Source organism: Scardinius erythrophthalmus (genome assembly GCF_964197995.2).
Source record: "Scardinius erythrophthalmus genome assembly, chromosome: 6".
NCBI classification, from domain to species: domain Eukaryota; kingdom Metazoa; phylum Chordata; class Actinopteri; order Cypriniformes; family Leuciscidae; genus Scardinius; species Scardinius erythrophthalmus.
The window spans coordinates 40711835-40783923 of NC_138226.1; the positions used below are offsets into that span (position 1 = coordinate 40711835).

The 72089-nt window shown below is 39.3% G+C and overlaps 3 protein-coding genes across 10 annotated transcripts in view; 1 reads left to right on the forward strand and 2 right to left on the reverse strand.

Moving 5' to 3' along the window:
• The window catches only part of osbpl6 (oxysterol binding protein-like 6), a 63193-nt gene extending 57109 nt beyond the window's left edge, over positions 1–6084 (forward strand). For all 5 annotated transcript variants that reach the window (XM_081368176.1, XM_081368172.1, XM_081368174.1 and 2 more), the window contains 4 exons: positions 1334–1478; positions 2455–2581; positions 3171–3293; positions 4973–6084. In XM_081368176.1, coding sequence (XP_081224302.1) covers positions 1334–1478; positions 2455–2581; positions 3171–3293; positions 4973–5081 — 504 coding nt within the window. In that variant the 3' untranslated portion in view covers positions 5082–6084. The remainder of the gene's footprint in view (positions 1–1333; positions 1479–2454; positions 2582–3170; positions 3294–4972) is intronic.
• Positions 6085–10976: 4892 nt separating this feature from the next.
• prkra (protein kinase, interferon-inducible double stranded RNA dependent activator) lies at positions 10977–21109 on the reverse strand. 2 transcript variants are annotated; one of them, XM_081368186.1, is made up of 8 exons: positions 21057–21109; positions 20590–20780; positions 20400–20481; positions 20242–20308; positions 19231–19348; positions 19050–19144; positions 15416–15578; positions 10977–13120 (listed from the first exon to the last, which is right to left on the reverse strand). In XM_081368186.1, the coding sequence occupies exons 1-8, from the start codon at positions 21068–21070 to the stop codon at positions 12963–12965; spliced, it is 888 nt and encodes a 295-aa protein (XP_081224312.1). In that variant the 5' UTR covers positions 21071–21109; the 3' UTR covers positions 10977–12962. The 2 variants fall into 2 exon arrangements, with proteins under 2 accessions (XP_081224312.1, XP_081224313.1); XM_081368187.1 differs by lacking the exon at positions 10977–13120 and adding an exon at positions 13204–14695.
• Positions 21110–21724: 615 nt separating this feature from the next.
• LOC308692305 (caspase-8-like) lies at positions 21725–45508 on the reverse strand. 3 transcript variants are annotated; one of them, XM_081368177.1, is made up of 11 exons: positions 45395–45508; positions 34581–34876; positions 32783–32888; positions 32567–32702; positions 32216–32280; positions 31658–31676; positions 31439–31501; positions 31297–31352; positions 28123–28234; positions 25780–26278; positions 21725–23302 (listed from the first exon to the last, which is right to left on the reverse strand). In XM_081368177.1, the coding sequence occupies exons 1-11, from the start codon at positions 45446–45448 to the stop codon at positions 23146–23148; spliced, it is 1563 nt and encodes a 520-aa protein (XP_081224303.1). In that variant the 5' UTR covers positions 45449–45508; the 3' UTR covers positions 21725–23145. The 3 variants fall into 3 exon arrangements, with proteins under 3 accessions (XP_081224303.1, XP_081224305.1, XP_081224304.1); XM_081368179.1 differs by lacking the exon at positions 45395–45508 and adding an exon at positions 41227–41583 and having other exon boundaries at positions 34581–34917; XM_081368178.1 differs by lacking the exon at positions 45395–45508 and adding an exon at positions 41227–41580.
• Between the last annotated feature and the right edge of the window lie 26581 nt (positions 45509–72089).

The following is a 72089-nucleotide window of genomic DNA, read 5'->3' on the forward strand; positions in this document are numbered from 1 at the left end:
TGATTGGTCAGATGACCCAGTCCCTGTCTGTTGTGATTGGTCTACTCTGCTCTGATTGGTCAGATGACCCAGTCTGTTGTGATTGGTCAATGAAACCAAAAGGCCATTATCATATCTGAATCTCAAGCTCTTGATACTGTGATACGAACAGTAATGATGGTGAGAGTTTTACCGTATCAATCTCATCACAGTGGATTTGCTTTGGCAGCAGAAAACAGCGTCTTCTCGACATGAACGACACAAACCAAACTCTTCCAGTCTCAGATAAACTGCAGTGTTTGAGGGTCAAAGTAGATGTTGTTCACCAGCAGCCAATGAAGATCATAGACTGGCATTATGCTAATGTGTTACAAACATATGTAGATTCAGCTGGAAGTGAGACTGGAATTACTGACGACTCGTTTCAGGCGGTTCAGAATCACTTCTTTCTTTTATGAGACAATAACTTTATTTATTATCTTTATTATCTTTGAAACTTTGCCGACCTTTTACATTCAATATTAGTGTTACACACTTCATGAAAGGTAATATCACAAAAAGCATAATAGGAGCATTTTAAGTTTAGTTATATGAACTATCTTACTATAAAAACTCTAAAACTAAAGATGCAGAACATTAAACTGACATCATCTTTTTGGGATTTTTATCACAACGGAAATACAAAAGGAACATAACAGCTTAGAAAGCAGGGCCTTCAAATACAGACAAAGAGAGTCAGAACGGTTGGAAATGCTGAAATGAACAGAGCAATGTGTTGAAAGCTCTACAGACTGACAGTGTTGAACATCACCAGGGGAATAAACCTACCAATTACTAACTTCTGGTTGTCCCTGCATTTTCAATTGGTTTAAGTATAATATTATATAATATAATATTATATAATATTTAAGTATAAATATTTTTTTTAGAAATATATATATTTTAAAATGTAATTTAGTGTGATGAAATTAGAAATCATTTAAAAGGATTTAGACAAATTGAACAGCAGTTTCATTAACAGCTGTAAATAAAAGATTCCTGCAGTAAGATCAGCCAATAGGGGGATGGACACTGCGTTGTCATAGTAACAGTACAGGACACAGTTCCCTCCAGAATCCCCACTTCACGCCCCAGGAGTCTTTCCCTTTGGATCTAGTGTAAGGCATTGGGATAATCACTTCCAGTCAGTATTCACTCAATATTTGCAACAGAAAACGAATTGTTTCATAATCATATCATGACTCAGAATGTAAACGTCTACATATTCCCAACCCTAATCAGTGTTTGTGTGTGTGTGTGTGTGTGTGTGTGTGTGTGTGTGTGTGTGTGTGTGTGTGTGTGTGTGTGTGTCCAGGGAAACTACTGGAGCTCGAATGTGAATGAGGTGCAAGGATGTGTGATGGACCAGGAGGGGAAAGTCGTTCACAGACTGTTTGGGAAATGGCATGAGGGTCTGTACTGTGGAGTCCCACCTTCAGCTAAATGCATCTGGAGACCAGGTACACACACACACACACACAGGCAATGTTCCCTCAGATTGATTTTCTTGCTGAACAAAGCTTTTCTCTATTTGTTGGACATTTTGGCCACCTGAGCAAAAACATTCTTTACACCAGACCTGTACCGGTACAAACAGTAGTTACATTAAGCAGTTGTAATTTTAACTCTAATGTGCTGTTTCTATTTTATTTGACCCTTGATGTAACATAGCTAATATTAAATCATACCATTGTGGAACAGTAACCGCTGTCACGGTTTTCACAGACATATAAATCAGCACAACTGTTTTCAACACTGATAATATTCATAAATGATTCTTGATCATCAAATCATCATTAGAGTGATTTCTGAAGGATCATGTGACACTGAAGACTGGAGTAATGATGCTGAAAATTCAGCTTTGATCACAGGAATAAATTACACTTTACCATATATTCAGTGATTTAACATTGTAATTATATTTTTCATTATATTTCACAATATAACTCTTTTATTGTATTTTTGATCAAATAAATGTAGCCTTGGTGAGCAGAAGAGACTTCTTGAAAAATATGAATAAATCACACCGACCCCAAACTTTTGAACAATAGTGTATGTTTTTTGAGTTTTGAAAGGATTTTTTTTTTTGCCTAGGGTCAATAAATAACTACCCAGACACTGTGGCAAAAAGTTCATGGGTAAACACCACTCACCTCTCAAATCTGCTGTAATTTAATAAAGTACAGTGTAATGGCCAGAAGGAAATATTCACGAAGATTAAATGGTCTCATTTGCAGTTATGGCCCTTCACAACGCAACAGAGGACAGTAGTTATGATGTCTGAGAGTGAGATGTGTCTCGGCTAATGCTCCTCTTACAGTGCTGATTCTGCTGGGTGTAAATGAGTGTGGTGTGTGTGTGTGTGTGTGTGTGTGTGTGTGTGTGTGTGTGTGTGTGTGTGTGTGTGTGTGTGTGTGTGTGTGTGTGTGTTTTCAGGGTCCATGCCCACAGATTACGAGCTGTACTACGGCTTCAGCAGGTTTGCTGTCGAGCTCAATGAGCTCTTCCCTGAGCTGAAGGAGCTGCTGCCACCAACTGATGCTCGATTCAGACCCGACCAGAGGTACACACACACACACACACACACACACACACACACACACACACACACACACACAGTCTCATCTGATGTTGCACACAGCCTCAGAAGAAAAACTCACTCTAGAAATGAATTCAACCTTGTTTTGAAGGATTCCAGAAAGCTTTTCTTTGTGATTGTGTTGAAAACCTCAGCTTTTAAAGACTTTGAAAGGTTTGACGTTGCTGACATATTTACTATTGAAACGCACATCTAATAGAATGCATGTTTGAGCTGTTTTACCTTAAAGCAATATATCCTAAAATATGTCAGTGTCATGGTTTTGTCTCAAAATGCTCACCAGTAATGTTTTTTTTTCTAAGGCACGTTTATAAATGTTACTTAAATGTCCTAAATGAACTAAGACCTAATCCTGGCTTAATCTAAGCGCTCTCTGTGAAACCAGGCTCTAGTCTTTCATGTCACTTTGTAATTAAACTCTGTTTTTAAGTGTATTTTTCTGCTCCCTAAGAGAGTTTCTTGCTTAATTCAGCTCTTTCAACCCTCCTCGTAAACACTGGGACAAAGCTGAGTAATGATCTGTGGTCAAGCTGTGGGTTAATGTGTCTCACAGGTATCTGGAGGAGGGGAATGTGCAGATGGCGGCCGCTGAGAAACAGAGGATCGAAGAGCAGCAGAGAAACAAGAGGAAGTGGCTGGAGGAGAACAACATCAAATACCAGCCGCGCTTCTTCAAGTCAGTGCACTCTTTACACAGACCTTCTGTTCCTGCTCTCAGGTTTAATGAGGAGTCACCCGTTTCAGAGGCAAAACTCATCAATTCAAATTTATGAAAAATTCATAAAATCCCTTTCAATAAGTGGAATTAGCATGTGATTATTAGGTTAGATAGAATACAGTTAGACCTACATCTCAGTTTACATTTTAAATTAAAAGATCATGCCTCCATGCTGATTTTTAATAGCTAGTTATTATAGCTAATAAAGTTTTAAATGTGTATATTTTTCTTACACAAGCGCATGGCTTCACTTCAGAAGGCCTTTATTAACCCCCAGAGTCATATTGATTACTTTTATGATGATAGATGCACTTTTTTGGGGGCTTCAAAATCTCATCCTCCATTCACTGCCATCATAAAGCTTATATTTTTAAATATAACTCTGATTGTATTTGTCTGAAAGAAGCATGTCATATACACCAAGGATGAGTTTAGGGCGAGTAAATCGTGGGGTTATTTTCATTTTTAGGGGAACTGCCCCTTTAAATCGGATCACCCAAGATGGATAACACCAGGGGCCAATTGCATAACCATAAACATTATGTTAAGACTATGTCTTTAGAACTAGTACGAACAACTAGAGTTTAGTTAGGGGTGATCAGTCTTACTTTTCGTTATCAAATTAGACCAATCTACATGTTTATGTAACTAACTTAAAGGGGTGGTATAAATGGTGGTGGTGTAAAATAAGTCTCTGATGTCCCCAGAGTGTGTATGTGAAGTTTCAGCTCAAAATACCCCACAGATATTTTTATATAGCATGTTAAAGTTGTCACTTTTTGAGGGTGAGCAAAAACGCACCATTTTTGTGTCTGTCCCTTTAAATGCAAATGAGCTGCTGCTCCCGGCACAGGGGGCGGAGCTTCAACAGCTCCTGTGTTCTTTTACCTCACACAGACGCACTGGAAATTTTAAAAACTTTTAGCCTTTTATGTTCAAACCGGAGTCAGACAATAATGGAGAGACTCAAGAAGAAGTGACAACATGTGGAAGCAACAGGACATTTCTGAATGTTTAGTTGGTGAATTTATGTAGATGATGTGTAGTTATCTTCTAGTCCTTGATTAGCATATTCTGTCTTGATAATCTATAAATTGTGTTCCAGGGGCGGGGTTTATGTAAATTTTAGGGTTAGTGATGTCACAAACCCGTGAGGAATGTCGTGTAGTTCCTATCAGCCGTTTGTTGTAGTCCTTAAAAAGTGATTTCTTTAAAAGCAAGTATCTCCCTTTGCTTTGAACTTTGAGTATTGTAACTTTGCAGATGTTGTTTATGCTCAAACAGCAACATTACACACTAACTAAAGTTAGAAAAGTGAAATCATAATCAATCACCCCTTTAAAAAAGTTTAGTACATTCTTAAAGAAAAAAAATTGATGACGAACTTCTAAGACTAGTCTTAGCAATTTATGCAACCGGTGTCAGGTGTAAGTGCTCTCAGTCTGGTCTTTGTAACCTATGTCATATAAGTCATATAAGTCATATACACCTAGGAAAGCTTGAGGGCGAGTAAATCACGGGATAATTTTCTTTTTTGGGTGAACTATCCCTTTAAATCGGATCACGCAAGATGGAAAACACCAGGTGTAAATGGTCTCAGTCTGCTCTGTTTAACCTGTGCTTCCTCTGTGTAACAGAAAGGTTATGGACAGCAACCAGAGGGAGAGATGGGTGTCCAACAACACATACTGGGAGCTGCGCAAGGACCCTGGCTTCCTCAAACTGGAAAACCCTCAGCTGTGGTAGATCCCGATGCCTTCACTGCACACGCTCACTATGCAGGACAGGACTTCCCTCGAGATTTGGGATTTTATCTCCAGAAATGGACTGAAGGTCTGAGAAACAAAAGACTCTCCGCATCACTTCGCCAGGCTCCGCCTCCATGGCAACAGAGAGAGAGCTGTTGTCACGGCAACAGTGGGAGTCGGGGAGCTGTCCACACGAAGCCAGTTGTGCTTATGTTCTTGCCTTAAGAAGTCGCTTCTCAACAACAAAGTTTTACGCTTTTAGTGAAATTCCCTCAACTTCTTGGTTTAGATGGATTGAATTTGCTCTTGGTTACATTCTGCATGTGTAGACGCCGGCAGCTTTCTCCTGCAATATGTTACACAAACTCATCAGAGCTACATTTAGACCGTTTTAGTGGTATTTTTGTAAACGACCAAAAGAAGGGAATTGCGTTGGCAGTGAAAGCCGTGCCGTGATTGATGCGTTTCGTTGATGAAGTCAACCTGTCCCTCCTGATGTTCAAAGGCAGCCGTCAGAGGGGCGTTTCAGTGTTCGTTTTATAACCCACCTCTCAAATCCATCCAAAGAATCAAGGCTGAAAGAGTTTCTGTACGCAAAACCACAAGAGGAACCGGCCCTCGCGCTCTCCTGTATCTCTGTAGCTGTAGTTGTACATTAGCACTTAAAGATGAAGCGTGACATCTAGCCAAACTCAAGGAGTGAGTTCTTTCCAGACAGGTTATCCACAGGTCAGTGCCCTGCTGAACAGATTATTACAGGTTGTTTCGCCCCAAACTTGCACCGTTGGTTGAGCCAGAAGTCAGGCGAACGAAAATGAAATTTCTGTCATCCCGTTGAACCTGTACGCCTGTCATTCATGAAAACTGAGAGGTTTCGTCCCTCCATTGAAAGCTTTCTAAACTTAAAGGCACAATATGTAAGATTTTTGGATAAAAAAAAAAATACAAAAACCACTTGAACAATGTTGTATATTTTGTTGATTTGTTTCTTGCATTATCCCAAATGTTTCTAAGAATGTTTAAATCCAGAGATATAAGCAGTTTCAACCAGGACACTATCAGTGACACCAAAGACGCTTTAAAGGTGCAGTGTGTAGATTTTAGCGGCATCTAGTGGTTCGGTTGCGAATTGCAACCAAAGACTCAGCCCTTCCTTTCGAAGAAGCTACGGTGGCCAAAACAGGACAAACATGTCGTCTGAGACAGCAGAGAGTAGCCAGTCAAGCAACGAGGTTTCTTTACAAAGATAGAATAAGAAATTATATTTACTTAATTATTCAGTAAAACGATAGGTTATCGCGAATATTATTGTTACTTGTTAATCATTGTGTCAGTGTTTTATTCGTTGACTTTAGGGAGCTTTTTTGCATGCTAGTTAGTACAATGTAAGAGTAGTGAAGCAGCTAAGTTAGCTAATAGTAAATAACTACGCTGTTCAAACACCACAAAGAAGACGAAAAACAACAGAGTGACGAAACGCACTCTGTAGAGAAGTTTGTCCGTTGAGGGCCACTGTAGAAACATGGCGACGCAAAATGGCGACTTAACGTGTAAGATGACCCGCGGTGTGTGTAGATACAAATGGCTCGTTCTAAGGTAATAAAAACATAACGGTTCATACACCACTCAGAACATAGTTATGTATATTATAATGCATTTCTGACAATAGATCATCATAAATTATACACACTGCACCTTTAATATATTATGTGTTTTATTAGACAGGTGAGCAACTGTTTGGATACATTCATTGACGGAAAACTAATAATTGTTATATATAAGCTCAACACAGTTAGTCTTTTTGTTTATATCTTGTTTTCTTGATTGAGCTCATGTGTCGCGCTCGTCTCTCATTAGCAATCGCTCGAGCGGCTCGTTCCGCTACAACGGCTTTCGTAACGTTATTTAAATAGAAAATCGTAAATAAATATTTAATACATTACCGCTCATCCATGAATAGGATTTCTGCTGTATTCTCCTCCTGCTGTAGAGGTGAAGACAACAACTCCCATGATCCCGCCAAATCAAGGCGTCATCAAGCTACACCTTTGAATAGCGACCTCTAGTGGCGAGAAATTACATATTGTGCCTTTAAAAGATCCAAAAAGGTGTCATAAAATGAATCTATATGAATCGATCGCTTTATATGATGAACAGACTTGAGTCTTTTATTCCGAAGCTGATGCACTGGGACCAATGAGGTTTGTTCTAGTGGTAATCGAACATTAGGAGATCCAAAAAGGCTTCGATTGGTTAATCCAAGTCTTCTGATGGGATATGATCACTTTTTATGATGAACAGATTTAATTTAGGCATATGGATTATTTTGATGACGCCTTTATGACCTTTTTGGATCCCTGATTTTTGGTTACCTGAACTTTCAATGGAGGGACAGAAATGGACAGGTTTCATTAAAAATATCTTAATTTGTGTTTCGAACTCGAAAGTGAACCTAAGCCTTATGGGTTTGGAACAACATGAGGGTGAGTAAATGATGGCAGAATGTACATTTCTGGTTGCACTATCGTTATAGAGCGGTGCAGGTGTGACGTCACTTTGTAGGACAACCGGCAGTTCATCACACTGGTTCCCTCTAGAAAAACTCAATAGGATTTTCCCATAGGCTTTTGGATTATTGCTGAAAACAAGCTCTGTGATCAACAAAACTTTATATTTACACGTTTTGTCCATCAAGATAATTATCACAGATGAACACAACTTTAATGAATTCTGAAGTCTAAATGCAGTCGCTAGAAGTAAAAGCTAAAGGTAGGATTATAAAGAACTACACCACGGTCCCACAAATGCAACGTCACCATCACTAACTCTTTCAGTTTTTATCTAAAAACATTTTCCCACAATGCTTGAGTTAGAATAGTTTATAAGAGCACAATTATAAGCATAACGATGGTGTAAAAGCAGACTGAGTTTATCTGTTCGTAGTCCCTGTTCCTCTGTAGTCCCATTAAGACACTTGTTAGCAACTGCCTTTTTCAAGACACTCAACAGCTTCAAAAAATCATGAGTGGGGGAATACTGGTGTCTTTTATGTCGTAGAATAAAACATGAAAGTGTCTTGAACCTTGTTTCAGCCATTCAAAACCACATTCAGAAAACCCACTGACTTCGGGACGATGTGCTAAAATTTAACTCGCTTATGCGTTTTGACCTACAAAGTGATGTCATATCTGCACAACTCTATAACACTTGAATGACCCGCAGACATAAACACTGCATATCTAATCATGAACTGCACAACAGAGGCCTCTGCTGGCCCTCCAGTGCTCCTGCATACTACATACTGCATAATTCAGGCTACTACATACTGCATACTATAGTTCAGCGCTCCTGCATACTTCAGGCTACTGCATACTACATACTGCATACTATAGTTCAGCGCTCCTGCATACTACATACTTCAGCGCTACTGCATACTACATACTTCAGGCTACTGCATACTACATACTTCAGCGCTCCTGCATACTACATACTTCAGCGCTACTGCATACTACATACTTCAGGCTACTGCATACTACATACTTCAGCGCTCCTGCATACTACATACTTCAGCGCTCCTGCATACTACATACTTCAGGCTACTGCATACTACATACTTCAGCGCTCCTGCATACTACATACTTCAGCGCTACTGCATACTTCATACTTCAGCGCTCGCTCCTGCATACTACATACTTCACTGCTCCTGCATACTACATACTTCAGCGTTCCTGCATACTACATACTTCAGGCTACTGCATACTACATACTTAAGCGCTCCTGAATCTCAGACCGGAGCAGTGTGTGTCATACATACTGCACACTATTATATATTATTTCATGTAGTGTGCTACATTTGCACATGACCTCACCTCTGGTTTAGTTCAGTTAAGTCCAGTTTTCATCTTGGATATAAATGTTATATTTTGGATTAAAATTTTGACTTTTGTATGTCTGAGTAAATACTACGTCAAGACGGAGGTGTTCAAAATCTGGGTTGACGTTTGCAGTTAATCTGTCCCTGAAATTTAAAGTGAAGTCAGATGCAATGCATTGTGGGATTAGGGATATGTCCCATTCTGTGTGCTTGGGTTGCATACTGCATTACTGAATTCAGAACCGCATACTACCATACCACTCTTACCATTCCAAGCATATAAAGACATGGTAGACTTGGTAAAAGTAGTACAACACTAGTATGTAGTTCTGAACTCATACTGAAAACTAGCATGCTGTGCTAACTGCAGAAGTGCGCTGCTGTAGTGTGCCACTCTGAATAACACACTACCAAATACTGTTTCTGCTGTGTAATGGACTCATTAGTTCAGTAAACTTCTAAAAGTTCAGATAATCCTACACAGACTGCATTAAAAATAGAATTGTTATTGCCAAGATGAAAACTAGATACCACTTCCTGAATTAACCATACTAAGTTTAATCATGTGGGCAGAATATGTGTTTTCCACACTAGTTTTAAAATAGTATAGTATGCAGTATGTAGTACACTAGTATGAACGGCCATGTTTTTACATTTGATCTGGACTGGAAACACAAACATTCAAACAAATTCAATTTCAGCATTCAGTTTGACGCAGCAGATCTGAATGTTTTAATTTCTTAGATAATTGTAAAGAAAGATTGTTATCGAAATGTCAGTAGATTTTTTTTTTTTTTTTTAAGTCAAAAAACAGTGTAGTGGCAGTGACCGAGATGGTCTCACTGTTCGAGTTCTTCACTGTGCCTTAACGCATATGAAACCATATCAACAACACACACTCTCTCTCTCACACACAGCTCTATTGAAGATTGTTGGATACGAGCGTCTGAGTTCTGTGACGACTGACGAGTGTGCGTCTACAAGACTGTGTGTTGAGTTCATATATTGCAGATACTTCGTGATCCTTGTGTTTTCTGTTAAGATGCTTCTAGACTGTCGCCGAGAGCTCATCCGACTGAATGTTTCTGACCTGAAGCTCGCAGAGAAGATCATTTTAGACGTATCGAGGGGAAGTAACAGCAGGTCCTCTGAGGGAAAGACACTGTAGTTTCCCACCGTTGCATGAAAACATGTCACCGCCTGCCAATGATCTCTGATGCCTTATTAAAATGTGCGTTTCATTTGTATTTCCTCCTCATATCTCGGAGTCGTCCTGCACTGTGTGTGGGAGTCTCACTCACGGGTTCAGCTTTCCTCTGAAGAAGAACAACAGCTCGTGTCATTAGGACACGCTCCAGACCTGCTGTTTCACATTAAATACATGCTAAGAAATACATATTTATGTTCCAAACCGTGATGTGTGTCCCGTGTCCATTATTTATGATCAATCTCTTTTAAAAGCTCAAAGTAAAGAGGTAATGCGAGGAGGACGGGCCATTCGTCCCTCAGCGCTTTAATCAACAGCATTAATGCATTATTGACTGGACAAAGTCGATGCACTATTCTGCTATTTAGACTTTTTTTTTTGTGTGCTGGGCATCGATTAATCGCATCCAAAATAAATGTTTGTTTACATAATATGTGTGTGTACTATGTATAATTTTGTAAATATAAATATGCATGTATATACTTTACATATATTTATACATGACTTATATTACATATAAATATAATTGCTAAATATAAACAACACCTTTTTCTTATACATGCATGTGTGACAGTACACTCATATATCATGTAAACAAAAACTTATTTTGGATGCAATTAATCGTTGCCCAGCACTGATTATCATAAATATGTGTGTGTACTGTGTATAATTATTTTGTAAATATAAACACATATGCATGTATATTGAAATATTTGCATGTATTTATATATATTTATAAATATATACTTTATATATATTTATACATAATTTATATTACATATACATGTTAAATAAAAACAACACCTTTTCTTATACACATGCATGTGTGTGTATTATATACAAAACAATTATACACAGTACACACTCGTATATTATGTTAACAACAACTTATTTTGGATGCAATTAATCGTTGCCCAACACTAATTATTTTATCATAAATTGTGTTTAAAAAAGCATATGTTGTCAAATATTTCAACGAGACATTCAGGCATCTCCAGAAGGAATGCATGTCCACACTTAAAAAAAAAAGAGGGGGTTTTATTACTTACTACATAATTCCATAAAACGATTTGTGAAATATTAAAGCCATGTAGACAACCACATATTAAATTATAGGCCTACTTACATTTAGATCAATATTAGAGTCTGGTTACTTGTTTTTGCTACCATCTAAATCACACACAAATAACACACACACACACCAGCGGTGGATCTTCCTCAGTTGTCGTCAGTTTTGGTTTATCTTGCGCTGACCAATGTATGTTACACTTACTCACACTGACACCATGCAAACATAAAGGTTTACAGTAACGGATCTGATGCAGTTTTCGTAGTGACACAAGATAGGTTTATTCCGTGTTTCCTAGAATGGGCAGTTTGTGTGATCAACATACAGTGGCACGTGACACTCAAATCCAAACGTGCCACAAAATGACTACATGTTTGAACAATATTACCGATTTGTAAATAAGTTTGATTGATATTAAAAAATAAAATAAAAAACACTAAATTAGGCTAGTTATTTGAGATTTTGCATCACAATTACGTCAGTATAGCTGCTGTCAGTCACTGCTGGAGGTGTCACAACATTCAGTTAAAAAAATGTCAATGCCAATATAAACCCAGATCTACCGCTAATAAACAGAGCCAATGGCTTCCGTGCGGAAGATGCCACTTAACGCTAATATCGCGTATATAGCGGCTAATGAATCAGAAAATAGCTTACTCCTGCTTTACAAAGTAAGGTGGAGACATTATTATGATCACTAGATGGCCACACCGTACACCATACTGAAGAACTTGATTATCAACCCAACACTGCAAAGCTTCGTTTAGCCGTTATTGGCAGGTCTAGCGTTCCCCGCGGAAGACGCTGAGTGTATTTCAACAGTGCATTTCTTAAAGGGTTAGTTCACCCAAAAATGAAAATGCTGTCTTCATTTACTCACCTTCATGTCGTTACAAACCCGTGACACTTTCGTTCTTCTTCAGAACACAAATGAAGATCTTTTAATGAAATCTGATCGATTTCTCATCCTCCATTGACACTGATGCTTCAAAAAGTTTATAGAGATCGTAAAACTATCCATATGAATTGAGCGGTTTAGTCTGAAGAGAAATTTTCTGATGAGACTCGATCACTTTATATGATGAAAAGATTGAATTTAAGCTTTTGTACACATATAAACATTCATCAACTCACACATCAGTTGACGTTTGATGCGCAACAACCAATGAGGATCATTCTCGTTACTCGTTTGAGCTTCAGCAAAAGGGATCATGACTTCAGAAAATTTGGACTAAATTGCTTAATTCATATGGACTAGTTTTACAATCTCTTTATGAACTTTTTGAAGCATCAAAGTGGTAGTTGTGTAGTCATTGGATGGACAGATTTCATTTAAAATATCTTCATTTGTGTTTTGAAGATGAACGAAAGTCTTACAGGTTTGGAATGACACACTGTAAACCTTTTAATATGGTGTTTACAATTGATTTATTAAGCAAAAAAAAAAAAAAAAAAAAAAACCTTGGTCAGGTTTGATGCAGTGGCAAACACTTTCTATTCAGTATTCAGTTCATCTGACAAAATCCAGTTTGAGGTTTAGTGTAAATAAATTACCATTTGGATGTAAATGAAGCACTTTGCCTCATCTAAAAATAAACTCAGGGTTGTGACCCAGAAATGGATTTATTTTCTGCATAGAGCCGCGTCTCTGACAGCAGAACGGCCCGGGTCAGCCGCTCCACACTTCAGAGTTCGGCATCTCCAACTCGGTGCGCACGCAGTCCTGCTGTTAGTGTTTATTAGCGACCATCTTGATGTACTGCAGGGCGTTGTGTGCGGCGGCGTTGTGGGCGTTACTGCTGGTCATGCCGGAGCCGTGGCACACCGTCACCGGCCGGGTCGACAGCTCAACCAAACACTGGTACTGCCCGTTCACGGTCAGCTCGTCTGCAGAACACACACATACAACACTTCCAGCTCTTAAAGGAGAAGCTCACTTTAAAATGAAAATTAGCCCATGATTTACTCACTCTGAAGTCATCCTAGGTGTAGATGACTTTCTTCTTTCAGATGAATACAATCAGAGTTTTATTAAAAATGTCCTGGCTCTTCCAAGCTTTATAATGGCAGTGCATTGCAACCAACAGATTGAAGCTCATAAAAGAGCATCTATCCATGATAAAAGTGCATCTATCATGATAATAGTGCATCTATCCATGATAAAAGTGCATCTATCCATGATAAACGACCTCCACACGGCTCCTGTGGATTAATAAAGGTCTTCTAAAGCGAAGCGATGCATGTGTAAGAAAAATATTAATATTTAACATGTTACAGAGAAAAGTTTTATGATGGACAGATGCACTTTTATGATGGACAGATGCACTTTTATGATGGATAGATGCACTTTTATCATGAATATCTGCACTTTTATCATGAATAGATGCACTTTTATGATGGATAGATGCACTTTTATGATGGATAGATGCACTTTATGATGGATAGATGCACTTTATGATGGATAGATGCACTTTTATGATGATGGATAGATGCACTTTATGATGTATAGATGCACTTTATGATGGATAGATGCACTTTTATGATGGATAGATGCACTTTATGATGGATAGATGCACTTTATGATGTATAGATGCACTTTATGATGGATAGATGCACTTTTATGATGGATAGATGCACTTTTATCATGGAGAGATGCACTTTTATCATGGATAGATGCACTTTTATCATGGATAGATGCACTTTGATCATGGATAGATGCACTTTGATGATGGATAGATGCACTTTGATGATGGATAGATGCACTTTGATGATGGATAGATTCACTTTTATCATGGATAGATGCACTTTGATGATGGATAGATGCACTTTATGATGTATAGATGCACTTTATGATGGATAGATGCACTTTTATGATGGATAGATGCACTTTGATCATGGATAGATGCACTTTGATCATGGATAGATGCACTTTGATCATGGATAGATGCACTTTTATCATGGATAGATGCACTTTTATCATGGATAGATGCACTTTGATGATGGATAGATGCACTTTTATGATGGATAGATGCACTTTTATGATGGATAGATGCACTTTTATGATGAATATCTGAACTTTTATCATGGATAGATGCACTTTGATGATGGATAGATGCACTTTTATCATGGATAGATGCACTTTTATCATGGATAGATGCACTTTTATCATGGAGAGATGCACTTTTATCATGGAGAGATGCACTTTTATCATGGAGAGATGCACTTTGATGATGGATAGATGCACTTTTATGATGAATATCTGCACTTTTATCATGGATAGATGCACTGATGATGGATAGATGCACTTTTATGATGAATATCTGCACTTTTATCATGGATAGATGCACTTTGATGATGGATAGATGCACTTTTATGATGAATATCTGCACTTTTATCATGGATAGATGCACTTTTGTCATGAATAGATGCCAGGATATTTTTTATATAACTGATTGTATTCGTCTGAAAGAAGAAAGTCATATACACCTAAGATGACTACAGGGTGAGTAAATCATGGGCTAATTTTCATTTTATAGTAAACTATCCCTTTAAAGTCGGCATGAAACAGAAGTTGAGATTGTAATTTTTTCCTTGTTGTGACGTCTATCCGAGTGAAACGGCTTCTGAAATTAGAAAAAAATGTAGGGCGGGGCTTGATTTCGTCCTTCGGGAATTGATTGGATCGTTGGAGGTTTGGCGTTGCAAACAAAATCGAGGCAGATTTGAATGCCAGTTTACATTCAGTTGTGGAGGATTTCTCTCCACCGGACTCCCCACCGTTACCCTCCCATGAAGGATTTTTTATTTTATTTTTTTATTCCCGCGAACCAAGATGAGTCAAGTCAAGTTATCAGCCTTATTAGACATTCTCTGTTATCAGTCAAGTTCACCCTCGAGAGCATCTCGATAGCCGCACCCTCATCGGCTCTGGCCGCACCCTTTCGCCATGGCACGTGACCGAAAGAGAAGAGAGGTCGTTTCGAGGGGGGAGGGAAGGGTAATGTATTTGATTAAAGATTATAAGGGTACATGAATTTTAAAAAAAATAATGAAGTGCACAGATAAATCATTTATAATAAACACTACAATATTACATATAAGAAGAAGATTTGTCAAATTTGATTTCATGCCGACTTTAAGACACAACAACACACAGGAAGAAAGTGAGGAACAGGAACGCACCGATGTCTATGTATGCGACCTGAAAGCCCAGCTCCAGCGAGACCTCCAGCAGCATCTGGATGTAGTCTGTGTTCGGGATGCTGAGAGGAGTCATCTTCAGGAGCGAGATCTTCTCCCCCGTCGACTGCCGGAAGCTCTCCACATACACACGAGCAGGAGGGCTCTGGGGAACACATGACACATGTGATCTGATTTACCAAATCATCTAAAGCACCATCCTGAGCTTATTGGTGAGAGTGGGCTCGATGGTGACTCAGTCAGCCACGATTCAATGGCAAAACAATTCCTCATGCTGAAATATTGATGCAACGGCTTGCAAATGCAAATCTCTTATGAATCAAGGTGACGTGTCCAATTCTTCAGGCATTTTTATGATTCAGAGGCTGATTTTTCTTTGTTACATGAAGGTCACATTGAAACTGCATTGGAAACTTTTTACCATGTCTTTTTGTCATTTACATTTGCTACTTAAAAGCTACTTAAATGTGTAGATCTTATTGTTTTATTCTTATCCCAGAGCCAGGCTTTCAATCCTAAACTATGAAAATTGATCATGAAGACATGAATTATGCTTAATTATGGGGGGGTGAAATGCTATTTCATGCATACTGAGTTTTTTACACTGTTAAAGTGTTGGATTCCCATGCTAAACATGGACAAAGTTTCAAAAACTAAGTTGTACGTTTGAAGGAGTATTTTTGTACCAAAAATACTCCTTCCGGTTTGTCACAAGTTTCGGAAAGTTTTTTTCGAGTATGGCTCTGTCTTACGTAAGATAGAGCGGAATTTCCTTATATGGGTCCTAAGGGCACTTCTCCGGTAAGATCGTGGGCGCGCGCGCACTCGTAGACCAGAGCAAGAGAGTGAAAGCAGTTCGCCATCAAAGCGCCCTGCCCGGCTTTTGGAAGTCAATGTCACCAAAGAAGTGTGTTTTTGGTTGCCAGGGCAAGACAACCCTGCTTAGATTCCCAAAGAACCCGGCGTTAAGGAACCCGTGGATGGAGTTTGTTTTCCTGAGCATAAACGGAGTTGTGTAAGACTGTTGTTCCCTGCATTTCGACGATGATTGTTTTATAAACAAAGCCCAGATCGACGGATTTGCAGATCGTCTAATGCTTAAGGATCGAGCAGTCACAATGATAAAGGTTCGCGGTCGTGCGTTGGAACCGGGTGAGTAAAACTGTTGAACAAATGTCTCTGTGTGTTGTTAGCTCGGCGCGTTAGCACAGCTTTAGCTTCGCCCACACGGCCCGCCCCCAGCCGCTCGGTTTTTCCCGGAAAGACTCGGTACAGCCTATCTTTCTTATAAAAATATAATAAAACAAAAGACTTTTTGGAGATATGAAGGATGCAATACTACTCTATAGGTACTCAAGATTAACAGGAGATTGAGTGAAAATGAGCATTTCACCCCCCCCTTTAATGAAAAGCTGATTAATTACATGATAAAAATGTTCAATCAAAATAAAGTCATGTTTCAGAGTGAAGCGTGGCCCTGTTTTCTTCATTCATCGTTATTAATTAGTCACCATGATTTGCCAAGCAAGACACGTTCCTGGGTCAATATATTTAGTTGATCCTGGAGCATTTCTGTCTGAAAATGTAGTCCTAACCCTATCCCAAACCTAACCCTAAACCCACTAGAAGTTGTTGCTAAAATCAGAGGGAAATGAAAGGTGAATAACACTGATGCAGAAGCACCTAACCCTGGTTTGTAAGCATAACCTTGACAAAAACTGTAAACTTGTTCCTCAAATCTGATTGGTTGATTAGAATGTTGATCCAGGATCAACTCAGTGAAATCACGTTCACTGGAATGAATTACAGAAATCCATGCAATTACTGAATGTTTCTTTAGATGTGCACTCCTTAAAGGGATAGTTCACCCAAAATTGAAAATTAGCCCATGACTTACTTGCCCTCAAGCTATCCTAGGTGTGTATGACTTATTGTATATTTATGACGAATACAATCATTATATTAAAAATATCCTGGCTCTTCCAAGCTTTATAATGGCAGTGAATAATAATGGCCGGAAGCTAGTTATTTTAGTCGATAAAGTTTTAAATATGGATATTTTTCTTATACAAATGCATCGCTTCACTTCAGAAGGCCTTTGTTAACCCCCCAGAGCCATGTGGAGTTCGTTTATCATGGATGGATGCACTTCTATCATGGATAGATGAACTTTTATGGACTTCAAAACAGAAACGGCCATTCACTCTCATTATAGAGCTTGGAAGTAGAGGTCTTCACGGGTCCACTTGGATCCGAAAACCCGAGGTCTGACCCGAGACCCGAGCGGTTTCGGGTCCAAAACTCCGACGAGTGTCTCGGGCACGGGTCGGGTTCGGTATTAGTGGCCTCGGGTCTCGGGTAATTTAAAATAAATATGCCTTTTCCAAATGGACCTGAGAAGACCCGAATTCTTTTAAACTATGTTAGGCATTTAACAAAATTGCATTATTTAAAACAAATCTATGACACCGTTCTCTCACTTTTTCTAAATGAGGGAGCGAATCCGCACTTCTACGTGCAATGGGCTATAAGCACGGTTGCCTCCGCATTTATTTACTCAGTTATTAATTTGCTTAGTTATATAATTTATAATTTGAATAAGAGAACAACCCCAATAAACTTGGGGTAATCAGAAAAAATGTTTTATTCATTAGGCTAGCCTACATCATAGATCGGAATTTTCTTCAGGAAACGGGCAGACTTGAATAAATAGCAAACAATAAACGATAAAAATTGCAAAACAAATTTTAATAATTAATCCAAAGTTTGAACATTTATGAGTAGGCTAAAACATCTTATTTTGAACGTGCGTTGTGTGACTGCAGTAAGCAGACTTGTTGCTCACGTTGCTAAAGAAAAGTTGCGCAAATAAAGACATGCCTACATGGTAAATTCTGCTATGGCGGTTCTAATGCCCTGTTTTTAATCTGGTTTTATCTAAACAACTTTTTAACAACGGGATTGTAGGCTAAATAGCAGTCAATGACTGGGAGACTTTGGATTTTTTATTGAAAATCTGTTATAGGCTACATTTGAAAAATAGCCATCGGTAAATTTTACCCTGTGGTGGTTCTAATGTTAATCATCGTATGGTCCGGTAAATAACATTAGGCCAAATTTTATAGGACGTAATGGGTTACAGTGATGTGTAAGTGACATTGCAGCACTTCAGAGCGCAACTGTGCACAATGTAGGCAATCTGACATTGGATTCTGACATAAACCTGATTTTCATTTTCAGCGTTGGGTTTGGTTTTCTAAATGCGAATTTTGCCTAAATGCCGTTTACGTTCAGGTCCAGTCGGGTTCTAAAGGAAATGCCGTCAGGTCGGGTCGGACTCAGGTCTAATTTTATCGGGTCTGTCTTGGGTCCATTCGGGTCGGGTACAGTTTTTAGGACCGGAGAAGACCTCTACTTGGAAGAGTCAGGACATTTTTTAATATAACTCTGATTGTATTCGTCTGAAATGTCATACACACCTAGGATGGCTTGAGGCCGAGTAAATCATGGGCTAACTTTCATTTTTGGGTGAACTATCCCTTTAAACCTAAGGACCAATCAAGAATTTTCAGTGAAAGAATCCCAAAACATCTCTGAATGGATGAACGTCACTAACCCACGTGATCTCGGGAGAGCCGGACAGACTCTGCAGTTTTCCCAGCATGCGTTCAGCGGCTGCTCGTCTGGCCAGCTTCTTGGAGCTGCCGGTCCCTGATGAGCAAAAGCACATGACATGGCATCAGTCCTCCTGCGCTCAGCCCGAGCCTGAGGTCTCTGTGTGAGAGAGCTGACGGCACCTGACTCCTCCAGGCCCTCCAGACGACAGGTCACGGTGAACTCCTTCATGTGATCCGGACCCGTCTCCATACACACCATGTACTCCGGCAGACACCACACCCGCTGCATGGCCAGTTCCTCACAAAACACACAACAGTGTTTAAACTCACCATGGAAACAAAACTGACTTTTTTTGTTGAAAGAATATTGCAGTATTTATTATAAATGATGTATCTGAGCACATCATTATTATTTTTTAAATGCATGTAGGGCACATAATCTTTAAAGTCTGCATGAAACAGAAGTTGCGCTCATCTTTTCTTTCCTATTGTGATATATATCCGAGTGAAACCGCTCCTCAAACAAGAACAAATGTGGGCGGGGCTTGATTTTGTCTGTGTGGAATTGATCAAAATCGTGACTCATCCCTACTATTGGTGAGATTCCGAAGTGTGCATTCGATGGACACTTTACTATCCCATGAGGCCACGGGAGAGGATTTATGAATGACAGTGAAGTGACGCAACTGACACTGGTAGATCACATGATAATGACAACATGGTGGATGTAGTACGATGAGATTACAATCATACTATATAGAAAATTTTGAATACTATGCATTCAGACATACTACTCTTTGGCATACTCTTCACACACTACCCAGACAACAACATAGTGTCGGCCCAGATCCGGTCCACTTGTGTGCCCTGTTGAATCCACGTGTACCAGATGTGGGGCGGATCTGGGCCGACACTACCTTGGCTGGATCCCAGGTGGCACACTCGAGCCTTGTGGACCTCCTTCGAGTTCAGTGCCGAATGGGACACCCTACGGACTCGTACACTTGACGAGCACGCGCAATTTAAGGTCACGAGACCGCGAGTCCACATGAAGTGTGCCATTTGGGATCCAGCTATTGCTATCTGGGTGTATAGTTGGGAAACAGCGAACGTGGATGCAGCAATACTGTTTCCATAATAATAATAACAATAATAGTTGTGCTTCAAGATGTGAAGAGCTTGATCAGATACCTGCAGTATTCCCACAGGATTGGATCCGTCACCGCCTTCAGGAGAAAGACCATTGTCTCTCTGACCACTGTGAAAGATTCAGAACATTTGGATCAGTGTTAACTGAAGTAATGGATCTATAATGGTTTATATCCCTCTCTACGGTGTGTGTATTTTACTTTGGCTGGGGGTCTCGTTTCAATAATTTCAAGGCGGCTTCTGCAGCGTCATGTTTAGCCGACTTTTTAGTGGATCCTTGCCCTTTAAGAAAATAAGAAAAACGATTATTTATTAGAATACTAGTGTACACTTTATTATTACTTACTCATACTAGGTGCTATTATATTACTCGTGTGAATAAAAGATGACCTTTGCATGAGACATCTCCTATGGTGACACTGAAGATGAAGGAGGAAGGCTGGTGCGCGTCGCCGTCAGCGAGAGCGTGTATGAGCTCGTACTGGGGCGCGCTGCCGATTTTGATGCCGTATTCGTGCAGGATCTGGATTGGCGTTTTATCCTGACAGCAGACTCGTTGATGAGCCATCGCGACACTGGGACTAGAACAATATGTGTGTTACCTCGTCAGAATAATGAGCGAACAAAGCGCAAAGGACAAATACAGCCCACAAACATTTCAAATATATACGTTACAGTGTTGATGTTGAGCACTGCGTAAGAGACACAAAACAATAACACATCCCGCCCATGTAAAACAGTCTAGCGCCCAACTCAGTCCAAACCGCTGCAGATATTACATTAAACAGACATATGTGTTGAAATACAACAATTGTTATATGTAAAAGAAAGAAGAAAAGGTTGTATGGGTTCCTTACTGAGAATCAGCCATTATTGCTATCCGTATGCCGCTTCTACTTTGATTGGCACAAACACTGGCCAATAGAATTCCTCTATACTTACTATAAGCCCCGCCTCCCAAACGGTCCTCCGCCAGAGCCCCTCCTCTAGGGGAAACCCCCAAGCTTAGCTCAAATGCGTATCGTTGTGGAGACTAGAATGTGCCTTTCTTGAGTGAATATTGAGCGGAATATACTGCTTGATCAGCTTTGCCGTTAATCTTTAACATTATTTGCATAAATATATGGCAATAATTTGTCTTGAGAGCCATTCATGTTAGCCGTTTTGCGCAAAGGTTGCGATCTCTCTTTCAATTAGAATCTCGGGTTCCGCCTCTCATAGATACGCTAGTGTTGGTTGTAACCATAGACTGTAAAAAATAGGTTGTAACAACGGCTCTGGTTACCAATCGGATTCAGATTTAAAGGGACAGTTCACCCAAAAAAATAAATTTGGAAACAAAACCGAACAGTTGACGGTAGTCATTGAATTACATAGTAGAAAAAACTATGTAAGACGATGGGTGCCTGTGCCATCAACTGTCTGGTTACCAACATTCTTTAACATATTTTATTTTGTGTTCAACAAAGAAACAGGTTTGGAACAACTCAAGGGTGAATAAATGACAACAAAAAAAAAAAAATTTTGGGTTAACTGTGCTTTAAATATTTATTTTACAACGGTAAAACGAAGCTTCGCATTGCATTAGTAGCATCATACATTAATACACATGCAATCAAAAATAAAATATCTCATTTAAACAATAACAATAAAGTAGAAGTTTGTATTTCAAACAAACACAAAAGTATTTGGTACAATGATTTGTCATTGGCTTTGTGTGGTTTCTGGTGGAAGTCTAATTTTATGTATTTCTGTGAGGCTGAGTCTGTACATGATCAGGGCTTTTCTTAGTGTAGCCGATTTTCCCATTTCATTAATATTAATAGGTCGCCATTATTTATTAACGGTGTGAATGACAATAAATAGCAGCAGCAGGCTTCCCATTTACCTTAAAATTGTATTATTTGCCCAGTGAGTTGCGAGTTACAACACAGTCCCCTCCTGAAGAAACACATGCTTTAGTCCACATTTAAAGTCTCCCTGTAGTAAATCATTTTATCCCTTAAAACTCTTTGACCAAAATTACATATTTAAACATTTTATCCTTGAAAAAAATTCTCCCTGCCTTAAAATAGCTTGAATGGCCAAATGAGCCCCGCCTCCACTCACTCACTCAGCTCAGAGATCCACACATTGACGATCACACGTTGATCTGATTGGTTACAAGGTAGTTTGTGACGTCAGAAACACCAGCGATTTCAAAGCGTGTTTTTGAGACTGTCTTTGGTTCACTGCAGTTTTAAGGAGGAAATACTCAGCAATGGTGTCGACTTATGAATTTGCACATGGTTTGTATTAAAGCCTATTAAAAACAACATTAAAAGATTGATTTTCAACACATAGACACCATTATATAGAGCAACAAACAAAAGTGCTGAAGCATCAGATGGAGAGAATTGTAATTTGAAGTGCTTCCTGGACAAATACAAGAAATGCAAATAAACCTAATACAGGTTTTCTCATCATACCCTTTTCCCAGCATGAATATACAGTACATAGCATTGTTTCAGTTCTTGGGTGAATTTGGAGAAAACCTGTGAGAAAGTAAGTGTTAGTGAGCTTTGTACAAATGATATTCACCAAAATATATTGCATTTATCCTTTCTTTGTATGTACAGTAGCCGGCCGATCTATTGAACCACGTCCTGCCTTAGGATCCATAGAAAAGTCGATTCAAGTTGTGCTGTAAATTGCACAGATGGTAATATGCTCGAAGGAGGCTTAAACCAACTCCATATGTTAGAATAAATTTTGAAGTGACATTATAAATTTCTAAAATATTTCATTTCCATTTTTTTGTGCATGTGGGAAGCAGAAACTAACATGAACATTTCAGAGTATTTTCTGCAATCCATTATTTCAAGTAAACAAGCCGATATCACGACCCCAGCTCAACATGTAAACACTGGATGACTGGCAGGTAAACTGGAGGACTGCAGCACGACGTTATTGAAGGGGTGGGGGAGTTTTAGGAGGAGGGAAGACCACTCTCTTGGTGAGGGTGAACTCCGGCTGTGGCATCTGCTTCTTCAAACCACGACTGTCCGTCTTTTGGCTCACGTCACTGTTCACCTTCGTCAGAATGGAGAGTAGATCTGTTCCCCTACATGCACATAAGACAGACACACAAAATCAGAGATCAAACTGAGTCAAATTTAGATAGCTAAACTTTCAGTTACTTCCAACTCAATCAGTGTTCCCGCAGTGGATAAAACCTCATGCACTAGTGTATGTGAGGAGTGGAATACTGGATACTGAATGCAGTGCAGTGTACCATACTCGTACAAAACGGTAAATAAAATAATCTAAAATAGTTTACTTTAAATATGTGACAGAAATAATAAGGTAGTATTTTAATTCAGCCAATGATTTAAGAAAGTTCATCCACCAAACTGGAAGGGTATTACATGCATACAGAACAAATCTGCATACTGTGTAAAGCAAAGGCTACACACTATATACTTCAGCTATAATATGTGACCCTGGATCACAAAGCCAGTCATGAGTCGCACGGGTTTATTTGTGGCAATAGCCAACAATACATTGTATGGGTCAAAATTATCGATATTATTTACTTAATATCCAAATCATTTTTGGCATAAAAGAAAAATACTTCCCGCAGGCTCAAAGTTGCAAGTGTGTATTTTCCGCTCACGGGCACCAGGGGGGTGCGAAACGACCACCATTCAACCCGAAATAAGTAATATAACCATTCCAATGACTCCGAAGCTGTTCAGTTAAGGTAAAAAAGATACTTAGTTCACCTTTAATGAATCCGTTTGAGATCGAATTAATGCTAGATGTTATGTTATAAATTCTAGATATGGCATCTGAGGAATAATTCTAATTTTTATCAGTAATTTTGCTTTATTTCCAGATTCAATCATAGACTCGTTCTTACATAATGTAGGATCGCACATGTGCACTCTTCAAAAATGATGCTTTAAATCTCTTGACAAACTAAAAGACGTAAATTACATTTGTATGAATTTTAAATAAAATATGCAGATTGTACTGTTTGCTTATTTTACTTTGATTTATTGAGTCCACATGTCGTGCAAACTATAAACTCTGCTTGTTCCAACCACACAACTTTACGATGCTGTTGGCTAATGTTTGTTAGAAGTATGTTTTCGGGAAACACTGACTCGTTGAACTGCTGATAACGACAGAACTTGCGACCATAGTTGGCTTACGATACTTTTGAGAAACGCATCCCAGGGCAGCATTTTCTTTTCTTTTTTTGGCACAGGAGTTACAGCAGCAATGTTTAATGCTGCCTAAACAGCCCCAGTCTGCAATGAATCATTTATTAGACCGAGGACAGTAAGGCACAAAACGTCAAAGCGAGTTTTAAATAAACTTATGTGCAGCCCAGCAAACACAGAACGTTGGCACAACGTACCCGACCTTCCAACAACGTTTTAACAACATGGCCAAAAGATGGCTATAACTACGTTGTGTAGTGAAGGTTGTTACAGCGTTGTCACAATGTTGACATTAAACCACCGTTCAGGGCCATTGCTTAAGGTTGTGCCTAGGGTGTCTGGACAACCACTGGACTACATAATGTACTCGTCACTGCCCTGAAGCGGGAAAATCAAGCTTTTTAATTCCAACCACCTGTTGTTCGGCTCATTGTGTTCTCATTCATCATCGAGCAAGGATACGTGACGTGAGTATTGCGTTTAGCCTACCTCAGCTATCAAACACAACCTACAACTTTAATTTCTAATGTGATTAATGTAGCATCGCTCGCACTGTTTACTTTTTCCGCTATTTAGTCTCATTCGTTTCTTTGCTCCTCTGGATTCGTGGATGTTTCGCCGGTGACACCTGCTTTCGGCTAATCTGCCATAGCCTACAGACCCGGTTTTGTTCATTAAATGTTCTGATCTGCCTGTGCTTTTTATGTTTTATTTATTATACTTAAAATAAATTTGTATATTCGTTTATTTCTTTTTTTTCTTTTTTCACAAATGTATGACTTTTGGAAGTGCAATTTGATTATATGCAGTTTTAATAAAGTTGAATTAACGAAACCTTCTGTCATTTTTACTCTTCAATGTTTAGGCTACACTTGCAGGTGTTGATAACCCCATTACATAATAATATAGATAAACAATAAAATAAAAAAGTATATAATTATCTAACAAAATGCACCATATAAAAATATTGTCAGACCGTCGTCTCTCAGTTGCTGAATGTCGCGCAACAACGTTGCTACAGCCCTGTCACGTCTTACAATTCTACGCTGTTACAATGTTGCGAGCACGTAGACAGCGACGTTGTCATAACAGAAATGCAACGTGCCAGAGACGTTGCCACAACGTAAATGTGTTTGCTGGGAGAGCTGTATAGGCCAGGTTCAGAAAGTAAAAGTCCTCCTCAGGGTTTGGTTCCAATCACCTGGATTTGCTAATTAGCAGTTTTTCAACCAGGAGATCGAACTAATTGGTGAAATCAGCTGGCTGAGGTCATGGGTGGAAGAAACATATAGCAGGACTTTACTCTCTGACCCCTGGACTTTACAGCTCTGTTTATGTGAATAGCATTGTGTTGTCTTCGAGGTGTGCTCACCTTGGCACCAGCAGTTGCAGATTGTGGCAGAGGGACTGTATGAACCAGGTTCCCTTCCCTTTTTCCCGGTATGAGACACAGTGAGGTACTGTTGAGGTGGCTAACAGGTAGTCCGCCGCCTCAGGGATTGAGTCTCTGGGTACAGCTGCGTCGCTGACTGGCGTGTCCTCATCTTCTGGGAAAGTTTGAGGAAACACTGCTCTCTGCTCATTGGTCCCCCTGCAGGCCTGGATGAAGAACAGTTTGGGTTTCTGGATGAGTGAGGGGCACCGATATGGACTCAGAGTCTCCATCAGCTCTCTGAAGGTGACAGTCTTTCCATCGACCCCGACGATGCCATCCACACGTCCGTGGCTCAGCACGCAACACACCACGCAGTCCGCCGGTGTGTGGTCACGGGCAGCCAGGTCCCTCAACACCTGCAGCATACGCATGCGATCGCAGTCCTGCTCAACCACGACCTCAAAGCCCAACCACTGGAACACACCCTCCAGACTGGCTGTACAGACACACACACAAGTAACGCACAGTGAGGGACTGAAGTAACCACTTCAAAATAGTTAGAAATAAAATAAGACAGAGTTCATGTAGTTTACTTGCTGTCATCGTCCTCCTGCCACATACTCTCTTTGGTCATGGCTCACGGGTTTGCATTAAGAAAAACAAGTGCGCCGACATGTGAAGTTATGGTTATTGTGCGCTTGAGTACTCAATGGCTTCTAGGGTTGCAAAATTCTGGGAATTTTCGAAGATGGAAACTTTCCATGGGAATTAATGGGAATTTAAGGGAATTTATGGGAATAAAGGGGAATAAACTGGGAATTTTCAAAGTTGAAGGTTGGCTCTTCATAGGGAACTTAAATATAGTTGAGGAAAGTATATTTTAGCATAATCTTGACTAAAACCAACAGATGCCATTCAAATACACTTGAATATCCATGCCATTCCTCAATCACATGCACATAGCACACTGCTTACTGCATGGCTATTGAGACCACACCCCCTACTGGCACTGTGCATGCCTCCATCACATGTACAGAAGCCCAAAGCACAAGACTATTGAAGGCACACATTTGAGCCTGTGGACTAAACAAAGTGAAGTAAGTTTTGATGATATTATGGGGAAATATATTTATTAAATGTTTAAATTGCAAATATCAATTTAGATTGCTTGAAGGAAGATTTGCATGTTTAATGGGACGTTTTGGAGGGAGAGGTTTTTTTTTTATTTAACATTTTGAATGGGACTTTGTGGGGATTTTTGGATGGGGGTGCATTTCTGATTGAGTGGGGTTGGGGGATAAGTAATATTTAACCCAATATTCCTGTTTTTGGGTTAAATATTACTGGTTGTGTTCTACTTACAAATAAATCTGTTGAAATATCTGTTGAAAACATTTTGCATGGATGTTTTCTTATGACTTCTGTTTATATTTATGCTTGGATATGATACAATGATCGATTACATTACAATTAATTCCCAGTTAGTTCCCCTAAATTCCCATTAATTCCCATAATTACCATGGAAAGTTTCTAATATGGAATATTTCCAAAATTCCCCAGCTTAACTTCCATTGGAAATTTACTGGAAACTTTCCGGAAATTTACCAGAAATTTTCCACCCCTTTGCAACCCTCTTCTGACTAGTAGTTAAAGAACTCGACTACCCGACTAGTCTACTATGGATTTTTTAAAGTCTTTGTTAAAGAGTTATAACCAGTGAACCAAACTAACCAACTACAAGGTGAATCGCAATGATACAAACTTGTTTCAAAGCAAAAACGTATTTAAATATCGAACAAAAAGACAAAGACTGTGTACTTAAGACTGTGTATTTAACGACTTTAATTAGGGAAAGAACTATCCATTCCATTAAGAATTAATTAATTCCATAAATAATGTCCATAAATAAAGGCCCGTTCACACCAAGGACGATTACTATAAAGATAACGATAAAGATATAATTCTAAAAATCGTTCTCCATATTAAAGAATAACAGAGTTCACACCACAACTATAACGATAAAGATATGAGGAACGATATCGTTGGGATCACTTTCAGAACGATTTTTTTCCAGCTGTCAAACGATAAAACACTGACAGCCAATCAGAATCCATTCTAATTTAAAGGTCTTGCGCATTTAAGATGGGGCGGGCGCACGCGTGCTTAGAATAAACAGACCGTTATCGGTCATTGGTGTGGACGCATATATAGTTATCTTTATCTTTATAGTTATCGTGCTTGGTGTGAACGGGCCTTAATAGTCCACTCCCCAACTAATGCTATGATGGTTATCAGGCTATTGGCATGATCATTGGTTTTAGTTGTGTTTGTTACACTAACCTTTGTCAAAGTCTGTTCCTTCTCTGTTTGTCATCTTGCCTGCACTGAAGTCATAGTTGTTGATGATTAGACAGACTCCTCTCCGGTCCCCTTTCATCTCATATGTCTGGATCTAGCCATCAAAAGATGCAGTGTTAAGGCACGTGAATGTGAGGAACGTCAGGCTTGATTTAAGCAGGGGTGTCCAGTATAACACAATATAGTATACGCTAATATAGTTGGAATAGAGCAAAACTAATAAAAGTATTGCATTTCCCAGAGAAACTTTGCATTCTCTCACAAAAGTAGTGAGGTCCCAGAGAAAGTTTGATTTCTTGAAAAAATAAGTCAAGTCAAGTCAAGTCAAGTCAACTTTATTTATATAGCGCTTTTCACAATACAGATTGTATCAAAGCAGCTTCACAGTATTAAATTAAAATAGTACATCAGTGTTTGTTTCTAGTGTAAAACGTCCACGTTTGGTAATGCTGATCAATAGTATTGTTGATTGATTAATTAAATTAAGTATCCCCAACTGAGCAAGCCAAAGGCAACAGTGGCAAGGAACCGAAAAACTCCAAGTGACCTAATGGAGAAAAAAAAACCTTGGGAGAACCCGGGCTCAGTCGGGGGCCAGTTCTCCTCTGGCGTTTATGAACTAGAGACCGGATTTAACTGTAAGATTAAAAGTATTATATGAATGCCTGGCTGAAGAGATGCGTCTTTAATCTAGTTTTAAACTGGGAGAGCGAGTCTGAGCAACGAACAGTATCAGGAAGGCTATTCCAGAGTTTTGGAGCTAAATGTGAAAATGATCTCCCTCCTTTGGTGGATCTGGATATCCTAGGTATGACCAAAAGCCTCGAATTTAGTGACCTTAAAGAGCGCGATGGATTATAGGGCGATAGAAGATCCGTTAAATAAGCTGGAGCTAAGCCGTTTAGGGCTTTATAAGTCAGTAGCAATACCTTGTAGTTAATATGGGACTTTATAGGTAATCAATGCAGTGATGATAAAATTGGTGTTATATGGTCAAATTTTCTTGATCTAGTAAGAACTCTAGCGGCGGCATTTTGGACTAACTGTAGCTTGTTTATTGAGGATGCAGGACAACCAGCTAATAAAGCATTACAGTAATCTAGTCTCGAGGTCATAAATGCATGAACTAACTTTTCTGCATCAGAAACTGATAGCATGTTACGTAGCTTAGCAATGTTTCTAAGGTGGAAAAAGGCTGTTTTTGTAACATATGAAATATGATTTTCAAAAGACAGGTTGCAGTCTAATATAACACCCAGGTCTTTTACTGTAGAGGATAAAGTAACAGGACATCCTACTATGTTAAAGTTGTATTGTGAGAGGTTTTGTGGGCGTTTTTTTGAACCGATAAGTATTACCTCTGTCTTGTCTGGATTTAATAAAAGAAAATTGCGCGTCATCCAATCTTTTATATCTTTAACAGACTCTGTCAATTTGGATAATTTAACGTTTTCATCCGGCCGTGATGAAATATAGATTTGAGTGTCATCAGCATAACAATGGAAACTAATTCCATGTTTCCTTATAATATTTCCAAGTGGCAGCATATATATTGAGAATAATAGAGGGCCTAACACAGATCCTTGCGGCACTCCATAGTTTACTGGAGTTATAATCGATTTTTCTCCATTTAAATAGACAAAATGGTATCGGAAAAAATAATTGCGTTCTCTCGCAAAAGGATTGCTATTCTCTGAGAAATGTAGCAATCTCTCACAAAAGAATTGTGTTCCCTCAAGAAACTTATCAAAATAGAAGCAGAATATTCTGAATAGAAAACTGTTCCAAAGAAAGACCTTAAAGGAACACTCCACCGTTTTTTAAAATAGGGCTTGGAATCCTTTGTTGCCAGCTAGCATGTCCTGAGTAAAAGTGATAAAAAAAACAAAAAAAAAAAAACACCTAATTACTTCTTGTGTCCTGCGTATTCACAACGAGTACAAATAGCGATGCAGATTAACACTAGGCGATTTCCTAGGCAGATATTGACTTGGGACTATATTAGGGGGAAGCACAGGCGAAGCACTGCTACTTGGGCGCAGAGATATCACGCAACACATGAAATCCCACGACTTCCGTCTACATACCGGCGTGAATAGCAGCCGGCTATTTTTTCTACAGTACATGAATGGCGATGAACATGGCGGATTTTGTGAGAGACGAAGAGGGTGACTTCTCAGACAGTCAAGATCCAGAACCATACCTCTATGAACCAGAGTTTTCAGAAGATGAGCTGCGTGCTTTGGAAATAGAACGATAGGAGGAGGAGGTTGCGTTCGCTCAACAGCCTGAGGACGTGAGGATGAGAGCCAACATGAACTGGTGGTGTGAATCTGGGGGAATATGCCAATCTATCCCGACTGAAATAGTGTCTGTACTGTGGTGAGTGGGACAAGTGTCTGCCATCGATGACCAGGCTCAGCGCGTCAGATCAAGATGAGCGTGCCGGCAGTTGTTACACAGCTACCGAGGATTTCATGGCGTTGATCCATCCGGCAGTACTTGATTTTTTTTCCCGGTGTGATAAAGTGAACTGGAAAAAAAGCCCCACGCCGAATGGACCAAATGGACAGCTGTCCACAGAGTAAGTGATTATTTTAAACATGACGCATGTATAGATCGACCCATATTATATCTGTATTCACATTCACATATAATAGCCTACCACATATTCGCATTTCATGTGTTGCGTGATATCTCTGTGCCCAAGTAGCAGTGCTTCGCCTGTGCTTCCCCCTAATATAGTCCCAAGTCAATATCTGCCTAGGAAATCGCCTAGTGTTAATCTGCATTGCTATTTGTACTCGTTGTGAATACGCAGGACACAAGAAGTAATTAGGTGGGGTTTTTTTATCACTTTTACTCAGGACATGCTAGCTTGCAACAAAGGATTCCATTCATTGTGCTAAGCTAAGCTAGCGCCGACCCTGTCAAACTAAAACAATGCAAGCACTGAGACAAAAATGCATTTGCCCACCTATCTAAATGTAGGAAAGAAGGTGAATAAGCCCTATTTAAAAAAATGGTTGAGTGTTCCTTTAATGTGGCTTGATATAATAAAGATAGCGGTGCCAAAAATATGTTTGCATGTGTTTGATTAAGCTTAACCTTATGTTCTGAACCTAGAATAAAGATCTAATGTGTAAAAGGTCTTACCTCTGGATTTTCAGTCGTGGACAAGTTTGAGCTGAATGCCACATGCTGACTCTGATCTAAGACAAAGACATGAAAAAATGTTTAGTATAGGATAAAAACAGAGATCAAACATGATGTTGATGTAGTACATTTCCTACAGTACCTCCACTAATCTCAGAAGATCCAGTCAGACTAAGTCTGTCCACCTGGTCCTCCATTGTGTCCTCTGCCAAGAAGAACAACGCCAAACAAATAAGCTTTGAGTTTGCTGCATTTATAATTTTTGTATATTTAAATTTGCATCAATTCCCATTTCTTGTAAATAATTATTGTTAAGTTTTACATGGAGTTTCTACATTAAAAGCATGTAAAGTAACTTCACCTGATGTCAGCGGGGAGGGCTGTGGAACGAAGAGAGAAAGAGACAAAGTTTTACAATAATAAGTAGTAAGTGATATTTTAACAAGGTGAAACACAAAAGGAGATGCTTAGCATAATATTTTTTATATGTTAATGTTAATTTATTTATTTATTTTTTCAGAAAGGATACATTAAAATGATCAAAAGTGTCAGTAAGGACATTTATAATGTTACAAAAGATTTCTATTTCAAATGAATGCTGTTCTTTTGAACTTTCTATTCATCAAATTTCAACATTGATAATAATCAGAAATGTTTCTTGAGCATCAAATCATCATATTAGAATTATTTCTGAAGGATCATGTGACACTGAAGACTGGAGTAATGATGCTGAAAATTCAGCTTTGATCACAGGAATAGAAAACAGTTATTTTAAATGGTATTAACATTTCGCACTATTACTATTTTTACTCCATTTCTGATTAAATGAAATTCCCCCTCTTGCGTTCCACAGAAGAAAGATGATATGAGGATGAGTAAAATATGAACATTAATGCAAATTAGGCAAATTAAGTTATACCGGAGCTGGTGTGTCTGACATGGAAGAATTAATCCCGGTCTCTTGAGCAATAACCATTTCACCAGCTGCAACAGGACAGAAAACAATGCAATTATTCTAATTCTATAGAATGCAACCATAATAATTACATGATTCACATTGTAGAGCATGCATAAAATCAATCAACACATTTTGTAGCAAAAACTCTAGTCTCCAAGATCATAAAACACCTCAGACCCCAGAGGGTTAATCTCCTAGCAGTTTTGATTTACAGTATTTTAACTTATTTTACATATAAGAGAGGCAAATTAATAAATCATAGACATCTATTTCACACATCACATCATTAAATAATAAAACAGTCACACTCACAACTCTCAGTTTTGTATTGAACAATTCTTTTTTCTAATCCGGGATGGATCTTGGCTATAATTTCCTGCAGAACGTCCAAATTATCTTCACCCAAAAGGTCTTCCTTCTCCATCTCCAAAAACAACTGCAGCAGCGTCTAAAAGACGTGTTTAAAGCAGGTTTAGTCAAACACTAAATGCAGAAATGTGACGTCAGAGAACTGATGGCGTCTCTCACCATGTCCTTCTCCAGTTTTTTGCGCGGTAGTGTTTTGATGAGTAGGAATTTAATGTTTTTCAGGTCCTGATCACAGATGGACTCTGACACCTCGTACAACAACTGTCTGAAATGCAGAAAAATAACACTGTTCATTATTACAAAGTTACTTTAAAGACTTTTTATAGTTCCATGTCAAATAGTCACCGCAAAAAAAAAGTTTACGTCAAACACAACTAGATGAGTAAAGTTTGATGACAAACTTTGATGTTAACTCGACAAAGCCTTGATGTTTAAAAAACATTGCTAGCATGTTTTACATTGCGAGGATAATTTAGCACTTTGATAGCATTTTTTAACGTGTTTCTAGCATGATTTAACACAGTGCTAGCATGCTTTAGAAGGTTGTTAAAAAAATTCCTATGTTGCTAACATGATTTAGTACTTAGAACATTTAGCATGACTTAGCACATTGCTAGCATGATTTAGTCCTTTGCTAAGAATATTACTAGCATGATTTAACACATTTCTGGCATGTTTTAGCATGTTGCTAGCATGATTTAATACATCACTAGCATGTTTCTAGATAGATAGAGGGTGAATGTAGGTTAAATATACAGTCAGAGCTAATGTTTGAAAGTTTTGAACCCCTCAACCACAGTCTGTGGGATTTTTCGTAGTTTTGATCACTCGGTTTACGAAAAGCTTCTTTTTTCTTCGGTTTTCTGCATGAAAAGATATAGCAACCCGAGTCAGAACAGTAGTCTGACCCAAGTTCAGTGGCATAGCTAGAACGGTTTGCTGCATTAATTTTAGAAATTTTGGTCTGAGAAGAAGAAGCAGCAGCTTAAATAACAGGGGTTTTTGGATAGTAGATTTTTGCCTGGTCAACATTCCTGAATGCGAGACCTGAACACACACCCTGTCAACAAACACGTCTCTATAGACCTTATTCACAGCAGCGTCATCTTTGATTTTTAATGTGAATGATAGCGAGACTGTGAGGGACAAACATACATCTCTTCAGTGGGTTGTACTTTTATTTGTAGAAACACTGCAAATTATCTTTCAAAGAAATTTCAGTAGACAGAAAAACTCCAGACAACATGAGCGGTGGCAAATTGTAAGTGATGTAGGAGATTTAAACAGCTTGTTATAGCATTGAAACACGGTATATGTCTATCAACACTGCAAAAAATGCTTTTCTTACTTAGTATTTGTGTGTTGTTTCCAGTCCAAATATCTAAAAATTCTTAAATCAAGAAGCAAAATGACATAAGAAACTATTTTGTTTTCAGAAAAACTTTAAGTAATCTTTCTTTCTTTCTTTCTTTCTACCTTATCTTTATTTCTTTCTACCAACTCTATCCTTCTTTTTTATTTATTTTCTTTCTTTCTTTCTAACCTATCTATCCATCTTTCTAACTATTCTTTCTTTCTTTCTAACTAATCTTTCTTTTTTCTTTCTAACTAATCTTTCTTTCTTAAAAAAATGTTGTAAGTAATTTTTGCTTAAAACAAGCAAAATGATCTGCCAATGGGGTAAGAAAAATAATATTAATTCAAACAGAAACAAGATTATTTTTCTTACCCCATTTGCAGATAATTTTGCTTAATTTAAAACTTAATTAATTTTTTTTTTAATCAGAAAACAAGATATAATTTCTTATGTCATTTTACTTCTCTAATAAACGCTTCTTGATGTAAGAATTTTTAGATATTTGGACTGGAAACAAAACAAAAATACTAATTAAGAAAGCATTTTTTGCAGTGTGGCGCTGCTCTGAATAAGGTCTATCACGAACAGCCGCATCCTCACCTGTACGGGGAGATATGCTGAGTAAAGGTTAAGTTGGTTTGCGTGAAAGCATCAAAGCGCAGATTGCGGATCAGGCTCTTCTTTTTCATGATCCTGAGCAGCTCCAGAAGCAGCGATGGATTCTCCGACGACAGCAGGTCCCGTTTATCCAGAAGAAGGAAGAGTTCTGTGCCTGAGCTCACAGCGCTGAGGTCTTTAGCAGCGATGAGATCTGAGCACAGGAACACCATGTCCAGGAGCTCATCGGCAGTGAGAGAGTCCTGAACTCGTAACAGCTCCTGCTGAAACTCCATCTCCTGCTCACAGAAACAAGCTCTGCTGTGGGACAGTGCTGCTGCTGTTTGCGTAAACCAAAGTTTCATTTAAAGTCACCAAAGAGAAACGTTACACAGGAAAAAAAATGCTTTTCTTACTAAGTATTTTTGTGTTGTTTCCAGTCCAAGTATCAAAAATAAGATGCATTTACTAAAGTAGTAAAATGCCATACGATATTATGCCTTGTTTTCTGGAGGAAAAAAAATCTAAATTAAGTGAGATTTTGCTTAAAACAAGCAAAATGATCTGCCAATTGGGTAAGAAAAATAAAATTAATTCAAACAGAAACAAGATTATTTTTCTTACCCCATTGGCAGATCATTTTGCTTGTTTTAAGCAAAATCTCACTTAATTTAGATTTTTTTTCCCTCTTTTTAACAAATCAAAAAGAGGTGGAGGTATGAAACGAGTGAGGGAGGTTGAATATAATACGGGCAGAGGCATTTGCTGTAGTGGTGTGAAGGCGTAGGAGGGAAGGCAGAGAAGGAGTGAGTTGCAGTTATCACGGTGGGTGAAGATGAGGGCAGGAACCAGGAGTTTAGTGGCAGAGAAACAGATGGAGGACGTATTTTGCGGATGTTGAACAGGTGGAATCGACAGGTGTGTGTAGTGGCTGAGATATGATCAGCAAGGGAAAGGGCAGCGCCAAAGATGACGCCGAGGTTGCGAGCAGAGTTAACCGGAATGAGGGACAGGGGAGGGAATAAGATGGTAGGATTTCGGTTTTTGATGGGTTGATCAGGAGGTATTGGTGAGCCATCCAAGATTGGATTGCAGTCAAACAAGCAGTTATACGGGCAGAAAGGTCAGGGGTGAACGAAGGGAAGGCAAAGGAAATCTGGGTGTTGTCAGCAAAGAAATGGTGGGGGAAATTAAATGAAGAAATTAGAGCTTCAAGAGGTGAGGTGTACAGAGAGAATAACAAGGGTCCGAGGACAGAGCCCTGGGGAACACCAAAGCCCCTTTCACACAGCGCTTTGAACCCGGGAAATTGTCGGCAAATTGCCAGAGTGCCTTCTGTGTGAATGCAAACACGACCCAGGATTGATGCCGGGATCGATGCCGGGTTGGGGACCTAGTAACATTTCCGTGTTCAGTCCCAGAAAGCGCGCTGTGTGAACAAGAGCCGTAATAATGCCGTGTCATAGTGATGACGCTGAAGCCGGGATCGTTCGCCAGCTGTGAAACGGTACGTAATGCGCAAGTTTATGATCGAATCAGAGAAAAAAATGCACAAGCGTGGTTTATCGAGAGAGAAATTGCAGCTCATAAGCAAATTTAAGACGCCGCTGAGACATTCCAAGTCACAACGATGTCACGTGTCTTTACGGGATATTTACGGGTTGTGTGTGAACGCACTCTCTGATTCCGGAAAATCACTGGCAGAGTGAATGAACCAAAATCAAACGAACCCGGGTCAAATCCCGGGTCACTTTATCCGTGTATTTTCCGGAATCTCTGTGTGAAAGGGGCTCAACAGTCAGAGGGGAGGGGGGAGAAGTGAAGCTGTTGAAAGCAACAGCAGAGGTGCGGGAAGATAGGTATGAGTGCAGCCAGCGTAGGGGTGTTACAGAAATGCTGAGGTTGGAAAGGGTGGAGAGGAGAACGAGATGATCGACTGTGTCAAAGGCAGAGGAGAGATCAAGGAGAATGAGAACTGAAGAGAGGCCAGCATGAGAGGAGTTGGCCAGATGATTCTGGTCAGTGAGGAGAGCAGTCTCCGTGGAATGGGAAGGATGGAAACCAGATTGGAATCGAGGGTAGAGGGAGTTGACGGATATGTATTGTGATAGGCGTATGTAAACTAGACGCTCAAGGATATAGAACTGGCAAGCAGTCTGGCTCGATCTGAAGCCACTGGTCTCACTCTTCATGACACGGACATCAAACGCCTGCTCTAAGCTGATGAGCTGTGGTCTCATTTATAAACCTGGCCACAAAGGTTGTGATCTATTAAAAACAAATTTGACGGGAGAATGTGCGCACCTGTAAGTAAACTCTGGAGACACCGATGGTGAACTGAGGGACTGGCGGCAGATGAAGGAAAACCACTTTAAATCCTCATTATGAGTCATAATCATAAATACAGAGCATGTTCACAATAACAGTTTAAACAAATAAAAGAATGATTTAAACTATGTTTCATATATGATATACACATTTAGATTAAATATGCCATTCTCATTAATAGAGATAAGCACTTAAATACAATACAATAAATTATATTACATGAAGCCATTACTGAGAAGTTAATATATATATATATATATATATATATATATATATATATATATATATATATATATATATATATATATATATATATATATATATATATATTCTAATAAATAGATTTGTAGTGGATGCGATGCTTTTGAACACTTTTCCTGTGGCATGCTGTGTTTTAATGTTTTAACTACAAAGAGGATTGCTTAGCGCATGATAATAGCAGAACTCATGGTCTGAGAAAATATTTTCACTCAAATAATGATCAATAACGCACAATCTGTTTCCATTAAAAATAGAGTAATATAATTAAAAATACTATTTGGCCAGTGGAAAAGACTGAGAAAAGCTTTTTCTGAAATGTATTTTACTATTTGATTTATTTATTAACAAACAAGGCAAGGATAGGCTACTAAATAATTTTTAGCAATGTAATGTGACGGCATATCCATATCTCATATTTTCCTAATGTCTTGTACCGTTAAACATGTTATCACATGGATGAATATGTATATGCAGATGAGGATATGCATAATAAAACTGGCCGTTGTAAGCTGCATAAATGGTTATTTCGGGGTGGAGACGCATGTGCGCACAATCTTCCGCTGACTGGGATTATAAAGAGAATTATACAAGGTTTTATATGTCGAAATATTTTCTGCCGTACGCCATTTTTGGCTTTTGGGCGCACGTACCCTTTTAGTAAGGATCCTACGCACAGTTTTATAAATGAGACCCCTGGTTCTGCTGGGCCCCAGTGAACCGGAGAACCTCATCCTGAAATACTGTACATCCATGACCATCCTGAGAAGATCCAGATCCCAGGGAATACAGAGCATATTCACATGAGCAACTAACCTCAAACCTCATTCATAACACTACACTTATCTAGGCCTTAAATCACATCCACAGGCAATCCTGAAGTGAATACAAATAAAGATCAAGCCTGCAAAGCCTTCTATGCCAGAGATGCTCCACCCGGTTTTTGGCCCATCATGCCATTTCACAAGAGAATTTTCTTAAAAGAATTTATTATGTTTAAAAAATATATATATATTTTTTTTTTGAATTAAAGTGTAGAATATAAGTGAATTAGATTTTATTTAAAAATGTACATTTTAACATAACAGTAGGATATAATGCAACATTTAGTTTTGGTTTATTACATATTATTGGTCCTTATAGTTGTAAAAAGTTGCTTGATCAATTTCCGAAGTGTTTGGAGTGATAACCTTGAGTTATTGGTATTGTAATACCATCAGATTTGTTTTAAGGGCCTCAGGATGGTCTTGGTCCTTGAAACAAGAACTAATCTCTAGACATTATACACATTTCAAGGTAAACAAGTACACATTTTGTATGCAAAAATACATACATAACATTTTATGCAAAACATGTTTTGGACTTCTCTTAATTTTCTTTATGTGGGCGAGAATGCGTGAGAATTTATTTTTTACTTCTTTTTTTTTTATATTCCAAACAGTGGTGAAGCTCACATACTGGAAGCCAGTGAGACTCCCTTTTTAATCCATTCTTCATGCACAAATGTTTATCCAAAATCATACACAAACGTTTTACTGGGGTTGAGGATTAATAATTTGGCAGTGATTTGAGCAGTTTAACCCTCTTTTCCATATTATATCAGTTTTTCTGTAAAAGGAATAATAATAATAATAGTCTTTCATTGTATGGAATTTTTCAAAATGTAGTTTTTTTGTACAGTACAATACTGCCAAACTTATCAGATTTACTCAAATTACATCATAAATGCTAAATATACATACATTTACATCATTATATCACTTACTGGGAAACTCAAACAAAGCAACAAAGTACAATCAAATACAGCATTGTCTGAGTCTGACCACTAAAAAGATGGTCCACCATTGCAGACTACACTGTGACAGATAAAAAATAATAAACCTGAAAACAAGATACACTCTGCTGACACAATAGAAACTCGCACAGGAAAATGTGGCCGTCACAGGAAGAAAGAAACACTGCAATCACGACAAACCTGTGTTGTAGCTGCACAAATACACAGAAATACAAAACACACACACACACACACACACACACACACACACACACACACACACACACACACACACACACACACACACACTAACTGCTCTTATTATTAGGTGAATGCAAGAATATGGGTCACTCTTTTTTTATTGTAGTATTTCCATTTTTCTTTAGGTGAAACTTCTTCCTTTTTTACACTGTATTCTGTCTATTCTTTCTATGTGCAAGTCAGCTGTAAATGCTGTGAGGAAATATGAATGTATAGTATGAATATTTGTCATGCTAATAAAGCACAAATCTTAAAAAGAGAGACGATCTATAGGTGAGTGTTCGATTATTCCCTCACCTGATGGTTTGCTTCAGCTCCTGGTAGGAAAAGTAGTTTGTTACTGGAAATACACTTCTTTGAAGCTGAACTACTGACATGCTACTGAAGAAATGTAGTTTCACAACTTTGTTCGTTACTGTTAGTCACTCTGACTCACAGTTGTGTGCGTCACACATCGCCTGTGTCTTTAGGCTAGATAAGGTAGAGCAGACATGGGAAGATGGGGGACTATTCCCCCTGAAGAACAATGTGCATTTACTTTAAATTGTAACATATTTAGATATAAGTTTAGCATGTGCAGGATGATGATGCATCAGACAATGTGTTATTATAGGAAATAAATAGAAACATTTGCTAATTTAGTTGTTATAGAACAAAACGTAAAGTTATTAAAAGAGGCCATCTTACCCCACAACTGAGGTAAACTTTTATATATATATATTAATGTGTCATTAATGTAAAATATCAAATCAACTATTCTCTTTAAAATTGAATTTTGACAATTTAGTTGATAATAATTGAATAACCGATGACAGGCAAAGAAGAATCCCAGTAGAAGAGATTCATCTGAAAGGTAAAATTATTCTGTAGCTTATGCATATGAATACATATTTAACTGTCCATGTTTTAACTGAAGATATGTCATATTAGCAACACTATGAATGCAAATTGAATGATTTCACTTAACCTATAGGCCTAGGTATTAATGAAAACAAAGATGTCTGAAATAATGAATGGAAATACTGAATAATAACCATTAATAACAATAATTATTAAATTTTCAACTTCCCACACCTTACCCTATAAAATAAATCTAAAATAAATATAGTTCAAAGTAATATGCCTTTACTGAACCAGTCACTTAGGATCACTCATAACTCAGGATGGGGAATGAGAGGGGATGTTGTTCGGTAACAAAAAATGAGTTTGCATGAAACGGAAGTTGTCTTTTCTTTTCTATTGTGATGTTTGTCGAAGTGAAACAGCTTCTCAGATGAGAAAGAAATGTGGGTCGGGACTTGATTTTGTTGATTTTAGGTGTGGTCGTAACCAATCGACCGGAAGGTGAAACAGATGTTTCAGAAACATTTTCATTCAATACTTTATGTACTGCTTAATACAGCGTCTGTTTGTACAAGAATAAAGTGATAAACATAACATAAGCCTATAGTATTTAAATACCAATGTAGGAGTCTATGTTTTTAATCAGTTTTATTTTGATAAACATGTCATAGCCTATAACATTACGATTCGTGACTACATGAAAGGAGGTTTTACTGTTATAAAAATACAGATTTGTTAGATTCGCAGTGCTGCATAAAGTTGAACATACTACTGGGCGTAAAGCGTATTGTCCTTCGGGAATTTGTTGCTGATCTCACGTCACGTGAGTGACAGGTTGCTCTCGCGCCGGAAAAAAACGTCATCAAACAAGAATTGAGATTTCATGGTGACTTTAAGTTAATTAATAAGTCACTCATAACACACACACACACACAAAATGTTGCCGCTTACTGACACATAGTTTCTACCCATGAATCAATCTTTTTGGTGAATAGATTCAAAAGAATATATTCAATACTCTGTCTAAAAAATAGTAGGCTAACAATAATAAAACACACATTATGCTGCGCGGTTTAGAAAAACAATAACAATATCGATCGTGTAAGTGAGCAAAACTCAGCTCGTGACTGCGAGGCTTCATGTCAGAAAAGTGATCAATAAGTTACGGTCCAGTCTTGTTCTTACCTTCAGTGAAGTCGATAGTGTTCACGGTGAAGATATCAAGGCTTTGTCACGAACATTTATTTGTAACATTAATTTCTACACTACAGATCGAAAGTAGTTTGTGGACACGCCTCTTCTGAACTTCCCTCATTTTTATGAGACAGCCCAGAATGCTAGTTTAAGTTATGCCGGGTTAGTTTTGTTTTCGATATTCCTCCTCACACATAGAGACAAACGGCGAATGATCATCTCTGCAAAATAGTACTGATGGTGTAAAACGCTGATAATATTACACAAGCTTAATTCTACAATGTGCAAAAGCCGTCGCAATGTGAGTTAAAAGAAGTTCTCTTCTCGTCAAAGAGTCAATAAGGGACCGTCGAGAAAGTGCATTACCGAGCTCTTCATTCCCACAAGCTATAGTAAGGAACCGTCTAACAGCACTTTTGCAAATGCTTTTCATCCTGAAATGCTCCAAACTGCACCGCCGAATCAACCACGATCACACAGTGCAAACCAATTCAGCACAGAAGCTCCTCGAAGTCCGATTTGTTCTAGTGAATCGGTTCATTTTAAACGGCACTCCTCCGTTCTCATTTGTAGCTTTGGAAAATCTGATTTATTCTAACGAACAGAGGTGTAAAATACTTGAGTAATTTTACTTGATTACTGTACTTAAGTATTATTTTGGGGGATTTTTACTTTACTTGAGTACAATTAAAAATCAGTACTTTTACTTTTACTTAATTACATTTTTTAAGAAAAAAAAGTACTTTTTACTCCTTACAATTTTATTTACAGTCAAAAAGTACTTCTTTTTTGGAGATCACTTCATTCTATTTTTCCTTGCTATTACCAAACCAATTGAATTGCGCTGATGCCTAGTTTAATTAAGTTTAGTGTCTAGTCTAATTTAATGAGATTTTTTTTCACATTTCACCAAATTGGTCAGACATATTCATTGATCCTTTGGAAGTGACGTCATGTCGCATCTATTACCACAATGCACAGCACGTTGACCTATAAATTAGAGAAATTATTACAGTCATTCTCAGGGGGACAATCCAGCAGCCGAAGAGCGTACCACCCCCGGGGGCCGCCATTGGCTAACAAGCCATCACCTGCTGTTAGCATTCCATTGACTTCCATTCATTTTGGTAGGAGTGTAACAGTTCACAAAATTCACGGTTCGGTTCGATACGATACACTTGTGTCACGGTTCGGTTCGGTACGGTTCGATACAGCAAAAAGAAAGAAATGCCAGAGAAATTTCCTTGATTCAATTTTTTTTTTTTTAATTAAAACTAACATCATAAAGTATGATTTTTTTTTTTTACTTTGAGCAATTCTGGAGCTATAATTGACTGTTCTTAGGAGCATATAAAACCAAACAGCTCCTTGGAAAAAATGAAATTTAATATTGTAGTAGTTATAAACAAAGGTTTATTTTAGTTCAGATTAACATTTGAGGGCAGCAATTGTATTCATAATGTCAAAATAAAACCGACGTAATGGCATTGATTGGCATTGTAGCCTACTATTCCTGCCAAACTTCCATGGTTGCAGTTAGTGTTACTACAGTAAATCCATGGTAAATGTTGCAGATCTGTGGACACTGGATAGTTCATTCATGGCACAATGTTTCTTCCTGGTTTCCACATCAGCGCTGTTTGATCCGTTAATAACGGAGAAATGTGAATGTTTCTCACTAGATCTCGCAGCGATGTTATTACTTCTGTGGCGATTTTAAATGCTTTCTTTACTGGATCTCTTATTAGCGCTGTGTAGTAACAGTGTCGCATGATCACGATTGGCTCGCGCTGCTTTGGTCCAAACTGATAAACGGTCCTTCAACCACACAATAACAAGCAGTTTCGTTCCTCTTGCATTACGTTTGCCATTTGATGTTGGGAAATGTTGTGGTTGTGCCGGCGTCTCTTACATTATGAGCGCGCTTGCCACGTGCAACACGCCTACATTTGAAATAACGAAATTTTGGTCGGCAGGAAAAATGGTCCAACGAACCGAACCATTCTACGAATACGTGTATCGTTACACCCCTACATTTTGGCGTCACTTTGACAGCGAATAACTTTACATCTGAGGCGTTTGAAGACTCCATTTGTCCATTGTTTATGGTCCAAAATCAGCCACAGGATCAAGAGCACCAGTGGCTGTACCTTAGCGAATTCTTTTCTTTTAGTGGTAAAAGCATGTTTAGTTGATTGTTTAAAGAATGTTGCATATAGGCATTAGATAGTAGTCTTATAGTTTGATAAATAAATACAATTAAATACAAACAGTTCTAAAGCAGGATAAAACCTTGTATGGTTCATTCACTTCATGATTTTAGAGATTAAAAGCTTAAATAAGAATCTCTAGTTTTCATTCTTGCTATTACTTTTACTTCTTTAATACTCAAGTACAATTTTAATGTGGTACTTTTTTACTTTTACTCGAGTACGATTCTGGCCAGATACTTTTACTTTTAATTTAGTAAAATTTTCCCTCAGTACTTGTACTTTCACTTGAGTAACATTTTTTAGTACTTTTTACACCTCTGCTAACGAATCGGTTCATCAAACGGTTCTCTGTCTCATATTGGAAAGTCTGATTCATTCTAGTAAATCGTTCTTAAGGCGACACGGCAGGCAAAAACATCGTTTTTTTTCACTGGTCAATTTTGAGATTTTGGGTTATTTGTCTTCAATAACATGTATTCTTTCAGATTTGTGCTGAAAAAAAGTCCAAAATACACATTTAGGTCTTTATTTTACTACACTTTGTCTGTTTGAGTGTGCAGATTTCACCTAAATTCATCAAAAGTTGGCGTTCTAAATCATCCCGCTGCTCCGCGATCGCTCTCTGTTCCCCTTCATCTCGTATACCGTTGGAAAGCTCTCTCTCTTACGTACAATGCTGTTGGATTCAAATATGGTCATTTCCTGTCTATCAGCAACCAATCATGAAAGTAAAACAGGTGATTTAACTCGAAATGCGGCTGATGCCTATTTCTGACAACATGATTCGTCCAGAATCGTCACGTGACGCGCTCTGACATTTCCGCGGTAGTTCAAAATGTCGAAAGATATGCGTGTAAAATTCTCTCAGAGAAGTCGAAAACAGTTGTCATTAGCTAGAAGACACAAGGGATTATGAACAAATACAAAAGATGATGAAATGCCATATCGGTCTTCACATTTTTTTTCATGAGAGCCGCACTGATAGGACAAAGTCAGTAGGAGAGCCGTAAGTCGTCCTTTCAGTTTCGGTCAGTGCCGCTGCTAGCCATTTTGGTGCCCTAAGCATAATTCCTTTATGATGTCCCCCACCCCGACCCCGAGAAAAAAAACGTTTGTTTTTGCCAGTTTGACTTTTTATTACCAAACATATAACTCAATACCAATAACACAATGGCAGCACCACAGTATAAAATTTAAGAACACTAAAAAGAGAAAGTAAAATCTTCACAGCTTTGCTGACTTTGTAAACATATGTAGAATAGCCAACACACACTACACATTTGAAAGTGCAAACTTTTTTTCAGTAAACAGAATAGCAAAATAAAAAAAAACTATCAAAATAATCCAGACATGTTTTTCCCAAATTCAATGTCACTTTGAATAAATTACATTTATTAGACAAAATATTCAAACAAAGAATCTCATACGAGAAAAAAATTATAAACATTTAAAACTGAAAGCATGGCAGCCAAGGAGTTCTCCCCCTTTATTCCTTATTTATCAACTATTTGATAAATATAATATAATATAAAAGCATAATAGAATGAGGTGCAATAATGCACACAATTAAACAGTATTGTTTGCTTTACATCATTCATATTGACATTTTATATTTTTTTATATATTTAACAGGAATTGTTAGCCTACCATGTGCACTGCACTGACTGCTAACGTTAACTGTTACTGAGAAAGTATTAACCACCGTCACGTCAAAATAAACCATAAACTACTGCTCAATATCTAAAGAAAGATAGTAAAGAAAGTAACAGCTAGCTGGCGTCAGTTATTTGTAAAACGGGTAGTGTTTAACAGTAAAATCTCAATTTAGCTTGCACCGAAGTTATAAGTTATAATTACATAGTTTGCTAACATTAACGTCAGCAAGTTCGAGGCGCGTTAGCAGCAGCACATTTCCCTTATTTAAGAATGATTAAACATGGACTTACCTGCAAGTGATGCACGAGCATCATCTCGCAGTTTCTTCTTCTTTCTTTTCTCATCCTAACTTCTGCTGTCTTTTAGGGGCCATTTCCAAAAAAGTTGCCTACTGTCTGTCTGTCAAACTTCGTTCGCGTTCGTCCTTCGTAAAGGCGCCTGCGCGAACAAACGGCACGGACCATCCAAAGCGGGGGGCGGTACTTTCTAGACTTGAGCAATTAAATGATCTTGTTCCCCCTTTTTTGTTACATATACATGGCTAAAATGTGCCTAATAATATTTCTATATTATTAGCTAATGAAATAATATCGGCATTATATATATTTTTTAATTAGGCTATTTTTGGTGCCCCCTCAGCACTTGGTGCCCTACGCACAGCGCGTGATGCGCGTGGTGGGAGCGGCGGCGCTGGTTTCGGTTCTCAATCGACCAAGTGTTTACATGTTCTCTCGATAAACCACGTCTTTCAATCGATCGAAATTATTTGTAATATAGCTGACACTTTGAGTTTTATAATGGGTTATGTTATAGCCCTACTTATTTTTAATGTTTTTTAAGAAATATCTGTAGTGAGTGGCTGCATGATATCGCCGTATTTTTACAGCCATGCGAGCCACAGTAAATTCATACTGTATACAGCCATGTAACATTTTGAACACATCTAAATGTAAGTCAAAAAGACACATTACATTTCAAAGCACTTAAAACCCACAAGCCAAAGTAGACTAAATTGTTATTTGACAGAGTATCTGCACACTGTCAGAGAAGAAGAGACGGATCCTGACTAAATACAGGCTCAGTGACCACCAACTGGGTCAGACAGAGATGCACTTCCTCCTCCACTGGGAAAAAGTATCCAAGTGATTTACACCTTGGACAAATAGCCAAAATAATAAAACTTCCCAAAGTTAGCACCAGAAAAGAAGCTGGAAGTTCTCCTAGGAGAGGGTACAGCAGCTCCACTGACAGCTAAATGTGTATCTGCCTGAGGGATTGTGATATACCGGTTTTTAGTTTTTCCATTCCACCTGTGTGATGGACTGTTGATGTGTTGTTTTGGATGTTATGATCAGTGATGGATGAAGCAATAATGAGTTTTGGATGTTAAACAGTGTGATACATGGATTTTACTTGGACCTAAAGCATATTTTGTCTGTAATTCATGGCTTTCAATAAAAATTAGTGGAATTTTGCCATAAAAATCTTTAAAGGCCGTTTTCTCAAAATGAGTTTTTTCTTGCACTCCTAGTGATGATTTTCCACTTCTGTAGCACCTACATACACCAAACTTTACAGTTGTATTCCTAACTATATTGTGAAGATTTGTTCAGAGGGATTTGTTGATATATCGTTCTTGGCCTGATTTATATGACATTTTATGCCTAAAAATAGGGCGGAAATCAATTTTTTAAGGCTATTGCCAGTATTTTCTGATTTACAGGGTAACAAAAGGGTATATTCATAATCCCCTCTGAACATGTCTTTACATTGATTATATCAACAAAATGCAAAAATAATTTTGAACCTAGTTTTTTTCAATGGTCAGATTCGTCACTTCAAAATATATGCAAATTAGCGCATATTTAATTAGATATAACCTCATTAGCATATTTAAAAATAAAATTACAGAAAACTTGCAATGCATTTTTTTCTCCTATTCATGTGAGTAATCAACTGGTAAAGTTTGATGGTGATATCTGTAAGTTAACAATTTTACCCTATTCACCTGTAGTGTCTCGCCTTAATGAACAGATTCAACAGAGGTTCTTTACCTCTCTTTTTTTTTTTTTTTTTTTATCTGTAAAAGAAAACTTGCCTAATAATTATGCATACCTGAATACAAGGCGTTTTTCATTTCCAGCTTTCATGAACAATTATATATCACTTATAATATAAAAAAAATGAATAGTAGTTATTAAGATTAGTGTGGTTTGGAATTGGTAAAATGTGCCTGGGGGAAAAAAAAATATGATCAGAAAATCAACGTGCCTAATTATTCTGGGCCGTAATTTTTTTAAACGCATGTGACTTGAGGCTGAGCTCTAATTGGTTTGTTTCATATTGGCCTTGTGCCAGACCCTCCCACTTTTGATTTCAGCGAATCAAAGTTGTTTTTTAATATTTTGGCCGTGTGTGATTGGACCGTTCTCGACTTTCAAGGTAAAGCCAGCCGCAATATCTCTTTCAAGATGAATTTAAAATCGGTTTTATCTTTACAAAATCCTTTCTCAGGGCGTTCAAACGAAGAAAAAATAAGGATGATGTCCTGTCACGTAAGCGTTGTGGGCAATGACACAGAACAGGTAAATGAAACAATGTAATTTAACTTGAGTCAGTCGTCGGTGTTCAAGCACAATGGCTTGTGTTGATATAGTTATACAGTGGACATTCTCTTTTCAAATAAAAGTTAAGTTTTTAGGTGTCTCTTTATGGAAGTATTAATATATGTACTATATAAAAGTAGACAATTAATATAGTGCCTCTTCTTCAATTGGACATTGTCATGTCTGCAACTTGACAAAAATGTTCTGGTCTGTAAGTTTTTGCAAACTCATTATTGGGCTTTATTCAACTTTATGAAACTATAATGAATTTATATGCTATTTTGACAAGTTATTGAAAAATTTTCATAGTTTTTTTAACTTGCTATTCCGTGGCTCCCTCTGGTGGACAACATTAGTATTCGTCTCTGAATCGCATTGACATAGATGTTTAATACTTTTTTGAACGATTACAAATTTTATATATATATATATATATATATATATATATATATATATATATATATATATATATATATATATATATATATATATATATATATATATATATATATATTATCACTGATATAATAATATACCCACATCAAACTCAAATTCAATGATTCGTGGTAGGCTACCTTATTTCATGCTTTAACATATAAAATGTTTAGCTAAGCAGTTATGATGCATTATTATATCACTTGTTAAATGGTTATTTAACAATAATATTCAGTTCTGCATTCCTGATTCAGTTTGTGTGCAGATTCGAATATTTTGCTGAATATTTTCTGTGCTGATCTTGCGATTTTGAAGCTGTTCGGAGGATTTCAGAGAGAAGACTTTAATTCTAGAAGGAGATTGAAGGATTATTATCATTTACATAGTTTTATTTATAGTTTTATCATATTGTTTCTGAGGACACTTCTATTTGATTGTTCTTTCCGATTTTAGAGGGAGTTTGGAGTTTTATTTAATTATTTTTTATTTTTTGGGGAGGGGTATTTCTGAGGAGAATTGTATTGTATTGTATTGTATTTGTATTGTTTTTATTGCAGTTTGAAGGAGGATGCCAGGCACAGAGCCAGGAGCTTATTCCTAGATATTTAACACCTCTGTCTTGTGAGTTTGTTTCTGTGTGCACAGGTCCGGCTCACAGGGAGAGAGAGTGGCTGACAGGTGAGACTGAAATAAGGCAGAATGGCGACTGCTTAAAATGTTTGACAAGTTGGTCTGGTCACATTTACTGTTTCTTAGCGAAATTTTTCTGAAATATTTTAGTTGGACAAAACGTTCTTAGAATATATTTTTGTTAAGCCAATAAGCCATGAACTCACTTGCGCTGTCTGACACACACCCGAAAACACACGCACAATCCTGAACAGAGTTCTGTATTGCGTTTGTATGGTCAAATACTGACAAAATTGTGTCAAAATGGCTGTTGTGACCAGTATTCATGTAAACAGAGTCGGTTAAGTTATGTCTTTAATAAGACATTGCTGTATTTAATAAAATCAATGTTTATCTAAATATATTATATTTCATAAAAAATAAATGTGAAATATATTTTAAGACATGATGACCTTTACCATTGCCAGAACTGTGCCAGGAATGTATTATCTCTTTTTAATAAAAGATCAAATAAAATAACAAAAAAATAACTATCATTATCGTGAAATAAAATGATTATTACTTAATATTGTAAAAAAATGCTGGTCGCTGCTAAGGGACGTTTATGCAGGTATTAAGCAGAAACAGGGCGTCGTCAGGCGGATAGTTTGGAAATATTTACATTACATTGGATTTGTGAAATTAAAGATAAGAATTTAACAGTAAAGTAGGAAGTTATATCATTGTTAAATGTGAGGTCAGAGATGTTTCAAATTTTTGTTTATGCTTAAATTTGTCCCCTTTTTTCAGAAAAACCTACAAAACAGAAGAAGATGGACAGAATTTGTTGGTTCATCAGGAACTTGTGGACGAGTCTGTCCCGCTGCTGTTCTGACAGTAAAGCTGTGGATGTTGTGGAGCCTTTCGTTCCTCCACTAGATCAGGAGTCAGAGCCAGATTCTGATCCAGATCACTCCGGCGTTGAGCCAAATCAGGGTAAATCTGCAGTCATTATTGTTTTAAATAGTATTATCGTCTTGTTTTCCACTAAAGATATCTTGAGGCTTGTTTTCAGAGAATATTAATATTATTTTTTTGACCTGCACAGATATTTTTAATATAAAACAAAGGATCTAGCAAGCTCATATTTTCCTGTTTGTTTTTCAGACTCCTTTGAGTCTCTCTATAACGCGGGAGAGATGATTGGATCCGGAGGATTTGCAAGAGTGTTCAAGGGAACATGGAAATTTGATGGCAAAAAGGTTTTTGCTGATTTTGCTGAATTGTATAAACATTTTGCTATTGCATGCATCAAAACATATTTAATACACATGGTTTAATACTTAGATGCTCAGATCGTAAATGTTATGTGCAAGGTCAGGCGCTTGAATGCTGTTACTGTTATTGAATAGCGTGTTTCTTTTTTCATTTTTGCAGGTTGCCATCAAGCGGATGCGCAAGACTTGCAACAATCTTTATCTTGCTATTGTAAGTTGGCCAAAAGCTAAATGTGTATTTAGTTGTTTAAGTGCTGATTACTGTAGTCAATACACCTGTAGGAAGCATTAGGTGTAAATGTAAAAGACAAATAAGCCTGGAAAGGCTCTGTTGATCGTATCTACAAATTAAGTTTTCTTCTGATTTTTACTGTCTTCTTTTCTTTTGTCCAGCCTGGGCATCCCGAACCTCTCATTACAGAAGTGGCTCTGCTGCTAATGATGAGGCAAGCACCCATAAGCCCCTTCGCCATACAACTACACGATTGGTTTGAGCACCCTCGAAAATTCACCCTGGAGATGGAGTATCCCGAACCCTGCGAGAGCTTGCTGGACTTTATCATTCGTAATCCTCAACTGGACGAAACGACCGCACGGGTCATCATGCGACAGGCTGTGCTGGCAGTGCAACACTGCATTGATCATGACGTTTTTCACAATGATGTTCATGCACACAATTTCCTGTTGAAGAAAGACACGTTAGAGCTCAAGCTGATAGACTTCGGCTGTGGTCAGCTGCTTAGTAGTGATGGCTACGACAGCGACATTTACATTGGTGAGCATTCTGGGAGTGTGTGGAAACCTGGATGTGATGACTTGCTGATTATTTGACACTTTGAAAAAATTGCTCAACAATGCACAAATGTCCTGCTTAGAGGAGTGCTGGATTACTGCCCTCCTGAAGTCTTCACAGAACCTCGATTTCACGCCGTCCCAGCAAATGTCTGGGCTCTAGGAGTGTTGCTGTACGAGATGGTGAACGAGATGGTGACTGTAACGTGTTTCCTGAGAACATGGAACGTGTCGATAACGCTATGAGGAAAGCCCTCCATGTGAACCGGTGTCTGAAAGCTTATCCAACAGAGTATGGAGTGCGGAGCGGTTGTTTTAAAAGTCGGAGCATCGTGGTTACGAGATCATAAATGGTACAAGAAATAAAATTCATGCTATACTCTTTCATGAGATCGGGCTGTATCGGGTGGACGCACATTTTAAACAGGTAAGATAAGTGTAGCTCTTGCTCTGCTGCGGAGAAAAGCTGTGTGGATGTATTAACCCTCTGGGGTCTGAGGGGTTTTTGGGGTCCTTGAGATGTTCTGACATGCCCTGACATTTGTGCTTTTTTCAGTTGCTTATAAACATATTAATGGCAAAGGTGTAATTACACTCTATTTAGCACAAACAGGGCATGTTTGTATTTTTGAGAGTATAATGTTTATGCATGTTTTTTGAAAAAAACTAAAGTTTCTGAAATAAGGCCACAAAACACATATTAAATATGTTTCAATAAGACTTTTGACTAATGGATTTGTTGCCTAGAGTTTTTTCTTCAAAATGATGTGAAAATCATCCTGCCTAATCATTCACAAAACACAATACATTGATTTAAATCTTGTAAAACACTTTTTGTTTGTAAAGGCAATATGCGCAAGGGGCGTCAACAATCCAACACCATCAGGCATATTTAGTGATTCACACCTGAGGAGACAATGGGGCCCACATACTTAATGAGCCATTCATTCAGGTGTGTCACCTATAGCCACAAGAAAGAATGCAAGAGCAATATATATACATATATATATATATATATATATATATTCTACCAAATTGGTTCACAGTTGGAAGCACCTCAAATTTATTTATTTTTTATTTATTTATTTTTTTCACAAATTGTGCTTTCAAATTGTATAATATCCAAGTCAAGTCAAGTCAAGTCATCTTCATTTATATAGCGCTTTTAACAATGTAGGTTGTTTCAAAGCAGCTTTACAGAGATAAGCGTATAATTTAAGGTAACAGAGATTGTTTCGGCTTTACAGCAGAGTTAAGTTATTTCCATCTAAAGTTAGTTTTAATTGATTTGGTTCCGTCGCAATGATCATTTGTTATTAAATTAGGGGCCGCTAAGACGACACCATTCTCTCTACACAGACTTTAAACGCGAACCTGTGAGAAACGCTGATGGCGTTCACTTGCGCATTTAGAATGGGTTCTATAGTTATGTGCGTTAGAATATACGCAGGTTTGGAATTCCCTACAAGCCAAGCCTAAACAAAATACTTGTCTTTCCTTATAAATTTTGATAAGGAATTTTATTTTATTTGTTGCTTTGGGGTAGGACCGCGAGACGAATTTTCCCGACAACGCCTTATCTGTAGAGTGGTAGTGGGATCCTCCATAGGGAGAGACTAGTTGGCACTTCAGCACTGCGTTGTCATCGGTCCAGGTGAAGGTCCTTCGTCAGATCTGGATACGGCCTGGATCCGGCAGGCTGCAGGAAAAACCTTGGGATAAACACAGACACTAAAATTAGCGTAGATGCCATTCTTCTCATGATGTAACGAGTACATCAGGATTTTTGGGAAGTGTTCCCGGTTCCGGCTGACCTAATCTATGCAGCATAACATTAAATTATAGAAGTCTATAATGTATTATGTGAAAGCTAGGTCAAAGAGATGTGTCTTTAATCTGGCTTTGAACTGACAGAGTGTGTCTGCTTCCCGGACAATGGTAGGAAGACTGTTCCAGAGTTTTGGTGCTAAATAGGAAAAGGATCTACCGCCAGCAGTGGATTTTGATATTCTAGGTATAATCAACTGGCCGGAATTTTGAGATCGTAATAGACGTGACGGACTATAATGCGTTAAGAGCTCGCTCAAGTACTGCGGAGCTAAACCATTCAGTGCTTTGTAAGTAATCAGCAATATTTTAAAATGTATGCGATGTTTAATAGGGAGCCAATGCAGTTTTGACAGAACTGGGCTAATATGGTCATACTTCCTGGTTCTGGTAAGAACTCGAGCTGCTGCGTTTTGAACCAGCTGTAGTTTGTTTATTAAGCGTGCAGGGCAACCACCCAGTAGAGCATTACAATAATCTAGCCTTGAGGTCATGAACGCATGAACTAATTGTTCCGCATTTGTCAATGAGAGCATATGACGTAATTTAGATATATTTTTAAGATGGAAAAATGCAGTTTTACGTGGCTTTCAAATGAAAGATTGGTATCAAAGAGCACACCCAGGTTCATAACCGACGACGAAGACTTAACAGAGCAGCCATCAAGTGTTAGACAGTATTCTAGATTATTACGTGAGGAAGTTTTTTGTCCAATAATTAGAAACTGTTTTTTCAGAATTTAGAAGTAGGAAATTACAAGTCATCCAATTTTTTATATCCGCTATGCATTCCGTTAATTTTGTGAATTGATAAGTTTCGTTAGGTTTTGAAGAAATATAGAGCTGAGTATCATCGGCATAACAGTGAAAGCTAATGCCATGTTTCCTAATGATATCTCCTAAGGGTAGCATGTACAGAGTGAACAGCAGCGGTCCTAGTACTGAGCCTTGTGGTACGCCATACTGAACTTGTGATCGATGAGACATCTCATCATTTACTGCTACAAACTGATAACGGTCAGATAAGTATGATTTTAACCATGCTAGTGCATTTCCCGTAATGCCAACATAATGTTCTAATCTATTTAAAAGAACGTTGTGGTCGATGGTGTCAAATGCAGCACTAAGATCGAGTAACACTAATAGAGAGATACAACCACGATCGGATGATAAGAGCAAATCATTTGTGACTCTAACGAGAGCTGTTTCGGTACTATGGTACGGTGTCAAGGAAAACATGTCTAGTAATTGTGCAGTTCTCATACTGTATTTTCAGTTTTGGAACACAATAAAAATTATTTAAAGAAAAGGCTTATATTTACCTTTTAAAATTTGTTTACATCTACCTTGTAAATTTATTTTTTTATTAAAAAGGTTACAATTTCAAAAACTGTAACAGTTACCCTGTTACAAGGATGAAAGTGTTCATCCTGGCCTCAAGAGGGCAACAAAAGGAGGAAATGGTTTAAATATTGGGAGAGATAGAGGGAGAAATGAGGGAAGCATGGTGATGGTTTGGGGTTTGTTGGGGGGAAAAAGAGGTGGAAACCCATTGGGTTAAGGATGTTTGCAGAGAAGCTCACAGAGGACTCTGTAATGGAGCTTTAGAAGAGAAACAAGAGTTGTGATGAGATATACTTTTCCTGTGTTGGATTATGCTACCTGTGTTGGATTACACCAGTGGAATTATTTGAACTGATTGCCTATCTTGATTGCCTGCTGGGACATTGCAAAGACTGGGACTTTCTACCAACATTCAGATAAGAAGATTTGCGTTACAGACTGTATTTCTCTTCTCATACTGCAGTTACACCTTCCATACCTCATGTCGCCTGTTTTGTTTATTTGTGTTTTGGGTTTGAGTTTGATATGTTTATTTGTTTGTTTACAGTATTGAGCTTGGTTATATGAAATGTTGTTTTGGGTTCCATCAGTATGTCTATTGTTATCAGTAGCATTCATTTTTAATACATACTATTCATTTTCACTCCCTTATTGAGACTCGTATTTAATTTGAACACAACTATAAGCAAAAGTGAATCCCCCTTTTATGTAACTTATAGTCTATGAAATAAAAAGGCGAGATAGTTACATAGTGGTGGCCCGTACGGGGATTCACTTTTGCTTTTTTTACTTTTGGTATCAGCTGCTTGCACAAGTTGATGGATCAACTGGTTAGTATCTACAGTGTCTGGAGGAATAGGTACAGCAAGGTAAAAGTTTAGATTAGGTGGGCAACCTGATTCTTTAGTAACAAATGGATGAACTTGATCATTTTCCTTTGAAGCTGTGGGTAGTATATACTGAGATCTTAGAATCACTGCATGGAGCCAAAGTATTCAGCACTTTGGATCTGAAAAGTGGATACTGGCAACTGGATATGGAGTCAGTCAGTATTCCCAAGACAGCATTTGTTACATCTTCAGGGCTTTATGAATTCCTCCGTCTTCCTTTTGGCCTGAAAAACTCTGCTGCCTCTTTCCAAAGGTTGATGGAGATTGTGCTGAAAGACTTAAAAGGGAAGTGTTGTTTCGTCTATATAGACGACATCGTTGTTTATTCTAAGGGTGAAGAGGAACATCTAGAACACCTCTCACAAGTTTTCAGATGTCTTCAGAAAGCAGGTTTAACACTTAACCTCAAGAAATGCAACCTGGTTCAGAAATCCCTTGTATTTTTGGGGCATGTGGTGTCCGCTGAAGGTGTGAAGACGGATCCAGAAAAGGTGAGAGCTGTGAGGGAGTTCCCAACCCCTCAGTCACTCAAAGATGTACAGAGATTTCTTGGCCTAGCTGGATGGTATCAGCGATTCATCCCTGGTTTCGCTGAGAGAGCCGCACCTTTGCATGCCTTGAAGCGAAAGGGCGCCATGTGGGTCTGGTCTGAAGAGTGTCAGAAATCTTTTGACGACATAAAGCAATCACTTACCATAGCTCCAGTGTTGAGTCCTCCAGAATTCTACAGACCATTCAGAGTTCAGACTGATGCTAGTCAAGTGGGTCTTGGAGCCGTGTTGACCCAGGAGTATGAAGGCGAGGAACATGTTGTAGCATATGCGTCCAGATTACTACATGGTGCTGAAAGAGCATACTCAGTCTCTGAGAAGGAGTGCCTCGCCGTAATCTGGGCCGTGGAAAAGTGGCGACCTTACCTTGAAGGACAACGCTTTGAGGTTATCACCGACCATGCAGCTCTATCTTGGGTTTTCAACCATCCAAAACCTTCCTCCAGACTAACACGATGGACCATTCGGCTTCAGAGTTTTGACTTTGAGGTAAAGTATCGGAAAGGGCAATGTAATATCGTACCTGATACCTTGTCCAGAAGTAAGGATGACATAACTTCTCCAGCAATGCTTGTTGTATGCAGAGCCCCGAAAGTGTCGGATAATTATGCAAGCCTTCAGATTGACTGGGATGGATTAGCTGAAGCACAACAGAAAGACCATGAAGTCAAAGAAATGATGGACAAAGTTACATCTCAAATTGACCGTGACCTTTCAAAAATACATTACACCAATGAAAATGGATATTTATTCCGTAGTGTGCCAAGTCAGCAGCAGGGACATAAGTTTCAGTTAGTCATTCCGACATCTTTCCGGGAGGAAATTTTGAAGTTTGCTCACGATAGTCCTTTGAGTGGGCATCTTGGAAGGATGAAAACTCTCCTACGGCTGCTAGAAGTGGTGTACTGGCCAAGTATACGCAAAGATGTCTGGAATTATTGTAGAGACTGCCAAGTATGCCAACAATACAAACCCTCAGTCACTAAATTGTCTGGGCAGTTACAGTCAACCCCAGTGGTGGAGCCTGGGCATATGCTGGGTGTAGATTTTATGGGACCATTTCCCAGAAGTACTAAACAACATGAATACCTGCTTGTGGTGGTGGACTACTGCTCCAAGTGGGTGGAAATGTTCCCAATGCGGAAAGCTAAAGCACCACAAGTGGCAAGAATCTTGGTTGAGGAGATCTTTACTCGCTGGGGTACCCCTGCCTACCTTGTGTCCGATCGAGGGGCTCAATTTACATCTCGTCTCCTCACCCTAGTATGTCAACAATGGGGAGTAGTTAAAAAGCTGACCACTGCTTACCACCCGCAGACCAATTTGACTGAGAGGATTAACCGTACTTTGAAAACGATGATGGCATCGTATGTAAAAGATCACCATCGACACTGGGACAGGTGGTTGCCAAATTTCAGATTTGCCATAAACTCCGCTTGGCAAGAAAGTACGGGGTTTACTCCAGCAGAGATTGCTCTTGGGCGTCCTCTCAAGGGACCTCTTGAAAGAGCTATACCAACACCACCTCAACCTGACAGCCCTACCTATGAGCTATTGGAGAAACAACGACAGCTTGTGGAAACTGTAAAGGAGAATGTTGAAAGAGCTCAGCATAAACAGAAGCGGAACTACAACAAAAGGAGGAAAGTGGAGGATTTTCAAGAAGGAGATCTGGTATGGGTTAGGGCTCACCCTTTGTCCAGGGCAGAGGAAGGTCATATGGCAAAATTGGCAGCAAGATGGAAGGGTCCAGCCAAAGTTTGTAAACGGTTGGGTCCTGTAAATTATTCAATTTCATTTCTGGATGCCCCTCTGGTTTTTGACAAATTTCACGTACAAAATTTAAAACCTTTTTATGGTATGGTAAACTCTTCCAGTGAGGGGGGAAGTATGTAACAGTTACCCTGTTACAAGGATGAAAGTGTTCATCCTGGCCTCAAGAGGGCAACAAAAGGAGGAAATGGTTTAAATATTGGGAGAGATAGAGGGAGAAATGAGGGAAGCATGGTGATGGTTTGGGGTTTGTTGGGGGGAAAAAGAGGTGGAAACCCATTGGGTTAAGGATGTTTGCAGAGAAGCTCACAGAGGACTCTGTAATGGAGCTTTAGAAGAGAAACAAGAGTTGTGATGAGATATACTTTTCCTGTGTTGGATTATGCTACCTGTGTTGGATTACACCAGTGGAATTATTTGAACTGATTGCCTATCTTGATTGCCTGCTGGGACATTGCAAAGACTGGGACTTTCTACCAACATTCAGATAAGAAGATTTGCGTTACAGACTGTATTTCTCTTCTCATACTGCAGTTACACCTTCCATACCTCATGTCGCCTGTTTTGTTTATTTGTGTTTTGGGTTTGAGTTTGATATGTTTATTTGTTTGTTTACAGTATTGAGCTTGGTTATATGAAATGTTGTTTTGGGTTCCATCAGTATGTCTATTGTTATCAGTAGCATTCATTTTTAATACATACTATTCATTTTCACTCCCTTATTGAGACTCGTATTTAATTTGAACACAACTATAAGCAAAAGTGAATCCCCCTTTTATGTAACTTATAGTCTATGAAATAAAAAGGCGAGATAGTTACAAAACAATTCTAGTGTAATCTTTCTTTGTAAAAACTAAAGTATACATTTTATCATACATATTTCAAAGTTAATGATTCATTACTTTGAATATAGCCTATATTGACAAAACATACTATATTTAACATATTAGCAAAAATTGGCAAACAAAAGCTTATTTGAGGTGGCAGATATTTTACATAAAAAATGTGTAATCTATCCAAAACTAGTCAACGAAATGTTGTCTTTCATATGTCTGTAACATAGGTCTTTCGTTTTTATTATAAGGAATATAAATGTTAATTTGCAGTTTAATACTTTGCTTATACAAATACATTTTATTTCAACATATTTCAGTCGATTTTTCCGTTCATTCATTCACACAGAAACGCGATTTACTTGAGAATGAAAAAAAACTTACTACAGTATTCCATCCGTTGCTCCTCGAAATACCAGCACTCACTGAGTTACATTTTCCATTATTATTATTCCTCACAGCGCTGCGAGACAGTGTAAACAAGTAGCCTACAATGATCTGAATAAACTTGATGTGTTTTCTCGAGCTGATATGGGGGCGTTCACAGTTTGCATGGATTGCCACAGTCATTTGCGTTTGAATAGCGCGCGCTCTCCGTGGGCGGGGCAGATTACAACGTAATGAGCTGAGATGAGAACAACTGAAATCTCTCTCTTTTCATAAAGATTACATAAACAGAGAATATTTTTTTATAATAAAAATTACTTCATTTAAAAGAAGAGAATTCAAGCTTCATGCCTGTGTGTCTGTATGCCTGTTTGACTGAGTATTCACTGAGTTATGGTTCATTTTCGGACGCGTTTCAGAATGGACTTAACTGACAGAGAGGAGGCAGAACTCGCATCATGTTTATTTTTCTTTATTTGGCGAAAAGCACAACACTTTGTTTTTATTGTGAGTATACACAAAAATAATACACACTTAATAGGATAGATTGATGTATAACACAAGCATATAAGATAAAAAGTAATATTTTTATTTTATTTATTTTTTTCACTGATAAGGAAAAAAACGAGCCTATCGCGCCGGCGCGATAGCCGACCTCAGGGGGTTAAGAGACGAAGAACGGACCCCTGATTTCTAACACACACTCATAGTAGTTCGGCTGGTCTTGCATCCATAGATATACATAATAAAGGCTAGATGTCTTACGGCGGAGTCTCTAACGTCATCACCGGCGGCCATCTTGTCACAGGCAAGCTTTCTGGAGGGCTCTGTGGTACCTGATGTAAAGTGAGTGATCTGCACAAACACAAATACTCTTAACTCGCTGAAATCTTGACGGATTTACAAGCGGTTTGGGTTTTTACAAACGTTATTAATGTGGCTATAATTCTGGATGCTTGAACATGTTGAAATGTACATGTGCAGCTTTTCTTTTCAAAAAACGACTTAATCGTGCACCATAGTTGGGTATCACGGCTACTTGCGCAAGTTATCAAGGCTGAGACCACAGTCGAGCTGTTCAGTTGTATAGGTTTTACTGACACCAATAACAATTTTATGACAACTAATATTTTGTCTAAATTACAATCTTTGTGGATGTGGTTGTAGTTATTAGCTGGCTCTAGGTTCAGTTCAGAGATGCTTATCCGGCAGAAAGAAAAAACAATATTCTAGCCTCTATAACTCTGCCAGTACTTCACACCATTATTCTGATTGTTTCCTAAGAAACTACATGGTCTCAGCTTTCTGAAGAGGTCAGGCATTTGATGGTAGGCCAAAACAGGTGAGAACAGTGATCTCTGAAGTAGGCACAGTGCAATGTCGGGGGGGAAAGCCTAGAAATGGCCCAACCCTGAAGAAGTTAAAATAAACATGTAATAATTCAAATTATTTTATTATAATAGTAATATTCATATTATAAAAGTGTGTGTGTATATATATATATATATATATCTCATGTTGCCATTCTGTACACTGAGTTCCCTTTCGTCCTGGTAACTCCAACGTGTCGTCGGGGGAGTTCCCTGACGAATTGGGATCACACTAGGGAGCCAATTGCCTTCGAGAGAATTAAAACAAGCCAATGGACATTGGCATGCGAGATTTGCATTCTGCAGCCCGCCCACCAGTGCGGGTATAAAAAGGCGGAAGCAACGCACACACAATGCTTTTTGCTTCGGAGCCGTCTAGTGTCTCTGAGTGAGCTGCTGTTCTCTGCCGAAGAGTTTCATTAAAACGAGCCTTCAAAGAAGAAGTTGTCATCTCTGGTGCTGGTGTGACGGCGCTTCAGCGATCATCGCTCCCCGCTGCTGGCCGAGTTCGTCTCTTCAAAAAAAAAAAAAAAAGAGCTGTTTTCACGGCTGGTAAACGGGTGAGTGCAGCACGCAGGCTTGCAGTTTCCCCATCGTGTCTGCCGCGGTGGTCCCTCGGTGCTTCGGCACATACAGAAGCGCATTTTCGAATGCATCCGTCCCCAGGATTGGTTTGCAGCGATCGACCTGAAGGACGTGTACTTTCACGTCTCGATTCTTCCTCGACACATACCGTTTCTACGGTTTGCTTTCGAGGGTCGAGCATATCAGTACAAAGTCCTACCCTTCGGGCTGGCCCTGTCGCCCCGTGTCTTCACGAAAGTTGCGGAGGCGGCCATTGTTCCCATGAGAGAACAAGGCGTTCGCATTCTCAACTATCTCGACGACTGGCTCATTCTAGCTCACTCACGAGATGTGTTGTGCGATCACAGGGACATGGTGCTTCGGCACCTCAGCCGGTTGGGGCTTAAGGTCAACTGGGACACGAGCAAACTCTGCCCCGTGCAGAGGATCTCTTATCTCGGTATGGAACTGGACTCGGTCGCCCAGACTGCACGCCTCACGGAGGAACGCGTCCAGTCAGTGCTCACCTGCCTCAGGTCCTTTCGAGGCAGGACAGCGGTTCCACTGAAACAATTTCAGAAGCTCCTGGGGCATATGGCAGCCGCAGAAACGCCACTCGGCTTGTTACATATGAGACCGCTTCAGCGCTAGCTTCACGATCGAGTCCCGAGGTGGGTGTGGCAGAGCGGCACGTTCCGGGTCAAGTCAAGTCAAGTCATCTTCATTTATATAGCGCTTTTAACAATGTAGATTGTTTCAAAGCAGCTTTATAGAGGTAAACGTATAATTTACGGTAAGATTGTTTTGGCTTTATAGCGGTTCTTTAATAAAGTTATTTTCCAGCTAAAGTTAGTTTTGATTGATTCGCTTCCGTCGCAACGATCATTTGTTATTAAATTTGGGGCCGCTAAGACGACACCATTCTCTCTACACAAACTTTAAACGTGAACCTGTGAGAAACGCTAAATGCGCATTAAGAATCGGTTCTATAGTTATGTGCGTTTGAATATATGTGCGCAGATTCGGAATTCCCTACAAACCAAGCCTAAACAAAGTACTGGTGTTTCCTTATAATTTTGTTACAGAATTTTATATTATTTTATCAATTCGGGGTAGGTACGCGAATTGAGTTTTCCCGACGACGCTTTATCTGTAGAGTGGTAAAGGGTCAAAGTAACCCTGCACTGTCGCCAAACCTTCTCCCCATGGTCGGATCCTGCGTTTCTTCGGGCCGGAGTGCCCTTAGTCCAGATTTCCAGGCATGCTGTGGTTTTCACAGATGCCTCTGCCATGGGTTGGGGGGCCACGTATAAAGGGCATGCAGTCTCAGGTCTGTGGACGGGGCCCCAGCTGCATTGGCACATCAACTGCCTAGAGTTGCAAGCAGTACGCCTAGCCTTGTGTCGCCTCAAGGGGTTTCTCAGACACAAGCACGTACTGGTCCGTATGGCCAGCACTGCGACTGTAGCGTACATCAACCATCAAGGTGGTCTACGCTCCCGTCGTATGTCGCGACTCGCCTCCCACCTCCTCCTATGGAGTCAGAAGCATCTGAGGTCGCTTCATGCCGTTCATGTTCCAGGGGAGCTCAACCGTGTGGCAGACGAGCTCTCACGGCTGCCTCCCCTGCCAGGAGAATGGCGACTCCATCCCCAGGCGGTCCAGCTGATTTGGAGTGTCTTCGGAGTCGCACAGGTAGACCTGTTTGCCTCTCCAGACACGACCCATTGCCAGTGGTTTTACTCCCTGACTGAGGGGACCCTCGGCACGGACGCCCTGGCTCACAGCTGGCCCCGGGACCTGCGCAAGTATGCATTTCCCCCAGTGAGCCTTCTTGCACAGACCCTGTGCAAGGTCAGGGAGGACGAGGAGCAGGTCCTTCTAGTGGCGCCATATTGGCCCACCAGGACTTGGTTCACGGAACTCAGGCTTCTCGCGACAGCCCCTCCTTGGCCGATTCCTCTGAGGAAGAACCTCCTTTCTCAGAGACGGGGCACTCTATGGCACCCGCGTCCAGACCTCTGGAAACTCCATGTCTGGTCCCTGGACGGGACGCGGAGGTTCTAGGTGGTCTACCACAGGCAGTGGTGGACACCATCACTTCCGCTAGAGCCCCCTCTACGAGGCGCCTCTATGCGTTGAAGTGGAACCTGTTCGTCGATTGGTGTTCCTCCCATCAGGAGGACCCCCGAACTTGCCCGATCAGAGTCGTGCTTTCCTTCCTGCAAGATGGGTTGGAGCGAAGGCTGTCTCCCTCCACCCTCAAAGTGTATGTCACTGCAATAGCCGCGCATCACGATGCAGTAGAAGGTAAGTCTTTGGGGAAGCACGGCCTGATCATCAGATTCCTTAAGGGTGCTAGGAGGCTAAATCCACCTCATGTTTTGCATCCTGTACCCTCTTGGGACCTAGCTCTGGTACTTAGAGCTCTTCAAAGTCCTCCGTTTGAGCCTTTGTTGACAGTAGAGCTTAATATCCTGTCCATTAAGACAGCGCTCCTGTTAGCATTGGCCTCTTTCAAGAGGGTCGGGGATCTGCAGGCATTTTCGGTCAACGAATCGTGCCTAGAGTTCGGGCCGGGCCTTTCTCACATTGTGTTGAGACCCTGGCTCGGATATGTGCCCAAGGTTCCTACTACTCCCTTCGCAGATCAGGTAGTGAACCTGCAAGCGCTGCCCCAGGAGGAGGCAGACCCAGCCTTAGCTTTTCTCTGTCCCGTACGCGCCCTGCGGGTTTATATTGACAGAACGCAAAGCTTCAGGACCTCAGATCAGCTCTTTGTCTGTTACGGAGGCCAGCAGAAGTGGAAGGCTGTCTCCAAGCAGAGGATAGCCCACTGGTTAGTGGATGCTATCACCCGAGAATTTGAGTCTCTGAGGGAGCCTTGTCCTCCCAGGTTCCCCCCCCCCCCAAAAAAAATTTAATTGGATCCAAAAAATCCACTGTGTGGGTCTTGTGGAACAGCAGTGTGATTCCCTAGCTAGCTCCCGCAACTTATTCAAGAAACTGCTGCAGGGTGGCTTAGCTGGGCGCTGGAAGGGGCCAGCACCATGGCGTTTTATTAGGGATCCCAATTCATCAGGGAACTCCCCCGACGACACGTTGGAGTTCCCAGGACGAAAGGGAACGTCTCGGTTACCTATGTAACCCTCGTTCCCTGAGTACAGGGAACGGAGACGTGTCGTCTCTTCGCCATGTTGCTGTACCTTCGCGGAGGCTTGTTTTAATTCTCTCAGAGTCAATTGGCTCCCTAGCGTGATCCCAATTCGTCAGGGAACTCCCCTGACGACACGTCCCCGTTCCCTGTACTCAGGGAAAGAGGGTTACATACGTAACCGAGACGTTTTAGTAGCCTATATATTGATTTAACATAAATAACAAATACCTTGTGCGTGTGTATATTCATTGCACCTATCTGTTCTGTTCAACGTTATTTTCATAAGGAAGTCCATGGTTATAATTATTCATAAGTATGCAGTGTCATAACTACATCTCTGACGTTTATAACAAACCAAACCGTTTGAAAATCAGTATAAAATTGAGCAAGTTATGGTTATATAAAAAGTACATGCACCATTAAAACACAATGTTACGAGTGAGCGAGCTTACTGTGACAAGATGGCCGCCAGGTGCGGACGGTCGACCTCCATTGGCCAGCAGCGCGGATGAGACATCTAGCCTTTATTATGTATATCTATGCTTGCATCTGTCAGATCAGAAACTAAAGCTGGTGCTCTGCTTGTGTTTTCTGTCATTCCGACAATGTTAAGCGTGTTTTTAAATTGTCCAGTGGCAGAACTTTTGCCCAGCGTGTCAGAGGTTCTGGGTTCTAATCCGCACTCGTATAAGTTTTTTTTTTTTTTTTCTCATCAAAACCGATTATGTTTATCAGTGGTTGTATATCAGGCAGGGACACGTTTGTGTACTTTTTGTTTTGTAATTTCACCGGAACGAATAGAGAGTCTCCGCAACGGATTGAAGCGCGTCCGAGTGAAGATTGTGCGCGAGCCACAAAAGAACACAGTATCCGCGCCACTGATCGCAGCGGCAACGAGCACTTTGATCACTTGATTTCAAAAACAACACATTTCAGCGCTAGATTGCCTCTTATTTAACAAACAAACGAAATGAATGCTCTGCTAGTTAGAGATGTTTTATTTATTTGTTTTGGTATTCGTGCCGTGAGTCAGCTTCAAAAGTGGTGAGGACAATATCGACCTTAGCAAAAAGTGGTGGGGACATGTCCCACCCGCAAATTATGCCTATGACCCTACACTAGTGTTGTTAACGATTTTCAATACCACAGGGAATAACCGCCTACTGTCATATAGATATTTTTAATATTACCAAAAAGAATTGTCTATCCCTTGAAAGTCTAGGAATCAGTAATTTCTTATGAAGAGATCACTTTATATGATGACATATTTAATTAAGGCTTTATTCATATATAAACTTTGCTCAATTACCATTACAAATCTCACCTAAATGTTTGCTCACTCAGTGTATTTGTGTTTTTATATTGGGATAATTTTGTTGTAATTGCACAAGATAGCTTGTTTTTAATATAGGCTACATTTTTAATATATTGTATAATGTAATAATTTCACAATTAATCTCCAAATTAATGTAGAAACAACATAAAGACAGTATATTTTAAATAATTGTTTAATGGCATCTTTTTATGAATGAAGGCCGATATCATTAATACCTATGATACCAAATCTTTTTCTATTTTAAACATTAACTATCGCCATTCAACATTACAGTATAATTGAAAGCTATCAATTTTTACATTTATTAGGATCCAAAAAACAACAACTTTTAATTTAAGTGAACTTCACAAACAATCTTCACATAAGCCCATAATAAATGTTATACACTCACCTAAAGGATTATTAGGAACATTACTAATACTGTGTTTGACCCCCTTTCGCCTTCAGAACTGCCTTAATTCTACGTGGCATTGATTCAACAAGGTGCTGAAAGCATTCTTTAGAAATGTTGGCCCATATTGATAGGACAGCATCTTGCAGTTGATGGAGATTTGTGGGATGCACATCCAGGGCACGAAGCTCCCGTTCCACCACATCCCAAAGATGGGTTGAGATCTGGTGACTGTGGGGGCCATGCACAGTGGTAACAAGGCATGATGGATCCATGTTCTCATTATGTTTACGCCAAATTCTGACTTTACCATCTGAATGTCTCAACAGAAATCGAGACTCATCAGACCAGGCAACATTTTTCCAGTCTTCAACTGTCCAATTTTGGTGAGCTCGTGCAAATTGTAGCCTCTTTTTCCTATTTGTAGTGGAGATGAGTGGTATCCGGTGGGGTCTTCTGCTGTTGTAGCCCATCCGCCTCAAGGTTGTGCGTGTTGTGGCTTCACAAATGCTTTGCTGCATACCTCGGTTGTAACGAGTGGTTATTTCAGGCAAAGTTGCTCTTCTATCAGCTTGAATCAGTCGGCCCATTCTCCTCTGACCTCTAGCATCAACAAGGCATTTTCGCCCACAGGACTGCCGCATACTGGATGTTTTTCCCTTTTCACACCATTCTTTGTAAACCCTAGAAATGGTTGTGCGTGAAAATCCCAGTACCTGAGCAGATTGTGAAATACTCAGACCGGCCCGTCTGGCACCAACAACCATGCCACGCTCAAAATTGCTTAAATCACCTTTCTTTCCCATTCTGACATTCAGTTTGGAGTTCAGGAGATTGTCTTGACCAGGACCACACCCCTGAATGCATTGAAGCAACTGCCATGTGATTGGTTGATTAGATAATTGCATTAATGAGAAATTGAACAGGTGTTCCTAATAATCCTTTAGGTGAGTGTATTTGTAAGATCCTGGAATTTTGTGATTAACACAATGGATTATAAGTAATGAGGAGCTGGACCATTATTGCTTTCTGAGTAATTAATAGAATTCTAAAATTAGCTGACAGACAGCCAATGTATGGACAATAAAATGGTCCTGATGTGATCATGTTTTCTGTTTCTAGTAAGTACTCAAGCGGCTAGCTCTAGCTCTGAACTAGCTTATTTATTGAGCCTGCAGGACATCCACTCGGTAATGCATTACAAAAGTAGCAGTGATTAATGCACACATAAATTAATCTTTCAGCATCTGAAAAAGTTTTTCTAAGATGGAGAATCCTGTTGTATGTGCTGGAAATGTTATTTTCAAAGGAACATAAGAACGTCAAACATAAGATCTGTGTTCTAAACTGTTGTAGATGACATAACATTTTCCTCATCCCACTAATGACAACTTAATCCCTCAGTTTATCAGAAACATTTTGAAATCAGTAAATTTTGAAATACATGGCTTTCAATGTACAGAAACTGTATGGAAAATTGTGTAACTAGAGCTGCCAGACAATTGTAGTTTAGGAAAAAGTACCATATTTTCCTGTGAGATGCAATGTTGTATAAAAAAGTGCTAAATGAAAATACACCAATTAAGTCCCTTAATTGAGTACCTCAAATTTGTTAAGTAAATTGAGTAGGCCTACATGTACTCAGTAACATTCCACCACTGTGTTTAACCAGAGTTAAAGGAGAACTCGGCAACTCTAGCGAACTCTAGTCACTTCTTCGTTGATTTTCCCTTTTGTTGTCACATGTTTTCCCCACGAGCTCCCCCTACAGCTGTGGGGGGGCGTATATTTCACAACACGGTCGTAAAAAACTCACTTGCGGCGGCCTCCTCCCCCTCTCTACCGCTGCTCATGTGCGTTTGTTTTGATCGGAGCAAGCCAACTGTATTGTGTGGAGCTATGTCTACCGAGATGGGTAATCTGGTAATACATCATACATGCGTGTGTGTTTATGTCGAATTGCCGTAAAGCAATTCGTGTTTCGCGCTCGTTCTCGTTCTCGTTCTCATTCTCGCTTCTCACGAGACTTCCTATTTCTATCTTGCCGGGACGGTAGTCCCCAAGTTGCAAGGTTGGTTTTCCGCCTGGGAACGCTGGGGGGAGCGGGGAAAGTCACCAGTATCACCAGAACAGGTTGTTTAACCATCCAAATGATTTCTAGACCGTTTTATTAAGTTAAAAAAGTTACCAAGTTCTCCTTTAATGCTACTTCAACAAGCGTCAATACATTTCAATGAACTCTCTAAATGTAACCCAACAGTGATTTTTTTCCACTCTGTGTTCTAATGAAATTTTGTGCACTTATGATATTTTACAGTGGCAAAACCTGGGATGACACATGGGAGCCTGCCAGTGAATTCCTACATGTTAAGTCCCCAGATCCCAACCAGCTTTCAGCATGACAGCCTAGTCACCTGGACTCTCACCTGGAAGTTTATTTTTGAGTTTTTTCTTTTTTTCTTGCTTTTGTTCATTAAAGTTTTTTGCACAATACCAGTCTCTTTTTGTGTTTATTTTCTTAATGGTGTTTAAAAAAAAAAAAAAAAAAAAACCTTTTGCATTTTTCATGAAATGAAAGCTTTAGCGCAAGTTCTGCTGGGAAGACTAAATTGTTACGTCACTTATTACCTTCTCATCTATCCAATCGTGTTCTAAAACTTGTAGTAAAAAAAAATCTGTACTTACACATGTCTGAGTTCGCAGATGCTGATGCCTACATTCCCCTTCATCCTCCCCACCACCACCAGGATGGTCCCTCCCCATACCTCACAGGGGGTCGGCTGCGCCCCTGCCTTCGTCTTCAGGCAGGAAATGCAGATTCTGTTCCGCCCGTCTGATTGGTTTATTTCACGTTACGCCCAAACCACACCTATGAATAATGAAGCTACTTCAGACCAACCCATTTTAGATTTGCGCCTGGCGCAAGAATCATTTATCCCACCTGGAAAATAGCAACAGCGCCAAGACATTAAATCATTGAATCACATAAAGTCATTAAACGCTGGAAAGTCGCCGGCGCGTTCCGAAGCCCGAAAGCCATCATAGTATAATTCAGGAAATTGTCTGGAGTAACAAAAGCAGATATTTCGGCTGCACGTTCAGTTAAGGGGACTTGCCAATACCCCTTTTAAAGGTCGAGCTTTGTAACAAACTGAGCCGATCCCACATTATCCACACAATCTTCCATTAACGGTAGTGGAAATGAATCAGGTTTTGTGATCGCATTTACCTTACGGTAATCTGTACAGAATCGATGGGTGCCATCAGCTTTCGGAACAAGTAGACAGGGCAAGCTCCAAGCACTTCTGCTCGGGACAGCGAAATCATTTTCCAGTAGATATTTCACTTCAGACTCAATGATTTTTCGTTTTACTGGATTGACTCGATACGCATGTTACTTAATGGGTGGATGTTCGTCCACATCAATATCATGCTGAATGACATTTGTCTGAGTAGGCACATCCGAAAACAGTCCTGAAAAAGACTGGATCAAACTCACAATGTCATCTCGTTGATTCGCAGATAAATGACATAAGTGAGAATTAAGATCTGACAAAGTTTCAGAATTATTCAATCTGACATCAGACACTGGCATACTCCGTAGATTTAACCCGTCTTCATCCCCGCAGGAAGAGAAGCAACTGGAACAGTAGAGCTGTTTAACTCCATTTGTTCATCACGAACAACATAACGCTTCAACATGTTAATGTGGCACACGCAGGTTTTTCTCTGTCGATCGTGGGTACAGATAATATAGTCAGTATCACTGAGCTTTCGCTCCACAACATAAGGTCCAGAAAACTTTGCTTGCAATGAAGAGCCAGGCAGTGGTAACAAAACAAGATCTTTCTCTCCCTTCACGAAGGAACGAATGACTGCCTTTTTATCAAAACACACCTTCATCTTTATTTGAGCATTTGACAAATCTGACCGAGCCAGATCTCGAGCTTTATGCAGACGTTCTCGAAACGAACTAACATAATCTAAGAGATTGCACGATGGCTTTGTTTCAGACAGCCAGTGGACCGCACACCGTGTGCCCAAAAACTCTGCGGGACTAAACCCCAGAGACTCCTGTACAGTCTCACGTACAGAAAACAACAACAATGGTAATCCTTCGTCCCATTCTTTTTCTGAATCAACACAATATGTGCGTAATATGGTTTTCAATGTTTGGTGGAATCGTTCCAATGCTCCTTGAGACTCAGGGTGATAGGCACTGGAAGCGATATGTTTAACATGCAACTGAGACAGAATTTGATTAAACAACCGGGACATATAATTGGTTCCCTGGTTCGTCTGAACTATTCTCAGAAGTCCAAAAGTAGAAAAGAACACCGTTAGAGCTTTCACAATTGCTTTAGCTCTCAAAGAACGAAGTGGTATCGCCTCAGGATAACGAGTTGCTGTGCACATGAGCGTAAGCAAGTAAGTATGACATGCCTTTGTTTTCGGTAGAGGCCCAACACAATCTATTATTATACGCTCAAATGGTTCTCCGATAGCAGGAATCGGCTTTAGAGGTGCTGGGGAGATAACCTGGTAAGGCTTTCCAACTGTTTGACAAGCATGACATGATCTGCAATATTTTGTAACATCGGACTTAATTCTAGGCCAAAAGAAATGACGCAAAACTCGATAAAGCGAGTGTGGCCATTTAGCCACACCTAAATGGCCAGCCACATTATCATGCGCCACACTTAACACCTGTTCTCGAAAACATTTGGGAACAACTATCTGGTACAATATTTCCCAACCTGAATTATCCGACACTGAAGGTGTCCATTTCCGCATTAATACCCCATCCTTGAAGTAATAACCAATTGACTTATTCACAATTTCTTTTGCATTTACAGTCAAGTCAAGTCATCTTCATTTATATAGCGCTTTTAACAATGTAGATTGTTTCAAAGCAGCTTTACAGAGATAAACGTATAATTTAAGGTAACAGAGATTGTTTTGGCTTTATAGCGGTTCTTTAATAAAGTTATTTTCCAGCTAAAGTTAGTTTTGATTGATTCGCTTCCGTTGCAACGATCATTTGTTATTAAATTAGGGGCCGCTAAGACGACACCATTCTCTCTACACAGACTTTAAACGCGAACCTGTGAGAAACGCTGATGGCGGTCACATGCGCATTAAGAATTGGTTCTATAGTTATGTGCGTTTGAATATATGTGTGCAGGTTTGGAATTCCCTACAAACCAAGCCTAAACAAAGTACTGGTGTTTCCTTATAATTTTTGATACAGAATTTTATTTTATTTTATCAATTCGGGGTAGATACGCGAATTGAGTTTCCCGACAACACTTTATCTGTAGAGTGGTAAAGGGATCCTCCATAGGGAGAGACTAGTTGGCACTTCAGCACTGCGTTGTCATCGGGTCCAGGCGAAGGTCCTTCATCAGATCTGGGTACGGCCTGGATCCTCGGGATAACAAAGACACGAAAATTAGCGTAGATGCCATTCTTCTTGTGATGTAACGAGTACATCAGGATTTATGGGAAGTGTCCCCGGTTCCAGCTGATCTAATCTACGCAGCCTAACACTGAATTATAGAAGTCTATAATGTATTATGTGAAAGCTAGGTCAAAGAGATGTGTCTTTAATCTGGCTTTGAACTGACAGAGTGTGTCTGCTTCCCGGACAATGGTAGGAAGAGTGTTCCAGAGTTTTGGCGCTAAATAGGAGAAGGATCTACCGCCAGCAGTCGACTTTGATATTCTAGGTATTATCAACTGGCCGGAATTTTGAGAACGCAATAGACGTGAAGGACTATAATGCGTCAAGAGCTCGCTCAAGTACTGTGGAGCTAAACCATTTAGTGCTTTGTAAGTGATCAGCAATATTTTAAAATTGATGCTATGTTTAATAGGGAGCCAGTGCAGTGTTGACAGAACCGGGCTAATATGGTCATACTTCCTGGTTCTGGTAAGAACTCAAGCTGCTGCGTTTTGGACTAGCTGTAGTTTGTTTATTAAGCGTGCAGGGCAACCACCCAGTAGAGCATTACAATAATCTAGCCTTGAGGTCATGAACGCATAAACTAACTGTTCCGCATTTGTCAATGAGAGCATATGGCGTAATTTAGATATATTTTTAAGATGGAAAAATGCAGTTTTACAAATGCTAGACACATGACTTTCAAATGAAAGATTGGTATCAAAGAGCACACCCAGGTTAGCCTGGGAAAACCCAGACTACTTCCGGCGAATTTCAATTCTCTCTTCAGGATAGTCTGGAGAAGAGCCCATTCAAACTCATTACTGTGCCGCTGAAATCGCGGCACCAATCAGAAACGTTGGGGGAGGGATTTACATGATGACGACAGCGCAGCGACGCAGAAGGAGTTCTCACGCAGTGAAAAATACATTGCGGAGCAGAGAGGAGACTGACAACACGCTGGCAGACAGGACAGAGCAGGCTACTTTTCGGTTACGTTTGATATTAAACATATTAAACAAAGTCTCAGCTTTTAAATTTGGTAATTTTTTAAAAGAAATTTAAACAATAAATACCGTTTTGTTGCTCTTTAATGTGCCGTGACAGATCGCTGTAGAGCATCAGTTAAAGCTGTTCTTGTGAACCGATCATCTCTTCCTTCTAGTTAATTTATAGCCTCAAATAAACATGAACAAACATAAGAAGGAATGTTGTTTTAACCACGGAAAGGCGTCAGTACACTCCGTTTTTCAAGTTCAAATCCTCCTATGTTAATCTACTCTCCTGACTGCTTTGTCGGACAAAATGGCGGATGGCGAAGTATGATTGGTCAGATCACCTGTCAATCAAGCTGAGCTACGTCGGTTGGTGACGCCCCTTTGGAAATGATTCGTCTACATA

Bases quoted from the DNA above. Each gene is read 5' to 3' on its own strand.
- LOC308692305 (XM_081368177.1), bottom strand. From the start codon at position 45,448: ATGAGAAAAGAAAGAAGAAGAAACTGCGAGATGATGCTCGTGCATCAC. The intron at 32,889-34,580 runs GTGAGGATGCGG...TCTGCATTTCAG, and splicing joins CAGCATATCTCCCCGTACAG to ACAGTTGTTGTACGAGGTGT. The intron at 32,703-32,782 runs GTGAGAGACGCC...CACGTCTTTTAG, and splicing joins AAAAACTGGAGAAGGACATG to ACGCTGCTGCAGTTGTTTTT.
- prkra (XM_081368186.1), bottom strand. The intron at 19,145-19,230 runs GTGCCGTCAGCT...TTTGCTCATCAG, and splicing joins GGAGGGCCTGGAGGAGTCAG to GGACCGGCAGCTCCAAGAAG. The intron at 15,579-19,049 runs GTTAGTGACGTT...TGTGTTCCCCAG, and splicing joins GCTCTCCCGAGATCACGTGG to AGCCCTCCTGCTCGTGTGTA.